Raw genomic sequence first — 68,898 nt, 5'->3', positions numbered from 1 at the left:
GCCCATAGGCCTGGTATCAGCCGGCACATGAACACAGATGCCCACCTGCCCACAAAGACCCACTGTGCCCCATGGCCCAGCTCACAACCCAAGCGATTTCTGTTGTTCATACACAGTGCTTGGCAACTGACACCCTGCAGGACTGATGCCATCCATGGAAACTAGTGGTGTGGAGGGTCACAAGCTAGGGTGGCTGCGGAGCAGGTAGGCCGATCACTGTCTTGGAGGCCTAGAGGTGCGAGCTGTCCCCAGCACTCCTGCTCACAGTTGCAGGGGCTGGATGGCCCTGTCCCTGGGGCCCAGCTGGGATGCTGTGAATAGCATTCAGCCTTTCAGTGCAATCAGGGTGATATCACTGTGGGCTAAAGGTCAGTCCACGTGGCCCCAAACTCTGCTGGTGGAGGGCACACCTCTTGAGAGAGCTTCTGACTGTTCCTGCCAACTGTCACCCTCTGACCCAGCTGCACCACATACCGAATTTTCCCAGGGAAATACTCAGACGTGCAAAAAAGAACCCATGACTGCCCTATTTATAACAGTGAGAATAAAAACAACCGTAACACCAGGAATAGGGAACCAACTAAATCAAAGTTGAGACACATAATGGAATACCAGGCAGTTGTAAAATTTTGTGGAGGATTATTTACTAACACAGGCAGGAGATGGTTCACAACAGAGGCAAACAAAAAGTAGCATGTACACTGTGATGCCAGCTTTTTGTTTTTGGAAACAAAGCTTAAAAAAAAAACCTGGAGTGACACATATCAGAATATTAACCATGGTTATTTCTAGATAGTGTGATTGTGGCTACGTTTAAGTTTCTTTGTATTTTTCTCTATCTTCCAAATTTCCTCTAATAGACATGAATGGATATTGCAGTGGGGAGGGGAGAAAGATGCAGCTATTTTTAAAAGTTTTGGTTCATTCTGTTAATTCCCCTGGGGAAGTTGCAAGCTGTAGGAAAAGGACCAGGGATCTCTGAGTTGGGCAGAAATGGGTATGAATCTGGGCCCTTTTCTGAGTGGGGCTACAGGGTTCTCCTTCAGCGTAGTCTCAATGGACCAGACACTTCAGGCCTGGCACTCCTGCTCAACTCTGGAGCCCTAGTTTATTGTCCAACCTGAGGGCCTCACTCCACTGCCCTAGTCCATCCCTCCAGAGACTTCCTCCTGCTTCTCCCAAGTGGACAGGGATCCCACCATGTCCCAGCAGTTGGAGGCGCACACTGGGAGGTCTGAAGTGTGACCACTAGGAGAGAGGGTGCTCCACCAAGCAGGCAACATGGAAGAGATACTAAATCCTACTGCCAGGACTCTAAATCAGCCAGAGGCTTGGCAAAGAAGGATAAATAAGTCACACCTTGTTAGCAGCACAATTGGCCTCACACCATTTCATTCTCACACCAACTCTATGAGGTGTGAATTGTCCTCACTGCAGGGAGGAGGAGACAATTTGCCCAAGGTCACAGAGACAGAATAACAGGCTTGTAGTTTGAACCCAGGCCTTTGCACCACAGCCTTGACCCCGCCTTCCACTGCTGCGTGGGGATGACGTGGATAAAAGCGGCTCCTCCCACCTCTTTGAAAAAAAGTTCTAAAATGCACTCCTCCCACTGCCATTTCACCACCACCTCACTTAGATGAGGAAACTAAGGCCCAGGGTGGGAGGTGCCTATGAACCCCACTTAGAGGAAATGAGCAGACAGACCCAGGAAGCCAGATAGAGCCAGAAAGGAAGTGGAGAGAAAGGCTGGTGATGGGGGCTTGTGTACCTTGACCAAAAAGCTGCTGTTGCTCTCCTGGGTGACCATTACCACTGAGTCATGCAACTTCTCATCAAAGCGAACGTGGCCCTGGGAGCCTTCTGCATCGTGGTCGGCCGCAAAGTGGATGCTCCGGACTCTGGGCTTGGTGCCTAGAAGAGTGGGAGAGGGCCCCAGAGCTGCAGGAGCTCCAGAAAACTACTGCCTTTTGTCATCTCCCCATCTCCCTGCAACTGCCCTTGACATCACCCAGCACCCACTGGCTGGGCTCCTTTCAGGGCTAGGCTACAGCTAACTGGACACTGGAGGTCAGGAGGCTTGAGGCCTTCTCCCTGCCCAATCTCCCATCAAGATCACCCACCCAGAGAGGGAGTAAGAGAGGATTTGAGGATTGGCTGACATCATCACTCTGAGATGAGGTCATGCCAGAGACAGGTTCCCAGGCCCGCACCAGGCAGTGCAGGTCTCAGTCCAAGGCATCTAGACTGTGCTCGCCCTCACTTGCCAAGCTCCCCTTCTCTGGGACCTTCCATTCTAGGTCTGCCAGTGTCCGAGGCCTCTACCTCCCCCTCTACCTCCCTTCCAACCTGGAAGGGAGTGGAAGGGTGGGGAGGAGAGGCAGGAACAGGTCCATAGGGCCTGCCTAGTGGTGGGAGAAACACACCTTCCAGACCCCTCCCAGAGATGTCTTTCCCACCTCTGCCTCAAGGCCTTCCGCTGTGCCCAGCTGGGATGAGTTCTCCAAGGCCAGAAAAGTAGGAGGTTGAGATAGAAAGAGTAGCAGGATCTGGCCTAGGGCCTGGGCTGGGGGGGAAGCAAGCCTGGGAGAAGCCCATCTTTGCCGAGAGTGACCCCAGGCCTTTCTGACCCTCACAACCCCTAAACCTCCAAGAACCCTCCCAAGAAGCCTTTGATGGGAGGGCCTTGCTGCCTAGACACTCAGTGGAGGCGCAGCCCCACAGACCTGACCCTCAAATCTCACCAAGCCTCCTTTGCCTAAAATCTTCTGAGCATTTCTGGTCTCAGAATGAAACCCAAGTTTCCTGGCACAGCCTGCTGTGGCCCTACCCACCTCACCAGCCTTCTCCCCAAGCCCTTCACACACTCCAACCACTACAGTAAACAGGAAGGCTGAAACATGGGGACACACGGGTGCACACTTCCAAGATCATCACACAAGGAGTCAGCGGGGCCCCCAGGTTCCCTGCCAGGGCTTGAGTGAGCCCCGGGATGTAGCACAAACACTGACATATTCACACACACACACACACACACACACACACACGCCCCATATACAATGGTGCCCTCCCGCCAGGGCCCACTGGCACTCACCCTTGTTGGCTGCAGCCATGGACGCCCTTCCCGCCACAGGGTGAGACATGCAGCATCTGCCAGACACTGCCCTCAGCTCAGCAGCCTCCCATGCTCCAGGGACACCAGCAGGAGCCTGAGGAAGCAGGGGGAGAAGAGGGGTCAGGGCCACCCATGAGCCCAGGGCTAGGGGAGAGCAGAGGGCCTCCCATCAGAAAGGACCCAACCCCACTGCTCTCAGCAGGCCAACTGGTGCCTGTGCCCTCTAACACAGGGGGCTTCCGTCTGCGCTTCTCCACTCACACCCCACATTCACCAGGAGCCCTTGCCCCTGCCTGACCCTGTTGAGCCAGGGCCTGTCAAATGTGCTGAGCTGCGGCTTTGGGTGCCAAGCTGCCAGCGTGGGACACCTGTGTCCAGCCCACCTGAGGCTGGCAGGAAGGGCAGCCTGGAAGGGGAGAAGAATTCACGGACACTTTCCAGGGGTCAGTTCTGGGCCAAGGGCTGGCTGAGCCCAGACACACAGGCTGCGCTCTCCTGTAGCAGAGGCTGCCTTGCCTGGTGACACACCCAGTGCAGCTGGGTGGGGGCAGAGTAACAGTATGCTTGGAGAGGGAGCAATGGGCCCAGGAGAGATGAAGAGATGTTTGGTTGCCTCCTGGTGGTCAGTCGGGAGCATTTACAGAACATATGCCTGCAGAGGGGTGTGCCTGCCTCCGAACCCACCATTCAGACTTTGGGGAGCCTCAGGGCAGGCAGAGGGAGGAAGCCTACGTGAGCAGCCTGGCCTCTGATGGGCTGAGCTGGGACAATTTCTAAGCATCAGAAAGGATAAGTGCAAGTGCCAGAAACAGATGGAATACTTAGAGACTATAAATGAGGAAAGAAAGCCAAACAAACAAAGCCAAGTCCTCATTTGTCACCGCTGACGGTGGCAATGCCCTCACGCCTTACTCTGAAAATTGGCAACAAAGAGAAATCTTTTAGCCTGTCTCTTGGCCTTTCCTGTAGCTAAATCACCCTAGTGGTTAAAGGAAAGCTCTTCCTTGCAGAATTCTCACTAACAAATAACAAAGGAATTACCAAATGTGACGTAATTCTGCAACCCCAAGAGACAAACGTTGAAAGCAATGAGTAAGCAGATACTAACCAGGAAGGGATGCTCGAAGGTGCTCAAGTGCCACTGACAGCTGAGCTGGGGCTCTCAGGGGGAATAACACAAGTTTCAGTGGAGGGACAGGATATCAGGCTGTCACACACAGCCTGTCGATCTCCCCTTGGTCACAGTGGGGCAGCCTGACATGCAGCATTGAAGTCACAGCCTCCGTGACAAGGGAGTCGTGCCCAAAATGTCTAACCTGGATCTAATCAAGCCTCTAGTTCCAACCTCCCACTTACTAAAAACACAGAGGTTAGTGGGACATATGAAATGCCTCCTCAAGAAGGGAATGAGAGGAGCCCAGAAGACAGGTGATTCTATAGGCCAACTGACCTGTTTTTTTTTTTTTTCCCCCTTCAAACTGCAAGTAGAAAAATAAAGGTAAGTTGTTCTAGACAGAGGATGGGCAAACAATAGCCTGTGGGGCCGCCACCTGCTTTATGTAAATAAAATTTTATTGAACACCCCCCCCCATTGGTTTACAAGTTGCCTATGGCTGCTTTTGCACTAAAGCAAACCTACTTTGTGTAGTTGCAACAGCATCTGCAAAGTCTAAAATATTTACAATCTGGCCCTTCACAGAAAAAGTCTGCCAACCGCTGTTCTAGACTAACACACAGAGATCAAAAAGGCAGGATGCTCCATGGACAAATGACCTCGTTTTTCACATCAGTTGCAGGAAGAAAAATAAATAGGGTGAGGGGTTTCTCACTACTTAGCCAAAAAGATATTTGGGAGATAATTAGGTGATGTGAATGGGACTGGATATTATATGCTATTGAACTGGAAGAACTGGTCTTGTTAGATAATGGAATTGTCCTTATATTTTAGAGATACACACTTAAGTATTTAGAGATGAGTGACCCATGAATGACCTTGGCTAATCCAGCGAATAAAGAAAAATCACAGGGGCCTCCCCTGGTGGTGCAGGCAGTTGAGCGCAGCGCTATGAAGCTGTCTGCAGCCTCTGCAACGTGGGTTGGATTCCAGCCGGCTGGCGAGAATCCCACATAGCGCGGCAGACCTCTCCTGTCTCGCCCGCTGCTCCCCTCAGCAGTGTATTTCAGTCTGCCTGTTCTGCTCCCTGCTCTGCCTCTGATGAATCCTCTCACCCTCCCACACATCTGGCCTGTACCCCGGTACTTGTATGCATGAATAAATAAATCTTTTAAAAAATTAATAAAAATGTTTTAAAAAGCTTTTAAAAAAAAGAAAAGAGGGGCCTCCCCGGTGGCGCAGCGGTTGAGCTCTGGGTTGCGAAGCTGCCCACAGCCTCTGCGGCGGTGGTTCGATCCCCGGCTGCTCCCCAGCCACTGGAGGAGGGTCCCACATGGCGCGCAGACCTCTCCTGCCGCCCGCTGCTCCCCTCAGCAGTGTACTTCGGTCCTTCTGCCTGCTCTGCTCCCCGCTCTGGCTCTGGTGAATTCTCTCACCCTCCCGCACTTCTGACTGTACCCAGTGCATGTACAAATAAATAAATAAATAATGCATGCCTCTTAAAAAAAAAAAAAGAAAGAAAAAGAAAAATCACAGGTGGCCTCAGTTTCTCATGACTGAGCCTGTCAACAAGCATTGCCTCAGGTGCCAAGCTGCCCTGATCAGGCCTCGCTTACCTCTCTTCTACTTCCCAAGGCAGACTCAAGCCAGCATCACAGGCAGAACCAAGAGCTTGGGTAACAGGAGTCTCTTGGTAGGAGACCTAGAAAGCTGCAGGAGCAGTGCTAGGCCAGCACCCTCACCTTGAAGGCTAGCCTCCAGCTCCAGCCTGGGGTACAGGAAAGTCAACTACCAGCCTCATCTTGGGCCAGGGCCTCCCTGGGGTCAGTCACAGAAGGGTAGCTCCTTAGCTCTGGAATGCTCAGCTTGTCCCCAGAAAGCCTGGCTCTTGGAGAATAGTTTACCCCAGTCCCAGCCACTCCAACCACCCACTGAAGCTCTGGACTCAGAGCATGTGAAAAACCACCAACGCAAAGGTCTCAGGCCTTCTTCCTACTGTGCACAGAGGTTGCTCTAGCCATGCTTCTAGATGGGAGAATGACAGCCCAACCCCCCATCTCCCAGATCCTGGAGGCCCAGTGGAAACTTCCAACAAGTGGCTTTTGAGTGAAGGCTCCTGGGGACTATTCACAAAACACTGAGCCTGCACCTGCAGGGCCCCTCCCTGTCGTCCCCCCAGTCTACTGCCTGCCTTCGCCCAGGCAGCCTTCTGCCCACTGTACCTGGGTCTCAACCCCAGATAACACCCCCACCTATCCCAGAAGACATCTGAAAAAGGATCCTCTTTCTTGCTTCTGGAGTCATCTAATATCTGTGCTTCCCAGCTTACAATGACAGCAAACGTGTTTTCGCCAAACCCTGTGTACTCATCACTCAGCCCACAGCCTGGCAGGGAGGAACTGTGTTTGGCTTCTAATTTGCTAAATGAATGAATGACCAAACTAAGGGGTGCCTGAGCGTGGGCTTTGCCTCAGAGGCGAGGCACATTCAGGCCAGGGACCTGTACATTGGGAGGCTCTCACAGAGGAACTGTCCCCTCACTCTCTTAGCCAACCCCTGCCTTGGAGAGCAGTCCCCTGTCCTGGTGTCACAGTGTGGCCTCCCACTGGCCATCCTATAATGTTGCTTCAATCAGCCGGTCACCTGCCCCTGCCATCCTTGCCGTGGAAAGCCCACTGTGGGCAAGACCCACCTCCCACATGCTGTCCAGAGCTCAGCATGGAACTGGCACTCAGGCACTGTCCACAGCCCTTGGGCAGTGAGAACACAAACAAGGGACTTCAGAGGGCCAGAGCAGGCTGGTAAAGTCAGTCTCCTTTCACAGCAGGCAGTCCTGCCCTCATCTCCTGGGAGCCAGACTGGCATCCTCACACAAATCCTGGGAAGAGAGGACATCGGGCTTCCCATTGTGTCCATAGGGAACCACTGGCCATCCCCCTACAACCCTCACGCCTCCCCCTGCGCCAGTCAAGACCTGACCTTGGCCCAAGCCTCCCAGCCCCCCAGAGGCAGCAGGGACTCAAGGAAGAGCATGGGTTCCAAAGCCCACAGTCCCGGTTCACATTCAGGATCCATGGGCAAGTTATTGCACATCTTCGTGTCTCAGTTTTCCCATCTGTAGCACTGGCATAAGCAGTAGCTTCTTCCTCCGAGGAGCTGCAGCTCCGTGACAACGCTCCCCACTCCACCCCCACCTTTGCAGAAGCAAAGCCCCAAAGGCCTGGTTTCTGAAGCAACAGCAATTTCAAGGCAGCACTGGCAGAGAGGAACTTAAGGTCAATCCCAGAACATCCAAGAATGGGCCTCTGGGGACTTCAGATTTCTCAAAAAATAGTGCAAGGGTTAAGGGACCTTCTCTTCCTTCCCTCCTGCTGCTTTCCCTTCCCCCACTCCCAGGCCAACCGGGTCCCCAGGGATTATCAGAGAGCAGACTGCAGGGAGCCTGCCATCCCTGCAACCAGAGGGACTCATGAGAAACACAAGGATGTACATCCTGGAAAAGGCCCAAAGAGGAGCATGGTACACCTCACATACGCACACAAAAATGACACCCTCCTCAGGTGGGCTGTCAACAGGTTGGGGGTGGGACCATGATAGGCATGGGGGCGGGGGGAAGCTGGAAAGTTGGCTTCGGGGGCTTCTTTGGTTCTTACTCGTAGGGAAATCAGGGAAAACTCTCCCTGGGACAGAGCTTAGGTCCCTCTTAGCTTTAGAGAAAAAGGCTGCTTTGAGGTCACCCTCCCCTGGGCAGGGCTCAGCCAGGCCCAGTGAAGCCTCTGGCACGCGGAGCAGACCCAGGAATATAGCATGCGAGTGGACAGAGGGCTGGTTACACAGGAACCCAGAGTTCTCGGCTTCCTAAACTCCTGCCCACAGGGTAGCGGGTACCAGTCCAGGTAGTTCCACCTCGGACCTGCAGGGCGGGCCAAAGACAACCTGTCCATGACAAAGTGGAGCTCCAGAACCTGCTACGCACTCCACCCCACAGGTGTACTCTCTGCCCCAGAGGCTGTTCCCAGATCCCAGCATCGCAGAGCCCGCTGGAGCTGGGGCATGCCCCTGACCTCTTGGGGCCTTGTTTCTCAACCTGTTGAAGGACTTTCTGAGTCAGAAATTCCAAAACCTCCCATACTCTCCACCTCTTCCTCCCCCACTCAGACCAACAGAAGTACTTGTCCGGCTTCTCATGAAAGTTAAGCTGATAAAAAGCAAATCCACTGAGGCCACAATGATGTGCTGACTCCAGAAGCTGATAAAGCCCTGGGCATGGTGGGGGCCTGCATACCTAGATCAAAGCCTTCAAAGGCAAGCCTGGAGATCAGGTGTGGCTGTGGCAGTTTGACATCAACTCAGACTGTCTGCGACTCCATTTCCTCCTGCTTTCAGCAGGTCAAAGGTGCAAGGGTAAGTCTGACTGTTCTATCAGAAACGGGGTGGGGGGGCGAGAACGATGAACTGGGGCAAGAACTCCCCAATCCCTTCCTTCTGTCTCCTCACAAAGTGCTGCCCTCTTAAGCCCAGCATCCCCTCCCCACAACATCCAGCCCCTCCCTACCTGCCCAGCTCCCGGCTAGAGGACATTTAGATTCCTCTAAACTCCAGACTGCTACTCCACCCAGGTCCCTGCCTGGAGCCTGTGACCTGGAAGCCCCCCAACAGAGGCCAGGTGCTGACTTTTGGCAGCCTGGTCAGAAAAACTGCCCTACCCCAACATCTCAATGCTAAGATTCAAGGGGAGAGGCAACCTCTCCGCGTCTCAGTCCCTGCTAACACAAACTCTGGTCCTGCCCCTAAATAGACGCTCTCCTGCTGCGAGACAGCCCGGAGGTGCAGGCGGGGCACCAGAGGCCGGGGTGGAGAATCCTGCATCCCCTCCCGCATCCATCCCGTGGGTGTGGCCCCCCTATCCCAGCCCTATTCTCACCTTCTCCGGGGACGCAGGCGGCCGGACGCCGCCCAGCACACTCCTCTTGGGCTTCGAGGCAGCGCCCCCATCCCTCAGGGACCATCCTGGGCCCTCCCCACCCTCACCTCTGCTGACGCAGGAGTCTCCGGCGCTCGCACTACCAGACACCGCCGCCCTCCTCCCAGAGGATGCCGAGGCGCGCTGGGCTCCGAGAGGCCACTCGCCCAAGGTCACACCGCCAGGCCGGGGCGACCGCGCGGGGGAGAGGGGGGCGGGGGCCTGATAACGGCGCTGACCCCCTCACGCCCCCGCCCTCACTGTCACACGTGCCCCCCAACACCGCCCCGCGAAAGAAGCTCCACCAGCGAACGATCACCGCGTCCCGGGCCTGACACCTCCTTGGTCCAGGTGCCAGGGGGCGCCCCCAGATCCGCCCCGGGGAGCAGAGCCCCCCGCCCAGCCTGGTGGGGCGCCAGGCACGACTGTCTAGGACGAGCCGCGCGCCCGGCGGGGATCCCTGCTGGCCGGGCGGAGCGGGGCGAGGGTGGGCGGGGCCGGCTCACCGTGCGGGGCGCACCCCGGGACCGGGCCAGGCGCGGAGGTCCGCGACGGCGGCAGCGGCACACGCGGCAGCAGCGGGGGCTCGACACCCAGCACGAGGAGGGAGCCCCGCGCCGCCGCCGCCCGCCCCACGGCCACGCCCCCGCCTCCAGCGATTGGTCGACCTGGGGGGTGGGGCCAAGCTGCTCCGGACCAATTAGTGGGGCCAGAGACGCACCAACGGGCGAGGCGCCACTGGGTCACGTGCGTGGGGCGCCGCGGCTGCGCCGTGCGAACTCTCGGGGAACCCGGGCGCTGCGAGTTCTCGCGAGGAAGGCCGACAACTCGTCCGACGTGGCCAGAGGCTGGACGGGACCCAAGGGAGCGAGGGAAGGAGGAGCGCCGGGAACAGGGTACGCCCGCGTCCCTCCCTCGCCGAGGCGCGCGCTGCTTCCCAACTCGGAAGGGGCCTCCCCTGGGGCATCACCCCGTCTCGAGCAGCTGTCAGGCGGGCTCAGCGTTAAGTGGGGCGCCCGAGGCCGCCCTTCTTCCTAGGCGTCCGAGCCCGCCTGGGCCGTCGGCGCGGGCGTCGCGAGGGCCTCTCAGGAGCGGCGGAACCTCAGCCCCGCGCGCTGTGCCGCCCGGTCTCGACCCTTCCCCTTTCACCTTAGCCCCGCGCCACGGAGGAGGCGCCCCTCGGGAACCTGAGGCGCGTCCTAGGAGCCCGGCGGGCCGGGACAAGCGTCAGAACAAAGACGGCGCGCGGGAGGGGGGTTGGGAGGGCCCTTGTCGGCGCCCGGGAGGACCTCAGCCTCCGCTCCGGTCTCCATGGAGGCGGTCGCCATGGCAGCCAGATGCGCGTGATTCGCCCCTCCGCGTTGCAGCCGAGCCTGAGGCTTCGCCCTCGGGTCTTCAGGGGTTCCAGCGGTGGCTTCGCCGCCCGCCCTGGAACGACGTGCCCTCGCCCCGTTTTGCTGACACGGCAGGTTCCCTCCAGTGCCCGCAGGAGCAAGCGGCTTCCTCCTTCCAGCAATGAGAGGAGAGACAGCGTGGGCAGCTGAGAGCCACCTTTCTAAAGGACCCAGGTCTCTGCCTCTTACTCTCCTGCCTGGATCCCTGTGACCTCCTAGCCTGTGTCCTGGTGTCCAGTGTGCCCGCGCTTGGCAAATTTATCTTCCTAGGTTGTTTCCATCGCGGCCTCCCCTGCTGCATAGTGTTCAAACTCTGACAGCCTCAGAGAGCCTTACAAGCTTTTTAGCAGCATTTTGGATGTTTTGTGCACACTCTGGCGTTGGGGTTGTCCTTCAGCACAGGCATTGGAGAGAAGCACATTCTCATTCCAGCCCACTCATACCAGGTGCTGCTTTCTCACCTTAAGTTTTTATGTGCCCCACTGTGCTCCCCACCCCATTGTACTCCCATGTCTGTTCTATTCTTCAAGGTCTAAAGTTGGCAGGCTATGAACTCAAAGTAGGCTGCAGATGTATTTTATTTAGTCCGCATGGGGCTTTAAAAAAATTTTAATTCTCCTTTGTCTTCCTCCTCTTCTTATTCCTCTTTTGAAATATCAGAAGATGTTACAACATGGACATCCCAGCCTGGAGAATATGTACTATTGTGTTTGCATCTCTGCTCCATCTCCTCCCAGAAGTAACGCTGTCCTAGATATTATCCCTTTTGCTTTTCGTCCTTGTGGTGGCCAGCTTCTCAACTGGCTCCCAATGATCCTTGCCTACTGGTGATATTCACACCCATGTGTTCCTCTCCCCTTGAATGTGTACTGGACCTAGTAACTTCTAACAAACAGAAAATGACAGATATGATGGTTGTCGCTTCATGATTGCATTAGATGAGGTTGTAACTTCCACCTTGCCAACTCTTTCTTGCTGGCTTTGATGAAGTAAGCTGCCATCGTGGAGATGGCCACATAGCCAGGACATGAGGACAGCCACTGTCAACAACCAACAAGAAACAAACCCTCAGGACGCACAGGAGCTGAATTCTGTTAATAACCAAGTGAACCTGAAAGTGGATTCTTCCTCAGTCAAGCTGTGGTCTCAGACCACAGCTCTGAGACCAAGGAACATCTGTAGCTTTTTGAGAAGTGTATACAGTCATGCCTGGACACTTGGCCCACAGGAAGTATGAAATAATGTGTGCTGTTTTAAGTCACAAATGCAGAAGTCACTGTGACCCTCTGCAAAGAGTAAATACTGCATGGAAGTAAAAACAGCTGGTTTATGGAGCTCACCCCGTCCATAAGCACATTATGCAGACCTGTGATTTCCTGTCAAACTGAAACTGATGTGTCTACTTGAAAATGAGGAAACAGGAGAATTTTCCTTGTCAGAGAAAGAAAACAACGCAGAAAGTTACACAGTAATAGGTAACTAATACAGGTTCTCTTCTGTTCTTTTGCTGTTTACAAGTATTGCAGTGAACATTGCTGTACGTGTCCCAGAACACAGAAGCTTAAATTTCCCCTGGGTATATGCTTAGGAAGAGAATTGCAGGATCTTAGAATTTGCAGATGTTCATTGTCACTAGTTTTCAGTAAATGATCAAAGTTAGGGTCACCTGACCATGGTGTCTTGGTCAGGATTAGCAGCCAAGGTTGGCCTCAGTTCATAGAAGCTGGAATCAATCTGTGGACAGGATTCAGAGTCATGTGGAGGACACATTCAGGTGTCAGTCCACGGGCAGGGTTGAGGTGAGTGTGTGGCTACACTTGAGACTCTGAGGGTAGGGTTGTTTTTCCACGGTGTTGGGGGACACTGTGTGGGTTTGGGGGTAAGTCTAAGATCAGTTACAAGTCAGACTGCCCTACTAAACAAGACCTAATCCCTGGTGCTATTATTGCCTAATAGAGGCCACCCAGGACCCAGCCACCTGCAGGTGAGACCCACTCTCAACCGACGCAGCTTTTTAATTCAGGGGGTGGGGGTTAGGAACTAGCTCCCTTCAGAGATCCTGGCAAAGAAAAAAGGCAGGCACAGAAGAAGGCACAACATCTTTAATGGGGGCAACCTGTCCCATATCCCCCAAACATTCTCAAAGGTACTCTACAAGAGGGGAGGGTGACTGGGATAGGTGTGTGGATGTCGTCCCTATCCCTGGCTAAGCCCCTTCCTCTCTAGCTGCTGCACTCTCCAGCCTTGAGCCTGATCCCAAGTGAGTGACTGGGAGGGGCAAGAGAGCTCCTTTGCTGCTAAGGGCAACTTCCCACGTGACCCAGGGGTTGGAGAACTAGCCTGGATGGAAACGGCACTGTCCTCAGAGCTAGGTGGGCACTTAGTTCTAGGGGTTTGGACTGAACTGGGGCACTGCCTCCCTGGGCCCAGCATAGGGAGCACCAAGGCTGAGGCCCTGGTGCGGGGCACAGTTTTGGGGTGCACGCCAGGTTTCTGCACATGGCTCCTGAGTTCTGGAAAATGGTCCATTCTCCTGACTCGGATGGAGCAGGAGGAGATGGCTTAGTCCTGGGGCTCATCTCAGAGGGGTCCCCACATACCCCTACCCCAAGGGGGGAAGCTCGCACCCCAGGAGGTACATTGGAGCTGATGGCTCTGCCCACCCATTTGGCCTTCAGTGGGTGGGTGCATCGGTTTTGTTGGTCACTCAGAGTCGGGGTTTTAGCTGGTACTAGGGCATCCCCGCGTGGCTCCCAGCCACCGCTCACCGCTGCTTACGCTCCGCCTGCTGGAGCCTTCGGGAAAGGTCGTCGATGCGCACGTTCTTGAGCTGGAGCAGGTGCTCCAAGCGCCTCACCTTCATCTGCAGGACCTGGGCCACACCGCAAAGAGGTCAAGCCCCGACTCTCCATTACTGCCACCCAACTCTGCACCTTCCCTCTGCACCCTCACCTGCACTGTCTCCTGTGAAGCCAGCAGCTCCTGCTCCTTTTCAGCGATCTGGAGGACGAAACTTGGATCGCCCTGCAGAGCCTGGCTGTATCTTGGAGGATGGGGAGCTGGCAGCCGCACACCCCTGGTGTGGGAAGCAACTTAGCAGAGGCCTGACTTAGGCCCCACCCTCATCCTTCCTGTGTTCACTGTTAGGTGTTTTCTCCTTCCCCCTCCTCCCCCTCCCCTTACTTCCTCTGGTCCCAGACTTTCCAGACACAACCTGTCCCCACCCTCTCCTCTCAGTTCTTTGTAGGGAGATCGCCTGACCTGATGAGGTTAAGAACTCCCAGCTTCCTTACCTGAGCTGCCCCCCTTCCTTGGGGTCCAGAACACTTTCCCCTGCAACCTTCTGGGACAACCCTGAGCAAGGAAAGTGGAGGAATAACAATATTGGAGCCCTATTTTCCTGTCTTTCCTTCCTACTCCCCAACCACCCACTAGAAAGGAAGGACAAGAGGAAGGTTTCTCCAGGAGGAAGCGAAAGTAAAGGCCACTTTACCCACATCCATGTAGCCAGTGCCATCCTGGGGAGCCAACTCCTGAAAGAACCCCAGGGACCCACTGTGAGTTAGGACTTGCCATCCTCAAGGAGCCCCATGTCCCTTCTGTGGTCCCCCAGGTCAGGCTCCCTTCTCCCATACTTATTGCCAAGGACTTTCTACCGCATGGGAAGCTCCCCTGGGCAGTGGGAGAAGCCTGAGGCTGGGGCACCTGTAGTGAGCCTGTGCCCTGCTTCCTGCGTCTCTGCTGCCGCTCCTCCAGGCGCTGCCTCAGAGGAATGAGCACCAGCTCCACCACGCCCGGGGCACACTGAGCAATCTTGCGCATCACGTCCTCTGGTACTGAGAAGTTCAGCTTGTTCAACACCTTCCTGGGGAGGTAGACACTGGAATGGTGGACTGGGTTCTGGGGGGAATGAAGTAATGGGGGGGGGGGGAGACAGAAGGGCGTGCAGCAGTTGCAGTCCTAAGCACACCACCCTAGGGGAAAGGACGGGCATTGCATCTAAGCCCTGTGCTTGGGTGTTCGGAGGTTCCTTGCCTCCACAGTTAGAGTGCTTGCTTTTATTTTATTATTTTTTAAAGATTTATTTATGCATACAGGAACTGGGGTACAGGCCAGAGGTGTGGGGGTGAGAGGATTCACCAGAGCGGGGAGCAGAGCAGGCAGAAGGACCGAAGTACACTGCTGAGGGGAGCAGCGGGTGGCAGGAGAGGTCTGCGCACCATGTGGGACCCTCCTCCGGTGGCCAGGGAGCAGCTGGGGATTGAACCAGCGCTGCAGAGGCTGCGGGCAGCTTCGCAACCCAGCGCTCAACCGCTGCGCCACCGGGGAGGCCCAAGAGTGCTTGATTTTAATATCAGACATTGTCTGTTCATGTTGTCTTCCCCACCTTGTTGCTAACACTGTCCTAGCCTGGTGGGTTGGGATAGCCCTTCCTGTGCCTGTGCACCCAGGTATTCTGCTACCTGTTCAAGTGACCCCAGTTGCTGAGTTTCTGCTGAAGAGAGTTGGCAGGAACATAATTGTGCATCTCCACCATCTTGGGGAAGTAAAACTTGATAATTTCTGCGACCAGGACTGAGGTGTGGAATGGGAGCAGACATAGATGGTGGGGGGTTGGTAAGGGAGAAGGAGAAATGCATGAGGTAAGAGAATGGGATGGGGAGGTGGCAAAGTGGTGGGGCCAATTGAAGTGGAGTTGTAGGAAGGGGAAGGGTGATAGGGAAGGATAGGGTGGACAAGAAGAAAACAAGATCAGTGATGGACTAGAGACTAAACTTTCAGCATATCCCAGAGGCACTATATCTGTTTCCCATTAGCATCTGAAAACAGGTCTCTGGTACTCTAGCAGAGAATGAACCTCCAAGAGAGCCTTTCAAGAGCCTGGAGCCTCACCCTAAGAACTCACATTGACACACACGCACACTCCAACTCAAGGTCCCAGGAGAGAGGCAAAGACTCACACAAACAGACACCTATAACAAGGTCCCCCTTACAGATATGCACATAGGACAGAATGTATAGACACACAGGCACATGCACAGCACACACAAAACCATACAGAAATGCACATACACATACTTTCATTACTGGTATTCCAAGAGACAGTCACATATGAGCCAATATATACACGGGGAGACTATGCATACACTTCTGTCATTGAAATTCCAGGAGAAACAGTCTTAGATACACAATCACAAGGAAAGCACACGTGTACACAGCCCCACTACATGCTACATACAGGACAAAATGTGTCAATACACATATGAACACGTACATGCTCAGACTCCCACAAGAGAGAATCTCACCCCCCCCACACACTTCTATTAAAAGTCCTAGGAGATAGACAAAACACCTGTTACATACACACAAACACAGAGATATGAATACACACAGACCCCCTTCCACATAAAATACAAGAAAGAACACGGACAAACAGGATACACACAGGCGCGCACACATACACTCTCGGGTGCACACCTCCGTCACTGAAGTCCCGTGAGAGATTTCGCTTGGGCCGGGAGAGAGGGATGTTGTCCACCCACAGGTACAGCTGGTGTAACGCCTCCTCGTCCACGTTACTCGCCATCGGCGCCCTCAGCAGACTGTTCCAGCCGTGCAGCGTCCAATCCTAAACTCAAGACACCTCCAGCGCTTCCTCTCCCTCCACTGCCGGCGCCCACACCCGCCTCTACCTCTCTAATCCTGACTCTTGTCCTAGCTGGGAGCAGCCATATTGTTTTCTGAAGCCATGGCAACCATCAAGTCTCCGAGGAGCATGGGCTTCTGGGAGTTGTAGTTTCTGCTCCATGACCTCCTCTCAGGATCGACCTTTGAAAAGATGGCCTTGTCTTCCTCGCTCCCCAAGAAGGAATCACCTCTGGGCCCACGCCACAGACTGACCAGCCATTGGCCTGCTCTGGGGAAAGCCAAGTAGGCCCACAGAACCCACTGCACCAACATTCCCAAGGCTGAGACCCCTACCCACTTCTGGGTCCTTGGCAATCAGTTGCAAGTGAAGGGAGCATCCCAGTGTTTGTCAGCTTTAACTGGGAATCCGTTTTAATGACCAGTGCTTCCCATCTGGACTGTAACAGTCTGTGTGACAGCCTCCTTGCCAGTCACTCTCAAGGTTCTGTGCTCATGGGGCCATCACCAGTACCCACCCTGCCTCCACGGCAGTGTCCCATGTGGCACTTAATATGTAACCGAGACTCTCAGGAAGAACACCAGAGCTCAAGGTTAGCGTCTTGGCAGGTCATTTAACTCCTTAACCCTATTTCCTGCTTTGTGAAACAGGGACAGACCTTACCTATTTGTCCCAGAGGGGTGATAGAAAAAGGATTTATAGAAGACCTGTTATTTGTGTGGGGACTAGGAAAATGGGAGTTGGTTACAGGTATAGGAGCAGTGAGGCTACTACAGACACTTCCCTTGTCTCCCTCCAGAGAGCTAGGGTTACAAATTGGTTCATTAACAGTTCCTTTTCAAGAGAGCACTGCCTACAGGAGGGTTAGGAATATGGATCCTTAGTGAAGGGGTACAGGGGCACTTCCAGGGTTAGTCCCTAGAGAAAGCTTGCTTCCACCAGACTAGCGGTATGGTTTTGGGTACGGCTGGACCTCTCTGTGCCTGTTTTTTCATGGTTTTACCTACCTCAGAGGGGCTTTGTGAACATCTGACGTGCTTAGCACAGCACCTGGCATACAGCAAGGGCCTAACCTGGTAACATCGCTTGGTATTATCATTGACGTGATCTCAGTTCCAGCAAAAGAGGTGTTCTTGTTGATAGGAGACACACGAAAGTGATTTGCCTTGTTGGTATGTGAGGCAAGGGACTAGAGTTGGTCAGGGACACTTGGGGAGGCTTTTGCTCCCACCTGCTTACTCCAGGGCAGGTCAGGGTCGGCTTGGCTTGCTGGTCTCCTCCAGAACTCAGATGGGCTCCAGGGTGGGGATTAGTGGAGGTGTCAGGGGAATCCCAACTACTGGTCACTGCCACTTAGTTTTGAAGCCTTCAAAACCTGGAGGGGATCCCTGAATGCTTAAGGTCCCGTGTGGAACCTTTGAAACCTTCTCATTTAAAAGTCATTCAAAGCACCTTGCCTTTCAAGAAAGAACCACACCCATGGCAGGTAAGGGACAAAAGATGACCTGGATATCCCCCCCTTAACATTCCAGGGTGGAGAGAGGAACTGCAGGGAGGTGGGGGAGGGAACCACAGGGGTGACATGCCAGCCCAGAGGAGGTGGGAAAACCGGTTTGGGGCCCAGAGCTGCCGGCTGTGTTCAAGCTAAGGCCTTTTCCCCAGCTGGCACCAGTGGGGGCCTGAGGGCCTCAATGAGGGTGGGCCAGGAAGGGAGAGGCTGGGTCCTGAAAGAAAGAGGGAGTTGGGCCAGCAGAGGCACCAGTCCTCATCTTTGGACTGGGGGGCCCCCTGGGCCATGAATGGGGAGTCAACTCATCCTCAGCCTCTTAGGGGTGTAATCCAACCCCAGCAATTCCATGGGCTAGTCATTTCACCTTCTTTCTGCCACTGTCTCCAAGGACAGCCACCAGGCTTGGAATTGCCAATCACTGAAAGGCCTAAAGAGTTCACCAAAGGTAAACCAAGGAGTGCCCTGCAGGCTCCTCCAAACTCTAACCTGGACCAGAGGAGCTGCCCCCACACCCTTCTTTCTGCCTCTGACTCCACTCCTGCAAAGAACGTGGTCGCTATCAGACCTTGATAAGCCTAGATGCCAGGTGCCCGGAGCTCAATTTGGCCCAACAAGACTGCTAGCTCGCTCCCTCCTGTCCAGCCACCTGACCCAAGCTTTTCTCTAACCCCGCAACAGTGCAAGGCCTGGCTTCCCCATACCAATGTAGGTGCACTGAAGACCCCTTCCTCCCCAGCCTAGATAACATTTAGCTATGGAGGAGGCCCTGCACCCCTGTCAGGGCCTAGGCTGTGGCCACCTTCTCAACACATGCTTCCATGTCCCACCAGAGCAAGGACTAAAGGGAACCGGGAAGGAATGTTTCCCCAAGACAGACGCAAGCCCAGACCATGAAGGATGCACCCTTGGCTGTTAAAACGTTCACCCCCCACAAAAGGGGGGTGAGCGGATTTATTGAATTCAGACTAGGAAAGGAGCAACTGGATGGCTGGACTCTGGGCCCAGCCCCAGGCCCCCTGCCCAGGATAGGGCCCTGCCAGAGAGGGATGAGAGGCATGGGGCCTGCAGCTGCCCACGAGGGAAGCGCCCATTATCACTCCCCTGGAGGGCCTCTTGGGAACCTCCAATCTGGAAAGAAGACCAAGGGCCAAAGTAACATGGGCTGGGCCAGAGAAAGGGAACGGGGTGGTGGGGAAGCAGGCAGAGGCAGGCTCAGGAGCCTGTGGTTAGACTGTGCTTCTCGAGGTGGCCTGGGGTGGAGGTGGGGGGCTGCCAGCCTAGTTGGGGCCTAGGCTGGACCTTCCTATGGAGCCCTTCCCAGAATGGCTTTGGGGTCCCCCCCACCAATGACCTGATGTGGACGGCAGAGGGGAGAGGCACTCTCCGGCCAGGAGCTTCCAGGGCCCATCCCTGGCTACGGCTGTGGCCTAGTCCACTGATGGCATGGTGTGGTAGCACCGGACAGCTCCCCCACCCTCCCCAGCTGGTCCCCCAAGCCCAGGGGCAAATGGGGAGGAAAGAGGATTCTGAGAAAGAGGCAATAAGCAGGCAGTGAGGCTGACCCCAGCCCTGGGCCCGAGAGGTGACTGGGCCCGTCGCAGGGCCAGGGCGACATTGCTGGAGGATCTGGGGCTCCCTACTCTGGCCCATCCACAGCGGTGGCCCAGAGTCCTCGCTCGGCCCTGGGCCGGTGCTGCCGCATCCGGGTTGGGAGCACGGCGAGGCCCGTGGCTCAGCTCTGATGTCCGAGACCCCGAACTCCCGCCTGCCTGGCGTGGTTCTTTCTGGTCACATGGATCAGATCGTGTTCCAAGTGGAGGATGTGGCTCTGCACACGGTCGTCGATGGGGAAGGAGGTCAGGTACCGCTTGACCATCGCAAAGTAGGCCATGGCCTCCCCGAAGCTGGGCACGGGCACCTCGTCGCCGTCCTCCTCGTCTTCGTCGTCCTCGTCCTCGTCCTCCTCCTCCTCGTCCTCCTCCTCACTGTCCGACTCCGAGTCCTCCTCGCCTTCCAGGAAGTGGAGGGTAGGGCACTGCGCCTCCTCCTGGGCACCGTAGCCCCCGAAGCTGCCCCCCGCCTCCACCACGCCCTGCGCCCAGTCCTCGGCCTCCAGGCCCTCGGAGGAGCTCTCCTCCTCCTCCTCGTCCTCGTCCTCCTCGCTGTCCTCCTCGCCCTCCTCCTCCACCTCCTCCTCCTCCCCCAGCTCCTCCCCGACGCCCCCTTCCTCCTCCTCCTCTCCCTCCTCCTCTTCCTCCTCCTCCTCCTCCTCCCCGCCCTCTCCCTCCTCCTCCTCTTCCTCCTCCTCCTCCTCCTCGTCCTCCTCCTCCTCCTCCTCCCCCTCGCTCTTGAGGGCAGTGGTGATGGTGGCATTGGGGCCACCCCCGAAGCCGGCTTCCCGAAAGCAGGCAGCGATGTCCGCGGGCTCCACGGCCTGCCAGGCCGCGGCCACGAAGTGCAAGGCCTCCATGAGGCCCAGCTGCAGGCCCGAGCGATCCTGGCCCTCCAGGGCGGCCATGGCCTTGAGCAGCATGGCCTGGCGGTAGTGGCCCTTCACCTGCTGCACCACGCCCCGCTCCAGCGGCTGCACGGTGCCCGGCGGGAAGAAGGCCAGCTGCACGTGCCGCAGCCCCGAGGTGTCCAGGGACTGGGCGGCCAGGCGGCCGGCGAGCAGCAGGACGCGGCGCGACTCCGCGGCCATGCGGGTGTCCAGGGCCTTCAGGTACTTGGCCAGCGCCTGCGTGGTGACGCCCCCCTTGGAGTTGGCGGTGTAGTCGCAGGGCAGCCCCGCCTGGCCCGCGCGGGGCTTGGCCGACTTGCCGGCCACGAGCGGGGGCAGCTTCTCGCTGCCGTCGGCGTTGGCGCACAGCAGGACGCTCAGCCGCTGGGTGGCCCGGCGCGCCCGCCCGTCGCCGCCGCACAGCCCCGCGGCCTGGTCGGGCAGGAAGTCGTACCAGAGGCTGGTCTCGATGGCGCTGAACACGTCCTGCGAGGCGTAGCCCTCGGCCACGGACGGCGGCTGCTCCTCCAGCGCGCGCCAGCCCGTCGTGCCCCCGCCGCCGCCCTCCGAGGGCACGGCGGGCGGGCTGGCGGGCGCCGCCGGGGGCCGGGCGCCGGCGCCGCGCGCGCGGGCGCGGGCCACGCCGCTGCAGGACACCACGCCGTGGCGCCGGCGGAAGCGGTCCAGCCAGCCGTTGGAGGCGGTGAAGTCGTCCATGCCCAGCTCCTCGGCGATGCGCAGCGCCTTCTCCTTGAGGATGATGCCCTTGACGGGCAGGCCGGCGGCGCGGATCTGCTGGAACCAGGCGATGAGCAGCCCCTCGAGCTTGTCGTAGGGCGACAGCTTGTTGGTCTTGCGGCAGGTGGAGGCCACCCCGTACTTGCGCTCCGACGCCAGGATGGCCCGCTTGTTCTTGAGGATGGTGCTCAGCGTGGACGGCGGGATGTTGAAGCGCCGCGCGATCTCGCCCTTACGCAGGTCCGGGTTCTCCTCCACCTCCTGGATGATCCGCGACTTCTCCCGGAACGTCAGCTGCCGCCGCTTGGGGCCCATCCCGGCGCGCCCCCCGCCCCGGGGCCCGGCGCCACCGCCGCCGCCCCGGGGCGGGGGGCCCGGGCCCGCGGCGGGGGGCACCTGGCGGCCTCTCCCGCCCGCACGCCCCGCCCGAGACAAAGCGGCTCGCGGGGCGGCGGGCGGGGCGACGACCCGGCCCGGCCGGGGGCACCTTCGGGGGCGCCGGAAGGCGAGGCGCGGGCGGCGGGCGCGGGCGGCGGGCGGGCGGCGGGCGGGCGGCGCGGGCGGCAGGAAGTGCCGCGGCGCGGGGAGCGGGGCGCGCGGCGCGCGGCGAGCAGGGCGGAGCGGGCGGAGCGGGATCTCGCGGGAAGCGCGGGGACGCCCGGCACCGCCTCCCGCCCTCCGCGCCCACCCCGCTCCCCGCCGCCCGGGCCGGCCGCGGGGGGGCGCTGCGGCCTGGCGGACCCGCCGGGCGCCCGCGAGCCGGACCCCGCGGGCGGGCCGGGGGGCGGCGGGGGGAGGCAGAGCCCGGCCGCCTCCGAGGAAGAACAGCCGCGCGGCTCTGCTTTTTATTAAGGCGACAATAATCCAGTGTTTTCCCAGAAACTGAAAAATACAGGAAACTAAAAAAAAAAAAAAGCACCTTTCACCTCAGCACCTGGAGAGATGGGCAGGTAACATCTGATACAGTTCCTTCCAGTCTTTTCTCTAGGCGCATCGGTTTTCTTTTAAAAAATTTATTGCATAAAACTGGCAGCAGACAGTGGAGACCGTATAGCTGGCATCGCCTGCCGTTTTACCTGGCATCCAGTGATGAGAACTTTGCCATATCGGTAAATTACTGCCAACATGCTCTTTAATGGCTGAATATTATTGCCATTATAGACGAGCACCAATCCAGGTAGCCTGTTGTTACACATTTCGGTGATTTTTATAAGCAGGGGTACAGTTTTTAATCTATTTGGTCGTGATATCACTATCCATAAATAACACTGATACCAGGTACTTCTTGACTTTCTATCCATAAATAACACTGATACCAGGTACTTCTTCACTTTCTGGACTTTTCCATGCATATAACCATAAGTGTATGTGCTTTCACTTACAAGAAAGAATAACATGGTGTATCTATACATCAGTAACCATGCACGTGAATCTCTGAAGCCTCCTCCTGCAACAAACACATAAAAGTGACAAAGTCTTAAACATTGAATATATTGCAGTTTTTAAGAAGTCTCTTAGGTTAGCAAGAGGGGAAGGCTGTGAAGGGGGTGGTGGGCAGCGCTGAAGACCTGGGGCTGGCTGAGTCTTCAAGACAGTGGGTATAGACAAAGAAGGAAAGAGAACCAAGGACAGTGCCCTCCACACTGCAACTTAAGGACTGAGAAAGGAGGAGGAAAAGTTGAATTGGTAGGAAGAAAGCCAACCTGTGTGATGTCCTGGAAGCCAAGGGTAAGTCTCTGCTGTTTTAGTGTATCTTTCTCTCTTCCTGAGTTTATTGACCTTTGGGATCCTGTGAATTTCTAGTCAAATCCCTTACCCACGTTTCTCTTGTATTTGTCCTTTTGTTCAGTTTTAGCAACTCTACATGTATTCTGAACATTAAATAAACTTTTGCTAAGTGTATTGCAAATGTTTTCTCCCAATCTGCCATTTGTCCTTTAACTTAGGCTAGGTAGTCTAAGATAGGAGAAGTTTTTAATTTTTAAGTAGGTGGATCTGTTCATTTTTTTTCTTCCTTTATTACTTCCAGGTTTTGTGTTTTACTTAGGCAGTTCCCACCCTGAGATGTAAAAAAGATATTTTTCTAATTACAAAGTCTTGAAGAAAATGTGGGAGACCGTCTCCTGTAGGAGCAGATCCATGCTCAGTCACTGGAGAGGTGACTGTAGGGGCTCCTTCCTATGCATCTTCAGGAAATAGTAGGTTCCTCGTCCCCTCGTCCCTTCCCACGCATCCTGGATTATAATCAGTGGCTGCTAGAGTGAATGGACTGATTGGTGGGCTTTTTTTTTCTTTACCGCACTGAATTTTCCAACTTGTCTTCAATAAGCCAGCACTGCAAGGCCCTTTAAAATGCAAAGGAGAATGGAAAGCTTGCTGAGGGGCATGAAAAGCCATGGAAGGGTATAAGATAAACAGCTTTGTTTATCTGGTAAACAGCTTTGGACAGCCTGGGTCAAGAAAAGAGAAGATGAACTGTAGACTTCCCTAATGTGAAGAAGGGGAAAATGGAGCTTACAGAAAGAGGTAGGATCTCAGGTACCCAGATGAATTGGTGCAGGAAGTGGTCAGTTGAGAGGGCCTGGTTAAAGGGCCCTGCAAACTGCTATAAGCACCCAGTAGATGGGGTATCTGCAAATGGCTATGCCATCACTACATGTATGTGGCTACTTCTTTGAAGTGGCCATTCCAGTGTCCTTTGTGTGGTTCCCAGGAAGTGGAAGACACTGTTCAGGAATATACCCCGTCCTTCAGAGAATATGCTTATATTTTTATAGGCTTTGTTAAGAGATAACTTATATGCCATGTAATTTACCCATTTAAAGGGTACAATATACAGATATGTACAACTATGATCAAAATCAATTTGAGGGCCTCCCCGGTGGCGCAGCGGTTGAGCGCTGGGTTGCAAAGCTGCCCGCGGCCTCTGCGGCGCCGGTTCGATCCCCGGCTGCTCCCCGGCCACTGGAGGAGGGTCCCACATGGCGCGCAGACCTCTCCTGCCGCCCGCTGCTCCCCTCAGCAGTGTACTTTGGTCCTTCTGTCTGCTCTGCTCCCCGCTCTGGCTCTGGTGAATTCTCTCACCCTCCTGTGCTTCTGACTGTACCCAGTGCATGTATAAACAAAAAAACAAACAAACAAACCAGCAAAGAAATAAATAAAGCATGCCTCTATAAAAAAAAAAAAAAATCAATTTGAGAACATTTTCAACACCTTAGACACCCCATATCCTTTAGCTATGGTTTCCCTATTCCCCATCCCCACCCCGTCCTTCCCCAGCTCTAAGCAACCACTAATCCACTTTCTATTTGAAGGCTTCTGTCTTGGACATTTTATATGATGAAATCATACAATATATGTCATTTATGATTAGCTTCTTTCATTTAATAACATGCAAGGTTCATCCCTGATGTAGCATCTGTCAGTACTTTATTCTTTTTTCATGGCTGAATATTATCCACTGTCAGTTGAACATTTGGGTCATTTCTACCTTTTGGCAAGTATGAATAATGCTGCTTGCTTGCAGCATTAATGTGGATATATGTTTTCATTTCTCTTCGGTATATATTTAGGAGTGGAAAATTGGGAAAATATCTTAAAACCAGAAAATTTTGAGAATAAAAACATTTCATTCCTTTTAATTCCACTGTGCACATTGTTTTCAGTGGGCCCACACTTGGCAAAATATTTTGTAGCCCATATTCTGAAAATCTTTTTTTTTTAAATGTTTTTATTTATTTTGTGTAGAAGAACTGGGGTATAGGCCAGTGGTATGAGGTGCGGATGAGAGGATTCATCAGAGTTAGAGTGGGGAGAACAGGCAAATCTACTGAAATACACTGCTGAGGGGAGCAGCGGGTGAGACAGGAGAGGTCTGCTGCTCTACATGTGGGTCAGCTCCCTGGCTGGGGATCTAGTTCAGGCGGTAAAGGTGATAGTGCTAAGACCTAACCCCTAGGCCACCAGGGAAGCCCTGACCTAAACATCTTTTCATGTTAATGAATATCTATGTGAGTGAGTGTCAAAGTTCTTTTGTTCTCAGAACCCTTTCTTCAAAAGACTATTCCGAGACCGCAATATGTAATTATTCAATAATCAGTAACTACTACGTAGTGAGCCCTGCCAGGTGCCAGGCATCCCTATGCCCGTTCTCTCTAACGGCTGAAGGTACTGCATGGTATAGAGGAGCCCTCTGCAGTAGCTGTTCCCTCATTGAAGGATGCCCCAAGCTTGGCATCTATATTTCACTTGGTGAACATACATTGGTGAGTACCTTTATCATCTCCTTAAGAGTGGCATATGGGGGGCCTCCCTGATGGCAAAAGGGGTTAAGACGCAGCACTATGAAGCTATCAGCAGCTACTGCAGCACAAGAACTGTTGTAGAGCAACCCCGATACAAAACGGGGTGCCTGACTGTGGGTCCTCACCCGCGCGCTTAAAAGGACTTATCAATGCTCTACTGCAGGCACACGTGAAAGGTTCATAAAAGGTTTATTTACAAGGGAAGGGGAAATGAGGAAATGTACAGCTCTGGGAGAAAAGTGGGAGACAAAGTTTTAAATGAGTCCTACCCGATCCGCCGATCAGGAATCCCAAAATGGCGCTCTCAGAGTTGGCCGCCAGCCAGGAGTGGTGAAGCCAGGAGGCGAGCGATCGCGAGCCAGAGAGACCAAGGCCCATGTGTTTGGTTTTTATATCCAACCTGGCTGCCCAACTCCACCCTCAGGTCCCGGCCACCCTCCCCTTGGTGGTGATGGGATTTGTCTTCCCCAATGTCCTGATGGTTTTAGTCTGGAGTGGGGGTGGAGTCCACAAAGCCTGTATGGGATTAACTCAGGACATCACTTCCCCCTAACAGTTCGATCCCAGGCCAGGGAGCTGATCCACATGGAGCAGCAGACCTCTCCTGTCTCTCCCATGGCTCCCCTCAGCAGCGTATGTCAGTAGATCTACTTGTTCTGCTCCCTACACTGTTTTTGATGAATCCTCTCACGCTTCCGCATCGCTCGCCTACACCCCAGTTCTTGTATGCATAAATAAATAAAATAAATCTTAAAAAAAAAAAAAGGAGGGCCTCCCCAGTGGTACAGCGGTTGAGCACTGGGTTGCAAAGTTGCCCGCAGCCTCTGCAGCACCAGTTCCATCCCTGACCGCCGGCAAGGGTCCCACATGGCGCGTAGACCTCTCCTGCAGCCCGCTGCTCCCCTCAGCAGTGTACCTCATCAGTCTGCCTGCTCTGCTCTTTCCTCTGGCTCTGGTGAATTCTCTCACCCTCCCAAGGTTCTGACTGTACCCAGTGCTTGCATAAATAAATAAATCTTTAAAAAAAAAAAAAGTAGCATCTGGGGTCAGAAGCCACAAGCCACACTTGGGCTCGGGTCCATGTGAGGTGCTGGGAGACAGGAGGGGAGGTAAATAACTTGATCCCTGATCTTCAACAGCTCAGCTTGAGGACATGAGATTCAGGAAAGGGAAAAGGGATTTCAATAAATAAAGTTTATGCCTTCCAGCAGTTCCTCTTCAGGAATCCATGCTATGCATACCTGCTGCCTCATTGTAAGAGTTAATAACCTAAGGTTCAGCACTAGGGAACTGAATAAATATCAATATATACCATTACGGATCCATGTTCAAGTACAATGGATACAGCAAGGTGTAAAATGATGTTTCATAAGCTGATTGCATATTTTTAAAAAATACGGACATAACATGCTTATAAATACATAGATCTGCACTGTCCACTAAGGTAGCCACTAACCACATGTGGGTACTGAACACTTGAAATGGACTGACAAGTCCAAAATGAGATGTAAATGTACTGTAAATGTAAAATGCACATTGAACTTATAGACTTGGTACCAAAAAAGAAGTATGTAAACTGTCTCATTAAAAAAAATCTTTATATTGATAACATGTTGAAATGGTATTTTAACTACATTGGGTAAATAAAACATTAAATTACTTAGTCCTGAAATTTCATCGACTTCTTTTTAAGATGTGATTACTACAAAAATTTTAATTATATATGTAGCTTACATTTGTGCCTCCCATTATGTTTCTTTTAAAAAAAATATATTTATTTATTCATTATGTTTCTATTGCCCAGAGCTTGATGCTTACAGGCTAGTGCCAAGAGCTTCCTTTCATCCGGAAGGTGAAGCCCACGGCAGCTCAGAAGTGTTATTGTAACCAGGGCCTGGCTGGAGGGGGAGTAACCCTCTTACTGGGATGTTTGCAAATATTTTATTTTTATTGACTAGTTGTTTTTTTTAATTGAGCATATAATCCATGATCTAATTGGTTAAGGAGATTCAGGAAGATAGAACTGATGTGTGGGGTGTTCTGGAATGATCCCTCTGTGGTCCTGGCCCCACTTTACTGGCTCAGAAGTGACTGACTGTGGGATTTCAGGACTCCAAGAGTGTAACACCCCTCCACCCCCACCAACACCCTCCCCATACCAGGTAGAGGTGTGTATGGGGTAACCCCTGCTGTGCTGATTTTGAGTTTGTTTTTTTTTTTAAAAGATTAAGTTATTTATGTATAAAAGAATTGGGGTGTAGGCCAGATGTGGGGGGGGGGGGCGAGGAAGAGGATTCACCAGAGACAGAGGTGGGAGCAGAACAGGCAGATTGACTGAAATACACTGCTGAGGGGAGCATCAGCAGAGACGGGTGAGGTCGCTGCGGCTTAGGTGGTTAGCTCCCCCCGCCCGGGAGGAACTCAGGCTCCTAAGGTGATGCGCGGTAGCGCTGACACTTAACCCCTACGCCGTCAGGGAGTTCCCTGCTGTGCTGATTTTGAAAATGCGACCCTGAAAGCATTGCCCCCCTTAGTGTGGGGGCAGTCACAGCCATGGCTGTGAGTAGTGGGTAGAGATCCCTAGCTGGACCTTGACTGGGGGTGAGGGGGTGGGGATGGAGGTGGGTAAAGGAGTGGGGGAGAGCCGGCATCCTCAGCCCTAGGGAGCGCACAGCATGGCGCCCACACAGCACCTCAGCTGCTGAATGTCGGGGGAAGGAAGATCCCGATTCCACTCTGGCCGCCCCTCTCAGGGAGGCCTGGGGTCTTCCTCTGTCCTCCTTCCACACTTACCCCGGTTCAATCAAGCCCCCACCTTCTTTCCTGCCATCCCTACCCCAGCGTCTCAGGCTGGAGAGCCAGGGCTGCCCTGGAGGGGCGTAAGGTTACAGCCCTGCCCTGCGAGCGGCCTCCCTTCGAGGCCCCCGCCCAGCGGGGCCACCTCTTTCCTGGGGAGACTAGATTCAAAAGCGGCTCCCCGCCCACGCCCCTCGGGTGAGCCTTCCGGCCCCGTTCCAGAAAAGCGGGCCCCGCGGAAAGGTGATTAGGTAATTAGAAGTTGCTCAGTTTAAACCAGTGGCAATTCAGCTTCCCTGATCATCAGAGAAACTCCAGCTAAACCCTAGGATGCCACGGGCGCCAGCGTAACCCAACTACCCACGAGCCTGAGATGCGTCCACGACTGGGTTGCGCGCTCGCTGAGTCCCTCCTCGGCTCCCTGAGCAGGAGAGCCTCCCTCTGGGACTGCCGGGGACACTGGACCCCTCGGGGGCCCCTCCAGCCCGGGGTCCGTGGGGGCGTCCATGTGCTCCCGCCGGCTCCCTCCCCGGGTCCGCCCTCGGCGCTGGGGGCGCAGCTCGGGAATTACGCTCCGGGGCCGCGGGCGCGGCCGGGGAGGCGCCCGGGGTGAATCTGGGTTCCAGCCCCGGCCCAGAGCGTGACCTTGAACCAGCTCGTGCATTTCCACGCCTCGGCGTCCGCGCGCGGGGTGGAGTGGCGAGCTCAGACCCTGGGAGCCGCGTGCTCGGCCAGCCGCGGGCACGGGCCGCTCATGCCACGGCGCTTGCACGCGATGTCAACGTGCCCGGAGTGGGGGGTCCCCCTCGGGGGTGATTGACTCCTCGGGGGGCCCTCTCTGCTGGGGGACGCAGGGCGTAACCCCAAACCACAGCCCAAGAAGCGCAATTCTGGAGGTCAGGCGTTTTGACCCCGGACTGGAGGGCGCGGTGGGGTGCGTGGGAGAAACCCCAATTTCTGCGTCCCACCCAGGCCGGGAACTGGGCGGGGCCGGGCTGGTCCAGTCCCCGCGCCGCTCACCCGCGGACCCGCCCTCGGTTCCGCCCCCATCTGCCCGCGCCCCCATTGGCGGCGTCGGGCGGCGCGGCCGCTGTTATTTTTCGAATATATAAGGAGGTGGAAGTGGCAGCTGCTACCAGAGTTTTCTCGGACCGCCGGCCGGTCCCCGCGCCCCTCCACCCCTCCCCGCCCTTCCCGCCTCCCTCTCCTCCCGGGCGCCCCACGCCTCGGCCCCAGCGCGCTCCCTCCCTCCTCCCTCCCTCCCCAGGACCCGCTCCCCACCTCGCCCCGCCCGCTCTGCGGGGCGTCGGGGTCTGCCGCCCGGTCCTCCGCCAGCCAGAGGGACCCCGCGGTGATGGAGCTGCCGCGGCCACACCCCGCGCCGGCCGTGACCCTCAGCCCGGTCGGCGTGCGCGGCGGCGCCGAGCGCCCAGACCACCTCCCCGGCATCCGGCTGGAAGCTCGTGGCCTTTTGGGGTCCCCGGAACGTGCGGTCGCGTCCTCGCCGGTCACCACCCTCACCAAGACTATGCACGACCTCGCCGGGCTGGGCAGGTAGGGCCCCCCCGAGGAGGCTGGGTGTGGGGTAACAGGGCTGCACTGGGGTGCTGGTCCCAGGCTTCCTGGGGAATGACACTGGGGACCCGAATCCCGGGGGGGCATCCGGAAGGCGTCCCAGGCAGAGCCTGCTTCGGGGGTTCGTGACAGTGACTTGCTGTTGGCCGGCAGGGGCCTCTGGAGACCCTCTTCACCTCCTCTTTCTTCTCCCTCACTGGCTTCCACCAGGTTGCTACCTAATCTCTGCCCACAGCACCATTTTGCCCCAGGCAGGGGATCCTGAGCCTAGAGAGGGAAATTGAGAGTGGCGAACCCTTGCTCCCGCTCACTCCATCCCCAGTTCTTTCCTGGGGTGAAGGGACTAGACTCTGATCCTGCTCCCTGAGCACGCCTGCAGGGCCTGTCTGGGTTGTCCTTGAAGCAGGAGATCTGAGCTTGGGCCCTTTCTCTAGGAAGGCTTCCGGCAGGATAGGGACCCGAAGAGTTTTAGGGAATGCTCTCCGGGCCAGCTCTGCCTCCCCTCAGCCCACACCCCCAGGATGGGCACCATCTTGCTTCAGCCATGGAATCTCCTTCCCCCCACTACCCAGAAGCACCTTTTAAAAATCAATCACTAAAGAGAAGTTCTTAAGTAGCCTGCCTTAAGGAGATGGTTCCTCCCTGCAACCATCTCCCTGGGGAAGGGCAGAGAGTGGGTGGGTCCGACTAAGATAGTGGCTGATGGGAATACTGATCCCCACATTTACCTTTCTCCTTCCTGGGTCTCTGCTTCCTTCCCAGCGACACCCCAAAGAGACGGACAGGCCCCCTATCCCGATGTATGTCTGAGTCCTCCCTGTCATCTGAGTCTTCTGAATCTTCTGATGCAGGTAAGGCTCAGGGGTACCTGAGAATTTAGGGGGCAGCCTGAGCCTCCCAGCTTCTGTGTATATCAGACTAACATCCTGTCACGGCCTTTTGGGTTCAGGAGCCCTCCCCCTGCTTCCTCCTGGTGGGGCTCACCACACCCAGCCCAGACTGGCTGAGCGGGCTGGGTGGGGCCCTCCGGGGGAGATGAGATCTTACCTATTTAAAACCAGGCGCCAAAATCCCTGAACCACAGCCCCACCTGGGAGGCATTAGGATGGAAAGTTGGTCATTTTATAGCATTCACTTGTCTTCGGTTAGAACCCTTTCCTTTAAAAAGCTGCTATCTCTCAGAGCAAATTATTGTAAACCAGTTCAGGGAAAAAATGCTGAGTATAGTTTTGAATTTAAAAATTTAAGTAGAAGCATTTCCATGGCATAAATGGAGTAGAGCCCTGTGCAATTTGGGGAGTAATGTGTCAGCCTTGGGAGGGGGTATGGATGGGTTTTTGTTTCACTTTTTGAATGTGTCAAGATATAAAATAAAAACAGTTTCCTCCCTTCTTTGAATGGGTTTGGAACATGATGGGGGGAAGTGCAGAAAAGGCCCTGACTTTCAAACCAAGCCACCCTGTCCCCCCAGGTCTCGGCATGGATTCTCCCAGCCCCATGGACCCCCATGTGGCAGAACAGACGTAAGTGAGGAGGGGTTCCCCACTATCAAGAAACTGGTGCCACCCTTTGGGAATCCCATTTCTAGCATAAACTCATGGCGGGGGTGGCGGGGGGGTTGGAAGCCTGGGCAAATGGACAGACCCCTCAGATCCCAATACAAGGAGACTAATTGATCTCCCAAGGGATTCTGCTGGCACAGCAGCGAGATGGACTCAGGCAGAATGGAGGGGACACTGGCTGCGGGGACCTTGGCTCCAGCCAGCCCTAGTCTTATGGAAATACAGCCCCGCTGCGTGTCCTGTTTTTCCCTCTGTCTATATTCATTCCCCCCATATACACTTTTCTGCGAAATACCACAATTTAAAAATATAGTTCAATGAATTCAAAACTTTTAACTCACTCTAGGCCAAATGAAAGTTGCTGAGGCTGTTTTGGCCCTTGGCCATCCTATCAGTTGCCTCTAGCTTCAGTGATACTTGACACTCTGGCCATCCCCTGGCCCGGGCCCTTGGTGAGAGGGAGTGCAGGGACCTGAGGGACTCTGCTCAGCACAGATCTCTCCTCCTTGCTCATGGGGCGTGAGCAGTATCTTTCAGAGCACAGCTGTTCCCTTCCAGCTGTTAGGGCCACAGCCGTGAGAGCAGCTGCCAGGCATTAGTGGGAACAGCTGGACATCCCCAGCCTGAGCTGAGGGACCAGGGCTCAGGATTTAGGGTAGTGGTTGCCTTTCCTCCCATTGCTTTTGATCAGACTGGGCTGGGTTGCAGCATTTGTTAACAAACAGGAAATGGGGAGAGAAATGGGTAGGAGTGGGGGTGAAGCAGGTTGTTCTTTGGTGACAACAGAGAGCTGTCCTTGTTTTACCCCCAAGGCCCAGGTGCAGATTGGAAACCAAGCCGATAAAATTGGTCATCTCTGGTGCCAGGTTGGCTGGGTACAGCCATGCCCTCCCCTTGGGGGCTGTCCTGACATTTTAGCCCTCAGTGCCCCTCCACCTCTGCACCTGCTTCGACGGTTACACAGCTTCCCAGAAAGAAGCTTGTGTGTGTGTACAAGTGTACGCACAGATGCACCGAAGCCCAGAATGGCAGGTGGTCTCTGATAACATAGCTGGGGGTTGGGGCCCGCAGAAGAAAGAGGCTTATGCCCCAGCCTCCAAAGGAACATCTGTTGGAATTCCTTGCCTGCTGGCCTCTTCTAAGGCGAGAGGAGGGGGTGGGATAGAGGCTGGGTCCTAGAAAATTCCTTAGGAGGGAGGAGAGGATGTGACCCCGCACATTTGCCACTAGGGGGTCTGGCTTGGTAGACTAGGGCTGACCCTGGGGTGTCAGGCCTGAGGGGGGCCAGGATAGCCACACAACAGGGAAGCCCAGCCTTACTGGCATCCAGGCCCTGCAGACACCCATATTGTTGGGCGTGGACTGTTATGGTGGGATGGATGGATGCCTTTCCTGGCGGCCATATGGCCTCCCTGAGGTGATTTGCATACAGGTGGAAGGCCTGTGGGCAGGCTGGTGAGACTGTTGCCTTGGTAATGCCTGAGCCACCCTGTGACCTGCCCCAGCTGTCTCTGCTGCCATTCTCTGGGCCCTCTTCCATTCAGACTGGTCTGCTCTCATCTTCCCCCTCCCTAGAACCTGGATTCCCTGATAGTGTTCTTCCTACTTCCCCTTTCCAAGGCCTGAGTCATGGCCCCTGGGCCTGTGGACAGGGGCCCCGGTACTGGGGGTGCGGGATGGGCTATGGGATGAAGCTGGGTTGCATGGGATCTTTCTGCCTCCTAGGTTTGAACAGGCCATCCAGGCAGCCAGCCGAGTTATTCGAAAGTAAGTCTCCAACCTTCCTTATGGGGGTGGATGCCGGTGTTGGGGGATACAAATGGAGGGTAATCTCCCATGCCCTCCCATAGGGGTGCACAGGGTTCTGTGGTAGAGGGCCGTCCTGCATGTTCTCAGTCCCCGCCCCGACTCTCCAGTCCTGACCTGTCCCTGTTTCCTTCTACAGTGAGCGGTTTGCCTTCCGACGCTTCCAGTCCTTGCCGGTAGGTGCCTGCTGTGGCCTAACTGGAGGCTCAGCCACAAACCCCAGCCTTGGGGAGGGTTGGGGGCAATCAGGGTTGCCTCCCAGAGGGTGAACTGAAAGGAGTCATGTGTCCCTAGTCTGACTGTCCGGGCGGGGGTGGGGTGGGGGGATTGGCAGGTAGAAGGACCAGCTGGGGAAGTGGAGGAGGGGTAGAGGGGGTAGGGCCTGGGCTGGGGCCACAGGAAGACAGCCTTCAGCACCTGCTGCCCTACATGTCTCTCCAGGTGAGGCTTCTTGGCCACAGTCCCGTGTTACGGAACATCACCAACTCCCAAGCACGAGACAGCTGGAGGAAGAGGGAGGCATGTGGCCGAGCTGCCCACAGCTCTGGGGAGGACAAAGAGAATGTGCGTTTCTAGAAGGCCTCAATGGGAGAGGTGGGGGTTGGGCAGGAGGCTTCTCTGGTGGCATTTGATGACAACCCCCCATCCCTGATTTGCCTGCAGGATGGACTTGTCTTCAAGATGCCTTGGAAGCCCACACATCCCAACAACGACCATGCTCTGGCAGAGTGGGCCAGCCGCAGAGAAGCCTTTGCCCAGAGGCCAAGCTCGGCCCCTGACCTGATGGTATAGATGAGGGCTGAGCTGTGTGGGGCAGTTGCATGCAGGGTGGGCACGTGCCCTTGAGGCAGCCTGGGAAAGGGGAGAGTGATTCTGAGTCCTGAGGTGGTAGGAAACTTCTTAGAAAGATGGGTGGGGCCTGCCTTGGGTACCCACCCCTGAGTAGCCTGTACTTTGTCACCCACACAGTGTGTCACCCCCGAGCGGAAGATGGAGGTACAACAGCTGAGTCCCATGGCCCAAAGCCCCTTCTCCTTGACCGCCGCTGAAGGTGCCACTGAGGAAGATGATGGATTCGTGGACATCCTGGAGAGTGACTTAAAGGTAAACAGCCTCGCTCCATGAGGCCCCTGCCCTCCCTCCCTGGAATCTCCCTAAGGTGGAAAGCTCTGAGCTCCTGCAGCAAGACTATGACCTCATTCCAATGTCAGAAGAAGAACTGGAGGTGACTGTCGCACACCGACCTCCGGCCAATCAGAGCGGAGCGGGTGGTTGGTCCTGGTGAGGGGAGGATGCGCAGGGCGGAGGAGAGCCTGGGCCTCCTGCATGGCCATGCTTCTCCCGGTTCTGTGCCAGCCCCTGCAACCAGTGGGGCTCTGCAACTTTTGGTTCTGGGGGCCGCCCTGTGTGAAGGTGCAGGTAGGGTGAGAAGGAGGGCTGCCACCCCGGGGTTTGCTGGGGGGACAGCGCAGGCCACACTGCAGGACTCAGCCTCAGGCCTGTGAGTGTGACGGTATCCTTGCTGTTTTGGCCTCAGGATGACGACATGGTCCCTCCAGGCATAGAGAGTCTTATTAGCGCCCCCCTGGTCAAGACCACGGAAAAGGAAGAGGAGCAGGTGGGCCTCTGTGGCAGCCCCGCCATAACTTGGAGCTTGGGCTCACCCTTTGGTGGGATGGGGGGCCGGAGGGTGCACGGGCTGGGCACTCTGACCCCCAATCTGCTGTCCCTGCCAGGATCTCATCATGTTCAGCAAGTGCCGGCGGCTCTTCCGCTCTCCGTCCATGCCCTGCAGGGTGATCCGTCCCATCCTCAAGCGGCTGGAGCGGCCCCAGGACAGGGATGTGCCTATACAGAACAAGCGGAGAAGGAGCGTGACCCCTCCGGAGGAGGAGGAGGAGCCTGAAGAACCTGTGAGTGCCCTCTCTGGGGTGGGCAGGCTGCCACCCTTTCAGTCCACCCATAAGCCCTACGTGGCCATGTTTGTAGCAGAGAGTGTGTGCAGGGAAAGGGCTACCAGCTAGACGCAGCACGGAGGGGCAGCCTCCTGCCTGACCCTAGCCATTGCCTTCCTGGCCCCCCAGAAAGCCCGAGTCCTCCGCTCCAAGTCCCTGTGTCACGATGAGATCGAGAACCTCCTGGACAGTGACCACCGTGAGCTGATCGGAGATTACTCCAAGGTGCCAGAGGCGTACCCCTCCCTCACCCACTGGCCCACTGGCCCGGCAGCTGCTCGTGGGCCTCCCTCTCTCCTCCAGCCCCTTTGCTTTTTCTTCTGCATCTTACTGTCCTTCATTGTCACCTGAACTCCTGGCTTTCCTTGGTCTCTTGTCTTAAATCTGTCCCAGACATCAACCTTGGGTCTCAGCCTTGAAACATTTCCAGACTAGTGTCCAGGTGGGAGGCTCCTTGGGCTTGGCAGAGGGTGGAGGCAGGACGTGGGGAGCACTGGGGCTTTCACCTTCATGCTCCACCTCTTCATTTCCCCTTGAGAGGTTGTTTCCTGGGTATCAGACCCAGGAGGCACCTCTCGTTGCTATGGGAATCAGAGCTGAATTAAAGGTCAAAGCAGATGTGACCTTCTCACTTTCTCCTCCCTCCACGTCCCCCAGGCTTTCCTCCTGCAGACTGTGGATGGGAAGCACCAAGACCTCAAGTACATCTCTCCAGAAACGGTATGCAGGGATGAGCCGTCCTCGGGGTGCATTTGGGACTGTTAACCTTCCCTGGGGAGGGGCTTGGAGTGCTGGGTCAATGAGGGGCTCGGGGCCAGCCCCTGCCTGCTGGGCTGACCTACTCGGTCCTACCTCCATGGCCTCCTTCAGATGGTGGCCCTTCTGACCGGCAAGTTCAGCAACATCGTGGAGAAGTTTGTGATTGTGGACTGCAGGTACCCCTATGAGTACGAAGGTGGCCATATCAAGGTGAGGAGGGTGATGGGGGAGCCCTGAAGGCTCACGCAGCCCTATGCATCCTCTGCTGGGAGGGTGAAGGGGTGGACGGGGGTGAAACCTCTCATGGAGAGGGATCCTGCCCAGTAAGAAGTAGGGTCACACAGTTGAAAGACAGGCACTGTGTGGGAGAGGGGTCTGCCACCCAGTGGCAGGGCTGTGGCTGATCTCCAGCCTCTCTGGCAGACTGCTGTGAACCTGCCCCTGGAGCGAGATGCCGAGAACTTCTTGCTGCAGAGCCCCATCACACCCTGTAACCTGGACAAGAGAATAATCCTCATCTTCCACTGTGAATTCTCATCAGAGCGTGGGCCCCGCATGTGAGTGTCTGCTCCTGATGTCCCTGCTCAGGTTATCAGGGGCTGCAGCCAAGGCCAAGCCCAGCCCGGGTCCTCCGGTCTCATCTGACAGTAGACCTCACCCCCTCCCCTGCTCATGACACGACCCTTCATCTCCTTCTCGCTCTCCTTCCCATTGGTGAGTGTCTCTCTCTGTCCTTGTCACCTCTGCCGCAAAGTCTGGTTCCAAGTCTCTAGCCATGTGCTTAAAACCCTAGACCTCTGTGACATGGTGCTTCAGTGCTGGGTGCCCTTAGGCCCCCCCCTTTAGGACACCCCCTGGTCAGTGTGAGTGCTGATGACTCTCCAGCCAGGCTCGCATGTGTGCTGGCATCTCCCCAGACACTCCTTGCAAGGCCTGCTCCCCGCTGCCCTCACCAGGCCCCCTCCCCCGGGCTTCCCTTCCCGCACATGGCGTCTACCTCCACTAAGGCGCGCGCGGGACCAGGCCCCTCTGTCCTATCCTCTCTCCCTACCTCTCATCCTCATCAGGTCTGGTCGAGATCTCCTGGAAGTATGTCTTGAGTTTCGTCCATCTCTTTCTGCTTCCCCTTTTCTAGTTCCGGCCATACACCTCTTACAAAAGTTGTGCAACTAGAAACAAGCCCTTGATTTGCTTCCTTCCTTTCATCTCTCCAACTTCTTCCGTACCCTATAGCAAAACTGAAAGTGATCTGAAAGTGGCCTTGGGCTGTCCATCCAGCACTAGAAGGCCTCCCGTGCTTCCCCAGGGCCCTGCTGGGCGTGGGCACCGCACACTCTGATCCTCCACCCCTGCTGGTCCCAGGTGCCGTTTCATCCGGGAGCGGGACCGGGCAGCCAATGACTACCCCAGCCTCTACTATCCTGAGATGTACATCCTCAAGGGCGGCTACAAGGAATTCTTCCCACAGCACCCGGTATTGGGGGGACGCAGGGAGAAGACTGGGGCGGGGGCGGCCCCAAGAGAGGGTGATGGGAGAGCTGGGTCCCCCCGGATGTTTCCAATTCTCTCCCGTATTGATTGGCCCCTCCTGTCCTGTGCTAGACCTTCTGCGAGCCCCAGGACTACCGGCCCATGAACCACGAGGCCTTCAGGGAGGAACTCAGGACCTTCCGCCTCAAGACTCGCAGCTGGGCAGGAGAGCGGAGCCGGCGGGAGCTCTGCAGCCGGCTGCAGGACCAGTGAGGGCCGCTGTGGTGCTGCCTGTCTTCCTTGCCTCTGCAGGCCAGGGCACCAGCTGCCTGGCGGCCCGCCGCGTCTGCTGGAGGCCCCAGGCACCATCCAGGGGAGTGGGTGTCCCCTCCGTGTGCCCCTGGCCTCCACCCCCTTCTCACTCCCATCCATCACACACCACATCCCGGTGCCCCGACCCCTGTCCCTGCCCCTGGAAGAGCCCAGCCTGTTGACTTAGTGAATTGGATTAAGTCCAGTTCAAAGGAAGTATTTTGTACTGGCAGAAGCCTTTTCGCTTTTTTTTCTTCCTTGTTTGAGTTAACCCTCTGTCTTCCGATGTGCAGAAAAGCCCCCTTTTCTCTTAGGACTTTGCACATGTGAGGCAGGGGGAGAACCACCGTCCCCCAGGATGGGCCAGAGCCTCTCTCCTCGCTGCCCCGGGGGTCAGCGGGGCCGGCCCTCTGTGGCTCGCCTGCGTGTGTCTGCCTCTTCCTTTCTTTCCTTCTCTCCTGTCTTCCACGTGAACACTTTCAGCACAAACATAAGCTCTTACTCTCCCCTGTTTCAGTGTTACTGCAGGCTTCATTTGTTTGTCAGACTTCGCTGCGGTTGAGGCTCCCCTCTTAGGGACTCAAATGTTAATTACCTGCTTGACCCCGGCTTCTGTTGTCTCAGAAAAGGATGTAATCCTGGGCCACGGTGGATGGGGATCTGCGCCAGGGGTGCCCACTGGAAGCCCTGCCCCCCACTCCCATGAACCCAGGGGCCTGACAGGTCAAAACTTTTGCTGCTGTCTTGTCGTGGTCAGAACTTGGACGGATGGATGGATGCATGGATGGATGCGTGGACAGCGGTGGGTGCAAAGGCCTTACACACACAAACCTCTGAATGGGATCAGCTCAGTGAACATGACAGCCTGCAGCAGGAGTATGTGTCTGTCTGTGTGGACAAAATCTTTACACTTTGAGGTTTGAAAATATTCAAGAGGAAATGTCACGAAAACCCGCTAAATCAAGGACAGAATCTCCCATGGATTCTGAATCTCAGAATTGGGGAGGCTGTGCCCCAAGGCCCTGTTGAGTCTTCTGTTGGGGCCTGGGTTCAATAAAGCACTGAGCAAACTGAGTGGCCAACATGGCATCTGTGGGGCCCTTGATCAGACAGACCATGGCCGACCCCTAGGGTGGGATTGGATGCGGGGAGGTCGGTGGGGGGATTGGGGCTGGAAGCCTCCTGGGGAGGCAGCCTCCTGCTTTCCCCTACCTTCCCTCCCCTGAAGCCTACAGCTCTTGCTTGATGAACCTGCCAAGCCTGGATCTGGGCTCTTGCTCCCCCTTTATCCGGCTACTTGGGTGTCTCTGGGCGGACCTTTCCTCAGGAGGCAAGAGAGACCCTCCCCTTCCGCTCCTCAAGAAGTACCATGGCTCCCCATTGCCCTAGGATAAAGTTGAGAGTCCTGGCATGGCCCTTTGGGAACCGGTCTCTCCCCACCTCACCCTTCTCTCTCTGACTCACATCCCCCGTGCTTTGCTCTGCGGATTCCCGTGCCTTCGCACCTCTTGCTGTGCCAGCCTCAGGAACACGCCCCCTCTGTTACTCCTCAAGACTTAATTTCAAATGTCACCTCCCCCCAGAAGCCTTCCTGCCCTCTCAGAGTTGGCATTCTCAGTACCCCAGCAGAGCTTCCACTTAGGGCACGCCGATCAAAAGAGTGGGAGAGGGCCAGCCTGGGAGATTGGTCCCAACCTGGGGGGCTCAGCAAAGTCCCCTGGAAACCACTATGGCTGCCAGCCACCCCTGCAGTGAGTCAGCTGGTCGTAGGACTTTGCCGCATACAGACGATGTGCCGCCTGTCGCCCTGCACACGTTCCGTGTCGGGTGTCATTACTGCCATCTGTCAAAGGTCATCTACCTTCTCGAGTGGGTGGTGCTGTGATTATTCACTCCACTTTGCAGTTAGTAGATGGGGAATGGAGGTGGTTTCCTACAGAGCAGCAAGAGAGGACTCTGGGCTGCAGGCTGAGCCTAAAGGACACTTACCCTGTTTCTTATGCCCAAAGGCATGGTCTTCACTTCTGTCCAGAGCACCCTGGAAGGGCACAATGGTGAGGGATGTTGGGGTGTGACTGTGGGGGTCTGGGAGCCTCTGCTCAGAGAAAGGAGCCCGGGAAGCTCCAGAGGCCCCTTCTACTGAGCAGGCAGCTGACACTAAGGCTGACATTTACTTGAATAAAGGGACAGCCCCAGAAAGAGAAAACAGCTGTGAGGGGGGGGCAGAAATGAAGGCTGGGGGTGAGGGGGACAGGAGGGGGAGAAGCCCTGGGCATTGTCATGCTACGACTTGCCTGTTCCGGTGGTCTCAGAACCTGCCAGGTTTTACAGAGCTGAAAGGCAACGGGAAGCTCAGAGAGGGCACTCACTTGCCCCAGGTCACACAGCAGACACAAACAGCAGGCATTCCAGCAGCCTAGGGCTCTCCCTTCCTCACCTCCTGCCTTGGTCCCTGAGCAGCAGGGGTGGAGCTAGGCTGGCTGAGTGTCCTCATCCACGCTGTCAATCTGGAGCAGGCCACGTGGGGAGGAGGGAGCAATGGTGCCCAGTGTCTGACAAAGCCCAGGCTGCACCAGGTGCTGACACCACAGCCACATCTGTCCCCCTCATAACCCTCTCCAGAATTACATATGCAATCAGGGGCCCTCAGTTGCCCCATGTTTTCTTTTTCCCTGATATTTTTTCCTGAGGTTGGGATAAAGCTCATTTTTCAGGAAGGCAGGGATGGAGGTTGGGGAGTGTGGGGGGTTCTTGGTCAAGCCGGGAGACAAAGCACTTCCTGAACGTTGACATCTAACCTAGGGAGGTGTGGGAGTCATGGCCCCAACACAGACCAGGACCCCCTCTGACCCTGGGATGTTAGGGGATGAGACAGGTGCCCCCCCCTCACCCCCAGCAAGAGAAGTTATAACTTTCTTCCTGAATGCTTTTAACGGGGAGTGGCTCAGGCAAGGAAGTGGTTTAAAATCCTGGGCTGCCAGCCAGTTTCAAAGGTTGTTTTGTTAAGGCAGGGCGGGCAAGGCAGGAATTCCAGCCTGGAAGCAGCACGTGGGGCCAGTGCACGTGGTTACCAAGCTGTGTGGGTTTCCTAGGGTAGGGAGTGGCCTGTGCCAGGCTGGTCAAGTCAGCGGGCACTGAGGGGTGTTGGGGGAAGCACCTGCACCCACTGGGCATCATCCATAGTGCTTACCAGGCAACTTGCGATGACAATCTAAAAAATAGCATTTCAGGCCTCCCTGGTGGCCTGAGTTGAGTGTCAGCACCATCACCACGGTGGCCCACCTCAATGGCCTGAGTTTGATCCCCAGCCCGGGAACTGACCCACACATGGCGCAGCAGACCTCTCCGGTCTCCCCTGCTGCTGCCTGTGGCAGCGTATTTCAGTGAGTCTCTGATCCCCACTCTGTCTCTGGTGGGTCCTCTCACCTCCCATCCCGCACCTCTGGCCTGCACCCCAGTTCTACACAAAAATAAAGAAAATCTGGGCCTCCCCGGTGGCGCAGCGGTTGAGCGCTGGGTTGTGAAGCTGCCAGCGGGCCTTTGCAAGCGCTGGTTCGATTCCCGGCTGCTCCCAGGCCACCGGAAGAGGGTCCCACATGGCGCGCAGACCTCTCCTGCCGCCCGCTGCTCCCCTCAGCAGTGTACTTCGGTCCTTCTGCCTGCTCTGCTCCCCGCTCTGGCTCTGGTGAATTCTCTCACCCTCCCGTGCTTCTGACTGTACCCAGTGCTTGTATAAATTATCAAATAAATAAATAAATCTTTAGAAATTAAAGAAAAAAAATAAAAAAATAAAGAAAATCTTTTTAAAAATAGCATTTTCTTTTTAATTTCAGGAATAATCAACATTTCAACAAGGATATAAATCTTAAGCAGAGGGCACAGACGTGAGGAACCATCACATCGCTCAAGATTCAGGGCACCTCAGGAGGTTATTTCACATTCCCTCAACAAACCCACACACCAGGGCTCACCATTAGTCTGACCTCAGTCGAGGCAGATTAGTTTTGTCTGTTCTGGAGCTTCATACACATGAAATCAATTTATCTCCTTGGCGTCTGGCTTCTCTCCCTCAGCATAATATTTATATTTTTTGAAGATTTATTTATGCATGCATGCAAGAGCTGGGGTACAGGCCAAAGGTATGAAGGGGTGAGAGGACTCACCAGGAACAGAGTGGGGAGCAGAACAGGCAGACTGACTGAAATACACTGCTGAGGGGAGCAGCGGGAGAGCCAGGAGAGGTCTGCTGTGCCATGTGGGTCAGCTCTCTGGCCTGCCCGGGGACCAAACTCGTGCTGCAGAGGCTGCGGACAGCTTCATAGTGAGGTGCTTAACCCCTTGCGCCACCAGGGAGGCCCCACTCAGCATAAGATTTAGAGATCGCCCATGTTTCATTTAGCAATTTATTTCTGTCCTCTCCTGTGTACAGTATTCCATTATAGGATATATTCCTAAGAGGAAATACTACTCTTTTTTTTCTTCCGGTTTATTCTTTTTTTAATTAAGGTATAATTTATAGGCAGTAAAACTCACTCTTTTGAGTATTCAAGTCTATGAGTTTTTTAAAAAGATTTATTTATTTATGCATACAAGAGCTGGGGTGCAGACCAGAGATGTGGGGAGTGAGAAGATTCACCAGAGACAGAGTGGGGAACAGAACAGGCAGATGTACTGAAATACACTGCTGAGGGGAGCAGCGGGCAAGGCAGGAGAGGTCTGCTGTGCCATGTGGGTCACCTCCCTGGCTGGGGATGGAACTCATGCTGCAGAGGCTGCAGATTGCTTCATAGTGCTGCGTCTTAAGCCCTTGTGCCACCAGGGAGGCCCCAAGTCTGTGAGTTTTGACACCAAGATAAAGACATAGGACATGGTCATCTTACCCTCCATATGTTACATGGGAGTCCAGTGAATCATACTGGGAATCTCCCCAGCGGTGGAATCACCCCATCCAGCTTTAGGGTTCTCCACCTGGTACTCTAGAACAACTGTCCCACCAGCAGGGTCTGACAGTTCTATGGCCCCATATTATCATCAAAATTGGTAAACTCGAATTTCTCTCTCTTAACCTGAAAAATCTCGTTGCTGACTACAGAAAAGAATTCCCATCACTGTCAAATGCTGCCCTCTGGGCTGTGATACGGCATAAATGGGTTTGAGCATCACAGATCCAGCCCATGTCCTGACTCTTACCTTGAAATTCTAAATTAACTTTTTCTCAAGTCAGAGTCTTTAAGTGATTCTTTCGAGTTCAGTGGCTGTCACTGGCTTGAGCTCATCCACTGACAACAGCTCACAACCATCTAGAAAACTCATGATTTCTAAAGTCTTTATCCCTGGAATTGAACACACAGGCACCCTACTTTCCAGAGGCAGTAAAACTGTCAGTGGTGTGGAAAAGAAGGATGTTTAGACAAGGGGAGCCATGGTCATGTGAAATCTGGAAACAATCAGGAGAGGGAAGTTGAGTAATGACAGAGCTGCTGCTTGAAAATCAGACCTTGGGAGCATGTCAGATGATGTGAAGTTATTCAGTCTATTGTTCCAAGAAGACAGTTGGTTATGGGACAGATGGTAAGAAGCATTCCCACCCAGCCCACAGAGGACTTTGTGTGGGTGCCAAGCAGTGCCTAGGGTTGCTTTGCCCCACCCAGCCCACAGTGGCACACACCGCTGGGAGGGGGTGGTGGAGCAGCTGCCAGGCTCTGAGTCAGCAGGGCCTGGGGCGGTGGGAGGGGGGGGGGCCTCACGTGGCTGGGCCTGTGCTGCCTCGTGGGGCCTCCTGGCTCTCAGCCCTGCCGGAAGCGCGGCTGTTTGAAAGGACGAATCACACATGGCCTGGTCCTCCTGGGGCCGGCCAAGACTGTGAGGCCTGGGGCTCCTTGAGGGGAAGGCTGGAAAGGGGGGCTCCTGAGTTGGGATGGGGAGGACTGAGGAAGGAGGTCATCCAGTCAGGGTGGGAAGGGACTCCAAGGCCTGGTTTGCAGGAGTAAGCAAGGGGGGGCTTGGGGGAGGTTTGCGGCCTCCCGGAGCTAGAGATGGTTGTGAGCGAGCCCTTGGGGTGGCCAGTAGGGGGCAGGGGAGAAGGGGACACACAGGGGAGGGAAAAGGGCAGGCTGCAATCTATCAGCATGCACACCTCCACCAGCACAGGCATAGCATCAGGAAAACCTATTGCTGTCAGGGCACCTCAATGTCCTCATCCTTAAAATGGGGACAAAAAAAATGGGGACAAAAATCCTCCTTCAAAGGGTTGTGGATTGGATCAAATGGGTTAATGTATGGAAACCACGCAGAACTGAGCCCATCTACATAAATCTCTGGATAGCTCTTATTACTTAGGGCCAACATGGGGATTATAAGATCAGACAGGTAAACCGATGAGTCCAGAAAAACTCAACTCAAAAAAAAAAAAAAAGGAAAAAGAAGGAAGGAGCCAACGTGGATTGTAGGCCGTGGTCTACTTGCATCAGTCTAGGGAGCAGTCAGAAGCCTGGGGATGGGGCCTCCCTGGTGGCGCAAGGGGTTAATCACAGCACTATGAAGCAATCCACAGCCTCGGCAGCATGAGTTCGATCCCCAGCCAGCCAGGCAGCAACCCACATGGCTCAGCAGACCTCTCCTGTCTCGCCTACTGCTCCCCTCAGCTGTGTAATTCAGTAGATCTGCCTGTTCTGCTCCCCACTCTTTCTGGTGAATCCTCTCACTCCCCCCACCCCCGCACCTCTGGCCTCCACCCCAGCTATTGTATGCATAAATAAATAAATCTTTAAAAAAAAACAAAAGATGAAATCATGCCATTTGCACAACATGGATGGAACTGGAGGGGAATCATGCTGAGTGAAATAAATCAGGAGAAAGACAAATACCAGATGATCTCTCATAAAGCTACAAAGCAAACAAATAAAACAAAAGCAAACCCTTGGATTCTGACAACAGGACCATGGTTACCAGAGGGGGAAGGGATAGGGCGTTAGAGGGCAGTTGCCGGACTGTGGTGGAGGTTTTAGAACTTTGGTGGACAGCATGGTAGTTTTGCACATTGAAGACGTGCAAGCCTGCATTCCTAGGACATACACAGTGTTGTAGACCAGTGTTCATAGCAACACTGTAAAAAGCAACAACTAAACCCAGCGGGGCTGTCTCTGGGGAGTGAGCTCCCTGTCACTGGAGGTGTGTAAGCAGCAGGAGGTTGATCCTGGAGTCTGGAAACAGCAGCAGGGCTTCGCAAGTCAGACTGCTTATCAGGTATAGAGGACACCTTCATGGCTTGGGTAGGTGCAGGGTGGGACCAGCTTTCCAAATTGAGCCAGTATCAATCCTGGCACTCGCATCCCTTGAGGTTGGCACCTGGGGAGACCAGAAGCGGCATGGCCGAGGCTGCCTGTCACTGTGGGGTTGGCCTCACCCAGGTAGGGATAGCGCCGTGGAGGGTGGGAATGAGGGAAGGGCCCATGTGAGGGGCTGCAGGTGAATTTCCCCAGCAACAGGGATACTGAGCAGAGCAGGACCAGGGAGTTGGGTGGACACTTAGGCAGAAGGGGAGGGGAAAAGATGGGAAGGTGTGGTCCCCAACTCCATCTAGACAGGCGAGCTGGCCTCCAATCCAGCAAGCTGCTTCCTTCAAGCTCCTCCACTTGCAGTGATTGAACTCATTTTACTTTTCTCCCTCCTCTCCCTCATCCAATTAATGGTTGTCAACGTTTGAGTAACTGAGGACCCACTGCGTGCCAGGCTCCACCCTGCCCACTTCATACGTTGCCTCACTTAGAAATGTGTTAGGTCCCATGTACCAGAAACCCCTCACGGTGGAGAAACAAATGAATGTTTGCGCTCCTCACTCAGCAAGAAGCCTTGGCAGGAGCTCCAGACCCAGGCTCCTTCTCGCCTCACTGTGCTCAGCACATGACTTTTGACCTTAGGAACACAAGATTGCTGAGGGCTGCAAAAACACAAGGAAAGGTACTTGAGTTGCCCCCCACTTATCTGAGAAATTATGGCTTTTCTGATGGCTCCCACCTATGTACCAGCTGCAGTTCACATAGTGCCCAACCTGCTGGGGAGGCTGGGGAGGTATTTCTGACTAGAGTCCCTCCAGGTTCTTGAAATGAGGGGTGAAGGGAATAGCACCCTGAATCGAGGAAGGCCTGTCTCCTTTCACTCTTTCCATTTACTCTAATCCAGTCTTCACCTCCAGAATGCACTTCCTGCCACCTGCAGCTAATGAACTCCTATCTCTCCAGAAAGTGTAGTGTGATGCCACCTCCTCCTTGCAGCATTCCCAGATTACTTATCTAGGCTTTTTCCCAGGCCTGAATCTGTTTGTCCTCTCTCTTGGCTCCTCCCTGCCTTGAACACTGTACAGAGTCTGCTGGAAACACTAAGCACCTGGAGAACATACCCAACAACAAAAAGCATGAATGAGCGGCATGTTCTTCTTTTCTTTCAGGTCATGTTCATGGTCTCCCCTGTCCCAGAGTCTCCCTCAGCCTTTCTTCACTCCATGTCAGCTGCTGGGGGGTGTGAGGGAGATGGGAGAGCTCATGTCCCAAATTTAATATTCTCAGGAGCCACCTTTCACTTAGCACTGTGCTGTGCTGTTAGCTATGTTAGGAAGCCTTGCTGGGCCTATTTAGTCACCTGTCAAATGAGAGGCTGTGCCCAAAGTTTCTTCTCATGCTAAAAAGCTCAACTATATGGCCTCCCTGGTGGCGCAAGGGGTTAAGCACTGCACTTTGAAGCTGTCTGCAGCTGCTGCAGCGCAAGTTCAATCCCCGGCCAGGGAGCTACCCACGTGGCGCAGCAGGCCTCTCCTGACTTACCCACTGCTCCCCTCAGCAGTGTATTTCAATCAATCCACCTGTTGTGCTCCCCACTGTCTCTGGTGAATCCTCTCAGCCCCCCACACCTCTGGCCTGTACCCCAGTTCTTGTATGCATAAATACATAAATTTAAAAAAAAACTATGGTTGGAGCAACACCAGTGCAGTACAACACAAGAGGGAGGAGAAGCTGCTATGAGGTACCCTCTGCTCTTGTTGACTGAAGGGCTCACACCCACATTGGGGGCTTTAAAATCTGGAGGCTATACTGAAGAAGGGAGTGCTCAGAGTCAGCCCACCGGAGGGAGTTGTGCTACCAAGAACTATAGGAGTAGCGGGGCAGAGTGGTGACTGTCAACTTGAGCCTGTGGCTCCCAAACCCGGGGCGGAGGGCTAGATTGGATCACCAGTGTCTCTTTATAGAAGAGGCTGTTATCTGCCTCTGGCCACTGGGTTATGTGAAACACCTGCCTTACTTCCACCAGGGGCCAAAGTAGAGATAACAACTGCACTAGAGTCATTAACTGGAGTTCAAAGTACCTGGGTGCTAAGAACAGGAACAAGCGCCCCGGGGTAGATCCCATCCTGTGACCCTGTGTCAACCATAATCCCTTTCAGAGCTACATCTGTTGCTCAACCACAGCTTAGAGGTTGAGGCTGTCACAAGATTGTTCAAGGTGTTTTAGGGAGGATCTGGCTTAGGGGAGGGAGCCATTGATAAATTCCCCACCACCCACTTACATAACCATAGGAAAGCTGAACTCTTTTTTTTTTTTTTAAGATTTATTTTATTTATGCATACAAGAGCTGGGGTACAGGCCAGAGGTGTTGGGGGTGAGAGGATTCATCAGAGACAGAGTGGGGAACAGAACAGGCAGATTGACCCAAGTACACTGTTGAGGGGAGCAGCGGGTGAGTCAGGAGAGGTCTGCTGCACCATGTGGGTTGCTCCCTGGCCAGAATCGAACTCATGCTGCAGAGGCTGCAGATTGCTTCATAGGTTGTGTCTCAACCCTTGCGCCACCACGGAGACCCGGAAACCTGAACTCTTGGTGCTCACTGAGGACCTTTTGATGTCTTCCTACCCTAGATCCTATCTGCAACCCCTTGGTGGCACTGACACCTTGGGCATCCAAATATGTGCAGGGGCTTCATTCAATGAAACACTAGATATCTAAAGATCCTGGGTGAAAAAAACCTAGGATTATATATCCAGCAAAAATTATTAACTATACCATAATTTACGTCTGCATCCTTCAAGGGCTGAGAAGGATTCTTTTTTTTTTTTTTTAAGATTTATTTATTTATTTATACAAGCACTGGGTACAGTCAGAAGCGCGGGAGGGTGAGAGAATTCACCAGAGCCAGAGCGGGGAGCAGAGCAGGCAGAAGGACCGAAGTACACTGCTGAGGGGAGCAGCGGGCGGCAGGAGAGGTCTGCGCGCCATGTGGGACCCTCCTCCGGTGGCCGGGGAGCAGCCGGGGATTGAACCAGTGCTGCAGAGGCTGCGGGCAGCTTCGCAATCCAGCGCTCAACTGCTGCGCCACCGGGGAGGTGCAGGATTCTTTTTTTAAAAAGATTTATTTTTGTTTATACAAGAGCTGGGTTACAGGCCAGAGTCGCGGGAGGGTGAGAGGATTCACCACAGACAGAGCAGGGAGCAAAACAGGCAGACGGACCGAAGGCACTGCTGAGGGGAGCAGCGGGAGAGACAGAAGAGGTCTGCTGCGCCATGTGGGATTCTTCCTGGCTAGCCAGGAATCAAACCGGCGCTGCGGAGGCTGTGGACAGCTTCACGGCGCATTGCTCAACCCTTTGCGCCACCGGGGAGGCAGGGCAGAGAAGAATTCTATGACAATCCACAGTTTAAGATCAGACCTAAGAAAGTAAGACAGTGTTCCCTGTCCCCTGAACTTGTGGAGGTTTCAATTTTATTACAAAATTTGATGTTTGTGTTGAATTAAGTATATCCAAAAGGACACAAATCTTCAGTGTCTCAGTTAAAATTTGTGGAGTGATCAGACCCATGTAATCACCATCGGATCCAGATCTAGAATGTGACCAGCCCCTAATGCCCCCTTGTGTTCCTCGGGTCACTCACCTCCAAGAGTAACCACTATTGACTTACAAGAGTCAGAACGCAGAATGGTTGATCTGGTTATGTGTCTTCCCTGTTCATGGACTCACACAGTGTGTACACTTCTGCGACTAGCTTCTCTCACTCAACACTAGGTGTATTCATGAAGCTTCTTTTTCATTGCCATATAGTATTCCACCGAATGATTATACCACAATTTATTCTCCTGTAGCTGATGGCTATCTGGTTAGTTTCCAGGTTGAGATAATGAAGATAAAGGTGCTTTGAGCATTTCATGTACATTTTACCCAGTAGATACCAGGAATAGAGCTGCTGGCTCATGGGGCAGACGTGTGGTCAGTATACATAGGAACTGCAGGGCAGGCTATTTTGGTCAGAACTGACGGGCTGGCTATTTCAGTGAGAACTGACATGCATGGACATTCACGTGGCACCCAACACAGACTCCTTGGAAGATGGGTTGGACCCAGGACAGTGGCCAAGAAAAAGGGAATCTCCTAGGGGACACCCACAAGCAGCCTTTTAGTAAAACCTTTAGGTAAGAACTTTATCTTGCTCACCACCAAGTTGACGATGCTACTGCCAACTGGGTCACCCCCACTGCCCTCCAGAGTATTGCTCAGGCCAGCTTTTCACTGCCATTTCAATGCATCTCATACAAGCCTGCCCAAGAGTGGCCTGAGACTTGGACTTACGGCCTGAGGAGTGAGTGGAGGTTGGAATACTGTGTTCCAAATGCCAGGTGGCCCTCAGTAAGCAAAGCCTTCTGCCAGCTCTCTGCTATAATCAGCTAGGAGACATGAGTCCTGGCTAAGAGTGATATGGACCAGGAACTGTGCCAACTTCACCCCCTGCCTTGTGGCTGAGATCCCACAGTGTCTCTGTGGCCCTCCACCTACAAGTATCTAAACATACTTGTGGTCAAAATGTCCACATGGCCTAACCAGGCCCTCTGGCCTCCCCCAGTGCCTCCTTGCCCAGAGGGGCCCCAGGGCATGCCAATGCAGGGCCCTGGCTCTAGGGACCCTTATTTCGGTTGCATTGCCCTGTCCTTCCTTTCTTCAGTTGAGTGAAAATGGTTGGCTCCAGACCTGTCTTGTAGAGTGAAGTTGGGTGCCATAACTCAGATGTACCCCAATCTAGATATCACCACTGTGGGCAGACCCTTACAATGGGTGTGTAGGGGACAGCTAAGTGCTACTGACAAGTTCAGGCAGGAAGACTTTTCCTAAGTTTGAGTCTGAGCACTTCTTGAAGGGAAAAAAGAAAAGAAAAAAGGAAGCAAATGGTATTCCAGGGCAGCGAACAGCCAGTGTGGGGATTCTGAGGCACAGAACACTGGCATACAGCTTGGGAGGCTTGCGTGGTTGACATGCTAAAAATGCGTGTGTGCACACATATGTGTGGTGGGGGGAGCAGGCAATGAGGCCCACGCACGTTGCAAATACCTCTAGGTCAAGTGTCCAATGGGGGCTTTTATTCCCACTGCAGGGCTGTGGAGGCTAGTGCCTGCCAGTGCACTTTCGGGTTTAAGGTCTAAGACTCCTCATTCTACTTTTGCCAGCCTCCCTCCGACAGTGATCACAGCAGAGCTTGTTAGAGGTGGGAGTATGAAATTGTTAGGGGGAAAAGGATGTCCTAAAGCTAATTCCATACAGGCTTTGTGGACTCCACCCCCACCCCAGGCCAAAGCCAAAGACACTGGGAACTCCAAATCCCATCCCCACCAAAGGGAAGGTGGCTGGGACCTGAGGGTGGGGTTAAGCAGCCAGGTTGGTATAAAGCCAGACACGTGGGCTTTGGAGGGGTCCCCCATTTTGGCTTTCCACCAGCTCGCAGCGTCTGGCCTGCTCGGAGAGTGCTTTTTGGGTTTCCAGGTCGGCGGATTGGCTAGAACGCATTAAAGACTTTATTTCCCTATTTTCTCCCTAAGTTGTACATTTTCCTTATTTCCTTTTCCCTTGTCAATAAACCTTTTATTAACCTTTTGTGTGTGCCTGTAGTGGAGTATTCATAAGTCCCTTGTAAGCGCGCGGGTGAGGACCCACAGCCAGGCAACCCGTTCAATATCGGGGCTGCCCTATAACAAAAGGAACAATGGTCAGCCCTACTAAGTGCTTATCCTGGGTGTAACCCGATTCGAGCTTCACTGGAGACCAACGAAGAGACAGACCAGCCAGGGGCTGCAGGTGGTGACATGGTCAGGACCAGAGTTTGAAATGTTCTACTCCAAACCGAGTTCTGCTCTTCATCCACCGCAGGAACCCACGGCCCTGAATCCCCTCCCAGTTGCCTGAATAGGCACATGTCCCCCAAAATCGTATTTCCAGGGGTGAAGTCCGGGAACCTGCATTTTAACAGACACTCCGGGCTGTCCCACGCATACTGGTCAGTTAGAGAACTCGATCCAGCACCTTCAGGCCCCGCAAACGTCACTCGGCCGGTAATGGCCGCGGGGACTGTGGACAACCTCGGCCTCTTCGGGTCCACGCGCGGGCCGGGGCGCCCTCTCGCGGCCGCCAGGGCCGGTAGCCTGGCTTCCAGGGGGCTGCTCCAGGCTCCAAGCGCGAAGCCCGAGCACCCCGTCTGGGGTGACTCCCGTCCGGGGCGGACCTCAGGGTGCGGGGGTTTCTGTCGGATGACGAAGGTCGCCCGCGTCGGGGGTCCAGGCGCCGCACCCCAAGCCAGCCCCCGACCTGAGGGTCCAGCCCACCCTGCACGCCTGACGCTCGTGCGCGCGCACGCACTTGACGTGCGCAGGCGCCCTGAGGACGCACGGCTGCCATTGCTTCCCTCGCTGCCCCGCGGAGCGATGTGTTAGTTGAAGTCCGGCGGCTCGGAAGGAAGGGTGAGTGCGACGCTGCGAGGACAGCGCCCGCGGGGCCCAGGGGCAGCACACTCAGGACCAGGTGCCTGGCTTGTGTGACTGGAACGTGGAACTACCACCCCCAAGATCCACTGCGCCTCAGGTTGCGTGAGGCAGTGACGTAAAGGGTCTCGGCCGCTACCATTTCTCAAGTGCAGAGGGGGAGAAACGCGACGGCGAAGGCTGATGACGCGTTCTTCTTGGGGGTGGCGTGTAACCCGAGGTCAGCGCCAGGTAGCGGATTCAAAACACCTTCGGGAACCTTCCTACTTGACCGGTTTAAATGGACGACTTATTTACCCTTCATTCCAATTATCTGCTTACTGTGCAACCTCTCCGTTTCAGCCCCGGGGCAGCCACCGAGAAAGCCACACGCTATCACTATCACTATTATTATCATTATTATTATTTTTTTTTTTTAAGTAATCTGAAGCTTATGGGCAATTCAAAGAATTTCCTTATAAAGAACTCCCATGTATCTTTGATAAGTGAGTTGCAGGTATGATGCCTCTTTATGACTATATTTAGAGGTACATCAGTGTGTATTTTCTTTTTTCTTTTTTTTTTAAAGATTTATTTTTATTTATTTATGCAAGCACTGGGTACAGTCAGAAGCGCGGGAGGGTGAGAGAATTCACCAGAGCCAGAGCGGGGAGCAGAGCAGGCAGAAGGACCGAAGTACACTGCTGAGGGGAGCAGCGGGCGGCAGGAGAGGTCTGCGCGCCATGTGGGACCCTCCTCTGGTGGCCGGGAGCAGCCGGGGATCGAACCGGCACAGCAGAGGCTGCGGGCAGCTTCGCAACCCAGCGCTCAACCGCTGTGCCACTGGGGAGGCCCCAGTGTGTATTTTCTAAAAAAGTGACATTGTCCTACATTCAAATTCAGCTAACATTAATCCAGAATGTTCTCTAACCTGTAGTCATAATCTAAATGTTTCCAGTTGTCCTAATAATGCCACTTTTTGAAACTACTTTTCCATAAATGCCAGTTTTTGAAACTTATCTTTTTCTCGTTGCAGCATCCAGTTCAGACTCACGGGCTGTTTTCAGCTGTGATGTCTTTTTAGCCTCCTTCAGTCTGGAGCAGCTTCCAGCTTCCCCTGACTCATGACTTTATGACACTTTTGAAGAATCTTGGCCAGTTGTTGGGTTAGAATTGGGTTTGGTTGCTTGAGATTTCTTCACATGGGCTGTTAGGAGCAGAGATGGTGCAGACCAAATGTCTTTATTCAGAGACTGGGGTTGTAGCTTGAGTGACTAAGGAAGGCCAATAAACAGCCACACCAGCCTGGCCCATGCCCCCAGACCCTTCTAAGTCAGACCCTGGCTGTGGTTGCCTTCCCTCCTGGGGTTTCAAGTTCTCACCAAGATCTCTGGCTTCCCTGTAGCAACCACCCTGGAGCCATGGTCCACGCCTTCCTCATTCACACCTTACGGACCCCGAATGCTGAGAACACAGGCTTTTGTCGAGTGCTCTACTCCTGCATCTTTGGAGCTGAGAATTTACCCAACGACCCACGGCCACATGGTGCCGAGAGAAAGAGGCTTCTCTGGAAGGAGCAGATTTTGGCAGTAGCCAGGTAACAGCCCAGCCCAGCCATTGAACACATGCTGATTGTGATGGAATATAGAGAAACAGCTAAGAAGCAAAGCAAAAGTTTTAGACTCAGAGAGTCTTTCACAGTTGTTCATTTGCAGTGTTATGTGGAAAAAGGTTAAAGGACTAAGAATGCTGTCAGCATTACTGTTAGAGTTAGCATTCATTGAATCTGTAAATACATGCTGGGTATTTATATTCTAAGCATTTCCTTCTTAGGAGCTCATTCAATCCTTTAACAGTCCTTTGAGATTGGTACAGTTATTATCCCTACTTTACAGAGTTGTAAACTGAGACACAGAGAGTTCAAGGGACTTAACCTGACTCATGACTTTATGAGTCATGAGGCAATATAGGTAGGAAGCTACAGAGCTGGGATCTGAGTATAGGCAAGTAAACCCTATACACATGAAATATGCTATGTAGTGCAGGACTTATCAGAGCCTTACGTGTTCCTGTAGGCTTTTTGAGTCTCTAAGGAGGCAAGACAATGGAATTTCTTTATGCCTGGAGCCTCTGGAAAGCCTGGGAATACACTGGTCCCTCTGGCTAGGGGATTAACACTCTGGAGCAACCTTGTGCCAGTCTCCTGCCATCCCTTTCTTTGGGGTTGCCTTCCCTTTCTTTAGCACTAAACAGTTGCCTTTTAAGACCAGCATATGCAGGGCCAAATTAGAAGGCTATTCAGGAGGGATCAGGGAGTGCTTTTAAAAGTCTTGAAGGCCAAGTGGAAGGTCTTTCATTTTACTTTGAATGGGTTACAGAATGGAAAGAGGGTGGAGAAATTGGACAGCCCAAGTTGGACAGCCCAAGTTTCACTCCACTTCTTATGGCTTCCAGAAGCATCTATGGAGCAGGTGGGCGGTAGGGCAGGATCTTCTCCCCCTGGCCCAAGGCCCTGTGTTCAAAACCTGCCTTCTCTTGGCTTCACGGAGTGAAGTGGTTCAGGGCCTGGAGGCAGGAAGCTGGGTTCCTGTACCAGCTCAGGCTTCCTCCTCTTTGACCCTGGGCAAGTCATTTTGTCTGGGGCTCAGTGTATGAGATATGGGGATATGGAAGCTCCCCGTTGCAGGGGGACTCACAAAGATGACAAAAGTTAGTGAACCACCCACTCTCTCCAGGCAGGTGGAGTCCATGTGCCAGCTGCAGCAGCAGGCATCCGGCCGGTCCCCCCTGGACCTGCAAACCCAGTCCTCAGATGAGCCGGTGCCCCTGCATGAGGCCCCACGTGGGGTCTTCCGCCTGGCAGCAGGAGACCCTTTCCAGGAGTCTCGGACAGTAGTGTGGCTGGGTGTGCTCTCATTAGGATTCGCCCTGGTTCTGGATGCCCACGAGAACCTGCTGTTGGCTGAGGGCACGCTCCGGCTGCTGGCACGCCTTCTCCTCGACCACCTTCGGCTGCTGACCCCTGGTACCAACCTCCTGCTGCAGGCTGACCGCATCGAGGGCATTCTCACGCGCTTCCTGCCCCATGGTCAGCTTCTCTTCCTCAATGACCAGTTCGTCCAGGATCTAGAGAAGGAATTCAGTGCTGCCTGCCCCCGCTGACCCCTCATTGGGATGGGACTTGCCAAGAGGACAAGGAGGGAGGCTGGGGACTGACAACAGCCAGCAGAAGCTTGGCATCTGCTTCTTCCCCAGTTCCGGGATGCTGCCACTCCTGGGACAAATGGATGGGACAAGTTGGCAGAAAAGGGGACCATGCAGAGGGGGGAGAGATGACTGCGCCTGGCCTCAGGCATAACAGAATACCCTGTGCCTGCAGCTGCCACATGACTTGTTAGACAGCTATGGTGGGCCAGCCTGCTTCCTCTTGACTTCACTTCTCCCATCCCTGCTAGCCAGCCCCACACGCCTTTAGCTGCTGGCCGGGGTGGGGAGGAGCAGCTGCTTGGAACTCCACTCACTTTCTTCCAAACCCACAGCCATTGCTGTGCAAAGAAGTCTCAGACCCACAGGGTCGGGGAGCTGGCCCCTGCCTTTGCACCCTGGGGTGACATCATCAACGGGGTTTTATTGGTGAGGGCCTGCTCGGTGTCCCGCCCCACCACAGGTCACAGGTTTTCAGCAGGGAGATTCTGTGACTTCCTTTGGGCCCATGCCCCTCTGGGCAGCCTTGAGATAATATTGGGCTTTCCCATCTGCCCCACAAAGTGACACCATTCAGGAAGGGTAGGTATTCTCTACGTGCCCAGGCACTGTGGCATTATGACAGGAAGTAAATTCACTGTGGTGGGAAGACTGAGCCACTTTTCCAGAAAAAGGCCAAAAGTATGAAGAAGATTGTGCTGAGACTTAAATGCAGTGAGCCCAGCTGCAAATCCCAGAGGAGGCTGCCATGCAGAAGCGAGCATTTTGAACAGGGAGATGAGACAAAGGGCCAGATGATCCAGTTCTAAATAAGCTTCATCTTTTGTTTGCTCTAGAGACAATACAATCCGCGGTGATGTTCACATCAAAAAAAGACAAATGATGGGGTGCCTTTACCCACAGGAGGGAAGGTGCCATCAGGTCTCGCTTTTCAATTAAAAGCACTGGCTGTGATTTCACCCCTTGCTTCTCTGAGATCAGCTGATGCACAGCTCCCATGAGTGCTGCCCCTTGTGACCCTGAAGCTGGGAGCCTTCATGGTCAAGGCCTCTGGGGGCCCATGCATAGTAGTCATGTCCTGATAACCTCACAGAGGCGCTGGGGCTGTGGGTGTCTCTTCTACTCCCTCCCCTCAGTGTTGGGGCTGATCCCAGGGCAAGTTTCCTGACTTTGCACCCAGAGGAAGCCCTCAAGAAGGGCCCACACAGTGGTCAGACTCATAGAGATATGGGGAGGGCATATTAGAGAGTCTGTAACCAGCAGCAGCTAGTAGTGGTTTAACATGATTCCTTTGGGGGGGGGGAATCCCCCACTTTACATCTGTTTGCATGAGTTGGCTGTTACCTGTGAGGTTCTTCCTAAGTGGTCAGGGAACAGGTCAGTCCCATCTGCTTGCAAAGTGTCCCTTGCCCTTTGGCACCCAGGAGGGACCCAGCCACACCCACTTAGGAGGCAGCTTTTTTTTTTTTTAAAGATTTATTCACTTATGCGTACAAGAACTGGGGTACAGGCCAGAGGTGTGGGGGTGAGAGGATTCACCAGAATGGAGTGGGAAGCAGAACAGGCAGAACGACTGAAATACACTGCTGAGGGGAGCAGCGGGCGAGTCAGGAGAGGTCTGCTGCACCATGTGGGCAGCTCCTTGGCTGGGGATCTAACTCTCGCAGGCTTATTAGGGAAAGGAAAAGGGACAGGTTTGCTGAGAGAGGCCTGCATGGTTGCAGGCAGGCGGCCTTGAGAAGAGCTGCCTCTGCTAAGGGAGATCAGTGAAGAGAAGTGCCGATATGGTACAGATCATGGGCAGCCAGAAAGCTGCTGCCCTGCAGAGGGAGAGAGTTGGTGAAAAGAGGCACCTGCATAGTCACAGGTGGGCAGTGGGAGTGCTGCCCTGAGCCAGTGCAAAGACTGCACTGGTATAGTCCTTTTTTCTTTGGGAGGGGTCGCTTCTCCGTGGAGTGGCCTGCTTGTTGCTGATGTTGAGTAAGAGGCAAAACTAGAAAGGGACCAGAGATTCCGGGGTGGGCCCAATCTCCATATCTTTACCCTCAGATCTGTGCTCCACTCCCTAGAGCAGTCTGATCCTGCTCGGGTCTCATGCCTTGCGCTGCAGCACCTGCAGACAGCGTCACAGCTTGAGTCTTAACCCCTTGCGCCACCAGGGAGGCCCGGAGGCAGCACTTTTGATCAGGTTTTTGCATTTTTAGAAAAATTTATTTTCACTTATACATACAAAAACTGGGGTGCAGGCCAGGGGTGCTGGGGGTGAGAGGATTCACCAGAGACAGAGTGGGGAGCAGAACAGGCAGATATACTGAAATATACTACCGAGGGGAGCAGTGGTTGAGCAGGAGAGATCTGCTGTGCCATGTGGGTCAGCTCCCTGGCTGGGGATTGAACTCGTAGATTAGTGGCTGCAGATAGATTCATAGTGCTGAGATATAACTCCTTGCACCACCAAGGAGACCCTCCATGAGGGCTTTTTTTGTCAGTCTGGGTTTTCTACATAGACAATCACGTAATCTGTAAACAATTTTCTTTCTTCTCAGTCTATATATCTTTCATTTCCTTTTTCTGTGCATTAACTAGGGCTTCTAGTAAGTGTAGGAAGGTAGTGAAAGGGGATATTCTTGGTTTGTTCCTCATCCTAGCAGGAATGCTTCTAGTTTCATACCACTAAGTATGTAGTTTTTGTAGTTATTCTTTATCCACTTGAAGTTCCCTTTTATTCCTAGGTTGCTGAGAGTTGGATAGCATGACTGTATGTACTTTAAAAAGATGGGGTTCCATCTTCAGCAGCTCAACTTGGCTTCAAAATCACAAGCCCTCATGAGACATGATTAATATTTAGGCAAGTCTAGACTGATGTCTGCGAGCTGAAGGGCACCATAGAAAGATAGAGCCTTCCATAAAAGAAGAGATGGAATTCTTGCCATTTGTGACAACATGGATGGAGCTGGAGGGGATTATGCTAAGCAAAATAAATCAGAAGGAGAAAGACAAATCCAAGATGATTTCAGAGAAACAAAACAGAGGGTCAGATAGAACCAAACCAATAATAAAGCCTAAAAGTCTGACTTTCGGATAATTGACACTACTAGAGGGGGAGGGCTGGTGGGAGGGCAAAGTGTGGAGGGGACCTAGTGGACTGTGGTGGAGGACTGTGGGTGCCTTGGTGGTAGTTGTGGTATAGAAACACACATCTGAAGAGGTGTGATCCTGTATCTGAATCAGATACAGTGTTGAAAACCACTGTTACCTCAATTTTAAAGTGTCAGCAGGTAGCGATAATAAAAAAGTAGATGACTCTGGAAGGCTGTGTGTGTGTGTGTGTGTATGTACACACATATATGTATATATATGTATATTGTATATAAAACCTTCTAGAGGTGAATCATATATTCCCCTTTTTTAAGAAGATTTATTTATGCATATAAGAGCTGAGGTGTAGGCCAGAGGGGTGGGGTGGGGAGCAGAACAGGCAGGTCTCCTCAAATACTGCTGAGGGGAGCAGTGGGTGAAATAGGAGAGGTCTGCAGTGCCATGTGGATCAGCTACCTGGCTGGGGATCAGGCTGCAATGGCTGGTGATAGCTTTGTAGTGCTGAGACTTAACCCCTTGCACCACAAGGGAGGGCCCCCCCTATATTCCCTTTAAGAGGCAGATAGAGCTTAGCTCATTTTGTTGATAGCTTTTTCCATCCCTGCCATTGCATATGTTTATTGTGTCATTTAATAGTTCCTTTTTGCAACAGGTCATAATACCCAGGAGGGTTTTTATTGTGTCTCTGGTTTCTGCATTACACCCAAACACCTGGCACTATGCAGGCACCCTTATATATGGAACAAATGAATGCATCCATGCGTGAATGAATAAGTGATTTATCGGTGACCCTGGGGACCAGGGACTCTGTACTATCACTAAGTAGCAATTGTTTTCTTGTGAAGCAGACAGAAACAGAAGCCTGTGTGTGTTATATATCAACGATGATATACTAGGCCACAGAGTGCCTTTCCCAGAAGATAAGCTGCTTGTTCCAGCAAAGGCAGCAATCTTGTAGCATTTGTAAGTTTCCTGCTACAAGCCCCCTGGTTCCCAGGTTATGCTGGCTGGCTTTCTACACAGCTACTCTGCCACCCTGCTGTTTATGAGAGGAAGGATCTTCCCCCTCAGTGTTCTGAAAAAGGTGAGAGTTACCATTTACTTTGTCACAGGCCTGAGACTTCTACCCCCAGGCAAGGCAAGTGAAAAAAAAAAAAACAAAAAAAACGGTCAAGACTCCCTCTCTTTGAAACAGTCACCTGGGTTTTCATAGCCTGGAAGGTTATAAAGCACGACCTTCTGTATCCACCACAGTTATACAAGCCACGCCTGTTTGAGAGTCCAGAAGTCTTTGAACTCCACCTTAAGCTAGAGCCGAAAATAGCATTTCCTTTTTGGGTATTGCTTGGAATTGATACTTGATCTGAACTAACAGGGCATTAAAGTCCTTCGGCAGGTCTCTGGCTCATGTGGCCTTACAAATGAAGAAAGTTCTGGAGAGCAAGTGAGTGGAGCCTTCCCTGACTTGGAGAAGCCCTGAGGTGGGTGACTGATAGCAAAACTCCTAAGTAGAAATCAGTAACTTTCCTCTGTCCTTCAGTAATGAGTTAGTAAATAAAATGTAAGCCAAGATCCCATTTAGGATAAAGACAAAAAATATAAAATACCTAGGATCAGACAATTTGAAATTAAGAAGACCTATTTTGAAGATTTTGCATCAAACGTTTATAAGGTGGATCTCCTTGGCGGTGCAGGGGTTAAAGACACTGCTATCAAGCTATCCAGCCACTGTAGTGGCAGGCTATAGCTTGATAGCCCAAACCTGTCCTTTTATTTATTTATTTTTTTTTCAAACCTGTCCTTTAAAAATGTAGAAAACAAAAACAAAAAACCAAGGTGACCTCAGGGAGCCAGAGGACTCAGAGGGCCTTTATTGTAAAAAGGAAAATACTAGGGCCTCCCCTGGTGGCGCAGCGGTTGAGCACTGGGCTGCGAAGCTCTCTGCAGCCTCTGCAGTGCCAGTTCGGTCCCTGGCCACCGGGCACCCACTGCTCCCCTCAGCAGTGTACTTCTTCGTCAGTCTGCCTCTTCTGCTCCTCACTCTGGCTCTGGTGAATTCTCTCACCCTCCCGTGCTTGTGATTGTACCCAGTGCTTATATAAGTAAATAAATAAATCTTTAAAAAACAAAAAAAGAAGTGAAGCTTCTCCTGGACTTCAGGACCCTCATTAAAAAAATAAAAAATAAAATAAAAAGGAAAATACTAGAAGAAAAGGCAACAGAGGGACCTTCCTGGTGGCGCAAGGGGTTAAGTTGCAGCACTATGAAGCTATTGGCAGCCACTGCAGTACAGCACAAGTTCAATCCCCTACCGGCCAGGGAACTGACCCACATGGCACAGCAGACCTCTCCTGACTTGCCCACTGCTCCCCTCAGCAGTGTATTTCGGTCAGTCTGCCTGTTCTGTTCCCCACTCTGTCTCTGGTGAATCCTCTCACCCCGATACCTCTGGCCTATACCCCAGCTCTTTTTTTTTTTAATAGAAGCATGTTTTATTTATTTGTTTGTTTGTTTGTTTTGTTTATACATGCACTGGGTACAGTCAGAAGCGCGGGAGGGTGAGAGAATTCACCAGAGCCAGAGCGGGGAGCAGAGCAGGCAGAAGGACCAAAGTACACTGCTGAGGGGAGCAGCAGGCGGCAGGAGAGGTCTGCACGCCATGTGGGACCCTCCTCCAGTGGCTGGGGAGCAGCCGGGGATCAAACCGGCGCCGCAGAGGCCACGGGCAGCTTCACAACCCAGCGCTCAACCGCTGCGCCACCGGGGAGGCCCATACCCCAGCTCTTGTATGCATAAATGAATAAATCTTTTTTTTTTTAAAAAAAAAGAAGAGGCAACAGAGTGTCCCCATAGTTCCCCCTGGTTGGTGGTATTGTGAGTTCCAATTTGGGTTTGCTCATCACATTTCTGCTTTTCCCCAAATTGACTATATAAGTGTGTATTATTTTTTCCCAAGCTTTGTTGAACATACATTGTTTTGTTTTGTTTTGTTTTGCAATACAGTACAATAAAGTAAGAATACCAGATTTAAAACTTATATGAAATGAAGTTCTAAAGGTAGGGATTATATTTTGTTTTTCAGTCTTGGAGAGTTCCCTGAAGGGACTCAGACATGAGGACATTTCCCTTTTTGGGGTGCTCTGGCGTGAGCTGGCCAGAGCTGAGTCATCAGAAGTGAACCACAGCTTTCCTCTGAGACTGGCCTGTGGACATGGGCCACTTGCCTGGGGGTGAACTTTACTGGGGGGGAGGGGTGTGAACTTTTCTCCCTGAGGGGTGGCCTGGGGCATCGATCACTCTCTGGAATCACCCTTCCACTAATTAACAGGGGATGATCAATGAATTGTACTCATAAAAAGGGTAGAACACAATCAACAATAAAGCAAGATAAGCTAGTTAGCCAGAAAGGGTCAAAAGATGCTTTTCAATTTTTATTTATTTATTTATTATTACATTTATTTATACTTTAATTTATTTATTTATACAAGCACTGGGTACAGTCAGAAGCGCAGGAGGGCAAGAGAATTCACTAGAGTCAGAGCGGAGAGCAGAGCAGGCAGACTGACGAAGTACACTGCTAAGGGAGCAGCAGGTGGCAGGAGAGGTCTGTCACACCATGTGGGACCCTTGCCGCCGGCCGGGGATCAAACCAGTGCTGCAGAGGCTGCGGGCAGCTTCTCAACCCAGTGCTCAACCAATGCGCCACTGGGGAGGCCCTCAAATTTTATTTTTTATTTTGAAATAATTTCAGACTTACAACACAGCTGCAAAAATACAATATTTAGGGCCTTCCCTGGTGGCGCAGTGGTTGAGCGCTGGGCTGCGAGGGTCCCACATGGTGTGACAGACCTCTCCTGCCGCCCACTACTCCCCTCAGCAGTGTATTTCTGTCAGTCTGCCTGTTCTGCTCCCCGCTCTGGCTCTGGTGAATTCTCTCACCCTCACGCACTTCTGACTGCACCCAGTGCTTGAATAAATAAATCTTTTAAAAAAAACAAAAAACCCAAAAAACAAAAATCCCCCAAAATGCAATATTTACATCTTATGTAACCATAGTGCAGTGATCAAAACCAGAAAATTAATATTTATAGACAATTATTAACTAATTCAAAAACCTTAGTAAGATTTTGCCATTTGTCCCACTGACACACTTTCTCTGAGTTGGGGTACAACCCCGGATCCCACTTGCATTCAATCTTCATGTGTCTCCGGTCTCCTTTAGTCCAGAAGAGTACCTGAATCTTCCTTATCTTTGACTATCTTGACAGATTTGAAGATCTGTTTGCTACATACTGCAACATGACTGAGTGTCTATGTCCTCCCACCCCGTTCATATATCAAAACCTAATTCCATGGGCCTCCCTGGTGGCGCAGCGGTTGAGCACTGGGTTGCGAATCTGCCCGCAGCCTCTGCGGTGCCGGTTCGATCCCCGGCTGCTCCCCGGCCACCGGAGGAGGGTCCCACATGGCGCGCAGACCTCTCCTGCCGCCCGCTGCTCCCCTCAGCAGTGTACTTCGGTCCTTCTGCCTGCTCTGCTCCCTGCTCTGGCTCTGGTGAATTCTCTCACCCTCCCACGCTTCTGACTGTACCCAGTGCTTGTATGTATAAATAAATAAATAAATAAATCTTTTTTAAAAAAACCAAAACAAACCTAATTCCAAATGTGGTGAATTTGGAGGTAGGGCCAATGGGAGATGATTAGGTCTTAAAGGTTAAGCCCTAATGAATGGAATTGTATTTTTTTAAAAGAGACCCCAGATACCTCCCTTCCTCGCTCCTTCTACCACATGAGGACACAGGGAGAAGACAGTTATTTGTGAACCAGGAGGAAGGGCCTTACTCAGACACCAAATCTGCTGGCACCTTGACCTTGTACTTCACAGCTTCCAAAACTGAGAAATGTTTATGATTGAAGCCAACCAGGCTGTGGCATTTTTGTTATAACAGCCCAAATGGCCTAAGAGAAAACCTCAGAGTGTTTTTGTGGAAGCCATATATGCATACTTTTACATTTTTTTTTTTAAAGATTTATTTATTTATTTATACAAGCACTGGATACAGTCAGAAGCACGGGAGGGTGAGAGAATTCACCAGAGCAGGGAACAGAACAGGCAGACTGACAAAATACACGAAATACACTGCTGAGGGGAGCAGCGGGCGTGGACAGGAGAGATCTGTCGTGCCATGTGGGGCCCTCGCCGGCAGCCAGGGATTGAACCAGTGCTGCAGAGGCTGTGGACAGCTTCGCAGCCCAGTGCTCAACCACTGCGCCACCAGGTGAGGCCCTACTTTTACATTTTTAAAGAACAGGGAAAGGAGAAAGAAAAAGAGACACACCTGCACAGTCACAGGTAGGCAGGAGAGCTGCCAGAAGCTATATATATATATTTAAATGCCCTGCAAGGGCCAGCAAAGAAAGGTAGGGGTGACAACTGCATTTGGAAGCCAGTTACCACACACTTCCAGTGTTCATCCCCCAAGAATTAATTAGGTATGAAGTCACTGGACTTGGGATGGGTAGCAGGCAGGAGAAATTCTTCAGCCAATCCACATTTCTCTTGTCTTGGCTAAATGAGGCAGAGCTGACTTTATTACAGTTGGTTGAGTTCAGGTATGATATGTGTAAAATGCTGAATGTTGTACCCACACGGTTACCAAGCAAAGTAATGTAATGCCACCTGGAAAAGGTTTAGGCACCTTCCTATGATTCAGTTTGGGAACACTGGCTGTAGAGAGACATTTTGCACAGTGAGCAGGCAAATCTCTTAACCCCTCTTTTTGCTTTCTTTCTTAAGTTGCAGTATAGAGTGTAACAATTGTTAAGTGTACAGTTGCACTTTTTACATATGCACAAGCCCATGTGCTTACTACCACTCACATCAAGGTATAGATAGACCCCTCCACAAGCCTCTCTTGTAGCACACCCCTCAACATCCCCCAGAGGTAACCAGTGAGATAATTTCCATTTATGTAGAGGTTTGCCTGCTTGTGAGCCTTGCCAAGACTGGGACCAGACAACATGTACTCTGTGTTTGGCTTCCTCAGCCGTGGTGCTCATTCATCCACGTTGTGTATATCAACACAATAGTTTGTTCTTTTTCACTGCTATTTACTATTCCACAGAGTGAGCCCACAGTGTTTCTCTTGTCTTACTGATGAACATTTGGGTTGTTTCCAGGGTTCACCTATTGTAAATAAAGTCTCTGTGAACGTTATTTAGTATGCTTGTTTCTGGGTGGATGCATACCTAGCAGTGGTTGCTGGGTGATAGGGTTGGCATGTTTAACTTTATTAAGACCTGCCAGACACTTCCCCAAATCTTTTAAGCTCTCTTTGAAACAGGAAAAATAAATCTGTCTCATCATTTGGAGAGCACTTAATGGGCCTTAAGGTATAAGACTTTAAGCCTGTACCTTGAACGCAGTGGACACCCAGCAGGTCTCCTCTGCCCCAGCAGAGGAAGGGTGAAGCAGTTGGCAAGCACTATTGCTTGTACCCACCCGGTCCCTTGTGCTGAGGCTTTTACCACGCAGCACTCAAGGCCCACGCCCAGCATACTGGGCAAGCCAACCTTGGCACTCCTGCCCTGTTCCCAATTAGGGGTCCTCCCCAGCCTCCCACTCCTGGATCCCTGGGTCCAGCATTCACATCGCAAGACTGAGCACTCACATCCTTGGGAACTTTGCATGTCACCGGACATTTATAGCAGTAATTGTGTGTCAAGCCCTGGGTGTGCAGGAGCGAAGGACATAGTAAAGATCCTCACCTCTCAAATTACTCAGCGGGAGGAAGGTGTGCTTTGCACAGGGAGCACAGGCTCCTAGTTACAGACTCCGAGGCTGGTCACCCACTTGGTTTCTAGTCTGGCCCTGGATTTCCCCTGGAAGTTACTGGAGGCTAAGGAGGGAAGAAAATAATCTGTGCTGGGCAGCCCTGGTGGTGCAAGTGATTAAGTCTTAGTACTATGAAGCTATTTGCAGCCACTGCAACACGAGTTCGATCCCCGGCTAGGGAGCAACCCACAGGGCGCAGCAGACCTCTCCTGTCTCGCCCACTGCTCCCCTCAGCAGTGTATCTCAGTAGATCTGCTTGTTCTGCTCCCCACTCTGTCTCTGGTGACTCCTCTCACCCCGCCCCCAACCTCCCCGCCTACGCCCCGGTTCTTGTATGCATAGATAAAGAAAAATAGAAAATAATCCGCGCCTCCGCGCCCGCAACTGGAAACTAGGTCGGGCAGAGCGCAGGTTCAGCGTGTGTTAACGCCAGATCAAGGCCAAGGCCAAGGGCCCGCCCCTCGCCGCCGAGCCCAGGAGAGGCCGCGGGGCCCCGCCCCTGTCCCCGCCCCGGCCTCCGCGGGGCTCCGGCGTCCGAGAGGGTTCGCCGCGCTCCGCGCCGTTCGCCTGGTGGCGGGGTCCTGGCTGCCCGAGGTAAGGTCGCCTCTCCGGGCGCTCGGTCCTCCCGGCTCAGGGCGCGCGGCGCCTGTCGGAGGTGAGCGCGGCTGCAGGAGCCGGCGGGGCGGGCAGGGCCTGGGAGGGCACAGCGCGCGGCATTCAGGACGCCGCGGCCAGCGCTGGGGGAGCGCGAGGACAGCCGCGCGGGGCGTGCGCCGGGGCTGGCGGCGGGCGGGGAGGTCGGGCCCGAGGGAGACCCGCGGCCCCGCGAGCTGCTGCTGTCTGCAGCCCGCAGGCCCAGGGTGACCCTGGGCGGGCCCCAGTACGGCTGCGCCAACCTCTGGCGGCTGCGCCAACCTCTGGCGGCTGCGCCAGGAGCGGAGGCTACCTGGGTCTGCACAGTTCTCGGTGGTGACACTTGCCCGGAAGATCAACCTTCACCGCCTCCCCCACCCTGAACCCGAGCCGAGGCCGTGAGGCCCGGCCCCTCCCAGGCAGGTGGAGATTTCTTTCTGGAACGCACAGCCTCTGGGCCTGTCGGTTCGGGAACTCTTCGTGCCAAGCCCCGAACACTTCACTCCCCAACTTCTCTGCGATCCGAAAGAGGTGCCAGGAAAACATTGGGGGGAAAGAGTTCTCCGTATGGATACTGTGAAGTCTCAAAAATATCTGGGAGGACCGTCAGCCGTCTGGAACTGGCTGCCGCGGAGGGCAGGGGTAGAATGGCCTCAGACCTGCCTCAAAAAGTGCCGTGCTCTCAAGAGAAGGAGCTAAGTGTATCCTCCCAAGCCACCCTCACCCGGCCGTGACCTGGCCCCTCACAAGGTGGCCAGAGTCGAGTCTCACTGTGCCCTGCGAGGTGGATGGTGAGTTGCCATGAGAGGCAAGGCCTGGGTTCCTAGCCTGCCAGGGCCACTGGTCACCGTGGCTCCCCTTCTCCTTGTGATGAGGATTAAATGAAAAAAAAAATTGGGACTTGCTGCCTATCACGGACCCTCAATAAATGTCGATATGGACTTCCTTTCTTTTTGCTTCGACCATATCAGAGCCCCATACCCTGACCCACAAATCCTGTGCCTTAAGGGCTAAGGCTGGAATGCAGAATATGACCCTCTCCCCGTACCTACCTGGATGCCGTGGGAGGGAAGGCCAGAAGGGTGTGTTCCCCATCATAGGGTTGTTCTTGACTCATCTCCTGAAGCTCAGCGCATCCTCTCCTCCCCTCCCTCACCTGCTTGCCTGGCGGCTGGGAAAGCGAGGCATGCAGAGTGAGGCCGTGGGCCTGGTAGACAGGACTACTGCCCTGTTGCCCAAGTGGGGAGGGATCTGCCGCGTTAGCAGCTTTGGGGCACTTTCTGCTCTGCAGCACTGTCTCCTTGGGTCTCACCCAAGCCTGACACCCACATTTCTACTCCAGCCTGACCCTCTGTCCTGTACCCCCTTCCCTTCCTGAAACCCACTTAGCCATCCAGTCATATGTTAAGCTTCCCTTTATCACAGTGTAGCTCTGGAGTCCCCTCGTGCACTGCTCTTCCCCCAGACTCGCTGTAAGCAGCACCATCCATCCCCCAAGCACCTAGGAGTCACCCTTGGTTCTTGTCTTCCTCATTTCCACATCCACCAAACACCAGGAATCCAACCACCTCTCGCCACCTCTGTGGTTTTCATCCTGGCCATCCCTGTCATGTCCCCTGCTGTGTCCTCCACACTTGTCTCCCTGCTTCCGTTCTGTTCCCTCCAGAATCGTTTCCTCACAAACACTGGAGAGGTTTTCAACATAAATCCTCTCCTTTCCCTGCTCAGCATCTTCCAGGGGCTCCCCATTTCACTCCCAATAAAACTCAAAGCCCCCACCATCACCACCTTGACCTTGGTTTCTACCCATCCCCCTAGCTTTCTGAATCTGGACCACCTAGTCTGCTTTCTGTTCTTCAAACATGTCAAACTCATTTCCAAGTCAGGACTACTCACTTGCTGTGCCCCCTGCCCAGAAGACTAATCTCACAGAAGGGACCAGCTCAGCCTCGATATCCCACCTCAGAAAGACTTTCCTGACCGCCCCAGTTCACGCAGTATGCATGCCCTCCTCTAGGGCCTGTTTCATTACTCTGCTTTCTTCTTTATCACTATGTGCAAGTTTTGTTTATGTATATGTTACTGTTGTCTGCCCACCCAAATAGAATAGCAACTGGATAATGGCAGAGATGTTATCTGTTATCCCTACAGCCTTCCTCATGAGAGAGGCAAATAAACCTATCTAGAAGCACCAAATGTGATAAGCAACTGGCAGTGATTGTATTTGAGACACTTAAAAATGTCAAGCTTATGAAGCTAAGCTATGGTCAAACCAGCTGTCCGAGTCATTTTAGGAGTGAGGATAAACCTAGAGAAATGATTGGTAACTTTCCCCTGATCACATAGTGAGTAGAACTCAGCTTCCCGGCCTAAGAAAACAAGGCAGCAGGCTTTAATGGTGGGCTGGCCTCCTGATCCAGAGCCGGAGGACCTCAGTTCCTTGTTCTTCCACTAACAAGTCCCAAGCCCTTGGATTTCTTGGTATTTCATTTTCTCCATCTTTGAAGCAGAGGGAGCCTACTGGGCTGCGTCTCCCCACCTCCTCCTTTTCTCCATTATACCCAACAGCTAGCAGCACTTCTGAGGGGAGTCCTCTTGCTGTCAGTGGCTGGGCATGCATACAGATCTGGCAGCAATGTGGGCAGCCAGAGCCCTCCCCAACACTGGACCGACCCGCAGGGCAGAAATGCACCCTAGACCTTCTAGGTCTGGTTTTAGTTCTCAATCTGATTTTTTAAGATTGATTTATTTATGCATACAAGAACTGGGGTATAGGCCAGAGGTGTCGGGGAGTGAGAGGATTCACCAGAGACAGAGTGGGGAACAGAACAGGCGGATCTACTGAAATACACTGCTGAGGGGAGCAGCGGGCGAGTCCAGAGAGGTCTGCTGTGCCATGTAGGTCACCTTCCTGGCCGGGGAATCAAACTGGTGCTGCAGTGGCTGCCAATAGCTTCATAGTGCTGTGTCTTAACCCCTTGCGCCACCAGGGAGGCCCCTCAATTCTTTTTTTTTTTTTAAGTAAAAGTTTTAAAACTTCACAATTCAACTTGACAACAAAAACAGTATTCAGGCAATTTTCTGTGAAGAAGGCACAGGTTTTCTAGTTCCCCAGAATTTTTTTTTTCCACCAATTCATTTTAAAATAAATTCATTGAGGGCCTCTGAGATTCAGGCAATCACAAAACAGGATGTTTAAAAAGAGTAACAGGGGCCTCCCTGGTGGCACAAGTGGTTAAGCACAGCACTGTGAAACAATCCGCAGCCTCTGCAGCGCGAGTTTGACACCGGCCATCCAGGGAGCAACCCACATGGCGAGGCAGACCTCTCCTGTCTTGTCTGCTGCTCCCCTCAGCAGTGTATTTCAGTTAGTCTGCCTGTTCTGTTCCCCGCTCCGTCTCTGGTGAATCCTCTCACCCCCTGCAACTCTGGCCTGCACCCCAGCTCTTGTATGTGTAAATAAATAAATCTTAAAAAAAAAAAAACTTAGTTTGAAAACCTTTAAAAAAAAAAAATAAAAAGAGTAACAAAACTGCCAGCATTCCAAAAAGCTGAGGAAGGAAGCCTCATCCAACTCCACTCCCACCCCTGTTGCCACATGTGATCTGTTCTCTTTCAGTCTTTTTTCCTCTCTTTCGGTCCACCCTTCATGGGTCCCGTCAGGGCCTGGACTGACAGCAATGACGTTTGCAGAGGAGAAGACTTATCAGTATATCCGCCGCTATCACAGCAACTTTTGCAGTATCCATGTTCTGGAGATTCTGCCTTACCTGTACTGCCTCACGACAAGTGACCAGGTGAGCTAGGGCGGGCGGCCAGCCTCTGAGCGGGGGCAGGGCTGTG

General features: G+C 53.6%; 6 protein-coding genes across 8 annotated transcripts in view; 3 read left to right on the top strand and 3 right to left on the bottom strand.

Moving 5' to 3' along the window:
• ADISSP (adipose secreted signaling protein) overlaps positions 1 to 3,180 on the bottom strand; it is a 5,749-nt gene extending 2,569 nt beyond the window's left edge. Inside the window, exons 1-2 of the mRNA XM_084246920.1 lie at positions 3,095 to 3,180; positions 1,772 to 1,914 (exon numbers count right to left, since the gene is read on the bottom strand). Of these exons, the coding sequence (XP_084103046.1) occupies positions 1,772 to 1,914; positions 3,095 to 3,143 (192 nt within the window). The 5' untranslated portion in view covers positions 3,144 to 3,180. The remainder of the gene's footprint in view (positions 1 to 1,771; positions 1,915 to 3,094) is intronic.
• Positions 3,181 to 13,350: 10,170 nt separating this feature from the next.
• Positions 13,351 to 16,173, bottom strand: SPEF1 (sperm flagellar 1; the record flags this gene model as incomplete). The annotated part of the gene is made up of 7 exons (XM_084248045.1): positions 13,351 to 13,458; positions 13,539 to 13,662; positions 13,880 to 13,940; positions 14,080 to 14,119; positions 14,292 to 14,451; positions 15,050 to 15,161; positions 16,065 to 16,173. The coding sequence occupies 7 exons, from the start codon at positions 16,171 to 16,173 to the stop codon at positions 13,351 to 13,353; spliced, it is 714 nt and encodes a 237-aa protein (XP_084104171.1).
• Positions 16,174 to 18,728: 2,555 nt separating this feature from the next.
• Positions 18,729 to 21,296, bottom strand: CENPB (centromere protein B; the record flags this gene model as incomplete). Its single annotated transcript, XM_084247452.1, has 1 exon — positions 18,729 to 21,296. One exon carries the CDS (start codon positions 21,294 to 21,296, stop codon positions 19,476 to 19,478), a length of 1,821 nt encoding a protein of 606 aa, XP_084103578.1. The 3' UTR covers positions 18,729 to 19,475.
• Positions 21,297 to 29,435: 8,139 nt separating this feature from the next.
• CDC25B (cell division cycle 25B) lies at positions 29,436 to 37,563 on the top strand (the record flags this gene model as incomplete). 3 transcript variants are annotated; one of them, XM_084248344.1, is made up of 16 exons in its annotated part: positions 29,436 to 29,635; positions 30,419 to 30,507; positions 31,128 to 31,179; positions 32,944 to 32,985; positions 33,164 to 33,200; positions 33,466 to 33,588; positions 33,688 to 33,810; positions 33,994 to 34,128; positions 34,562 to 34,642; positions 34,761 to 34,937; positions 35,109 to 35,204; positions 35,637 to 35,699; positions 35,850 to 35,948; positions 36,162 to 36,295; positions 37,101 to 37,212; positions 37,341 to 37,563. In XM_084248344.1, the coding sequence occupies 16 exons, from the start codon at positions 29,436 to 29,438 to the stop codon at positions 37,479 to 37,481; spliced, it is 1,704 nt and encodes a 567-aa protein (XP_084104470.1). In that variant the 3' UTR covers positions 37,482 to 37,563. The 3 variants fall into 3 exon arrangements, with proteins under 3 accessions (XP_084104470.1, XP_084104472.1, XP_084104471.1); XM_084248346.1 differs by lacking the exons at positions 29,436 to 29,635; positions 30,419 to 30,507; positions 34,562 to 34,642; XM_084248345.1 differs by lacking the exons at positions 29,436 to 29,635; positions 30,419 to 30,507; positions 33,466 to 33,588 and having other exon boundaries at positions 31,136 to 31,179.
• A 15,140-nt stretch (positions 37,564 to 52,703) lies between these two features.
• On the top strand, positions 52,704 to 54,447 carry AP5S1 (adaptor related protein complex 5 subunit sigma 1; the record flags this gene model as incomplete). Its single annotated transcript, XM_084246462.1, has 2 exons — positions 52,704 to 52,882; positions 54,021 to 54,447. The coding sequence occupies exons 1-2, from the start codon at positions 52,707 to 52,709 to the stop codon at positions 54,445 to 54,447; spliced, it is 603 nt and encodes a 200-aa protein (XP_084102588.1). The 5' UTR covers positions 52,704 to 52,706.
• Positions 54,448 to 68,735: 14,288 nt separating this feature from the next.
• Positions 68,736 to 68,898, top strand: part of MAVS (mitochondrial antiviral signaling protein) — a gene marked incomplete at both ends in the record, with an annotated part of 8,214 nt that continues 8,051 nt past the window's right edge. Inside the window, one exon of the mRNA XM_084246628.1 lies at positions 68,736 to 68,852. Within this exon, the coding sequence (XP_084102754.1) occupies positions 68,736 to 68,852 (117 nt within the window). The remainder of the gene's footprint in view (positions 68,853 to 68,898) is intronic.

The sequence above is a fragment of the Talpa europaea genome (genome assembly GCF_964194135.1).
Source record: "Talpa europaea genome assembly, chromosome: 11".
Classification (NCBI taxonomy): Eukaryota; Metazoa; Chordata; class Mammalia; order Eulipotyphla; family Talpidae; genus Talpa; species Talpa europaea.
The sequence above is the reverse complement of the archived record's forward strand: the minus strand, read 5'-3'. Positions and strand labels throughout refer to the sequence as shown.